At 42.0% G+C, this 72,089-nt stretch overlaps 2 protein-coding genes across 2 annotated transcripts; both read right to left on the reverse strand.

Moving 5' to 3' along the window:
* Positions 1-8,231: 8,231 nt before the first annotated feature.
* Positions 8,232-9,714, reverse strand: LOC127056020 (interleukin-23 receptor-like; the record flags this gene model as incomplete). Its single annotated transcript, XM_050963661.1, has 2 exons — positions 8,232-8,870; positions 9,598-9,714. Coding segments are annotated over 2 exons (756 nt in total), but the record flags the coding sequence as incomplete, so codon positions are not given.
* A 2,702-nt stretch (positions 9,715-12,416) lies between these two features.
* On the reverse strand, positions 12,417-57,865 carry LOC127055713 (interleukin-23 receptor-like). The gene is made up of 13 exons (XM_050962924.1): positions 57,812-57,865; positions 51,554-51,655; positions 49,253-49,549; positions 46,348-46,471; positions 42,808-42,968; positions 41,996-42,141; positions 40,305-40,464; positions 28,588-28,670; positions 23,435-23,651; positions 22,311-22,508; positions 19,994-20,095; positions 14,100-14,199; positions 12,417-12,655 (listed from the first exon to the last, which is right to left on the reverse strand). Coding segments are annotated over exons 2-13 (1,647 nt in total). The 5' UTR covers positions 51,612-51,655; positions 57,812-57,865; the 3' UTR covers positions 12,417-12,654.
* Between the last annotated feature and the right edge of the window lie 14,224 nt (positions 57,866-72,089).

The following is a 72,089-nucleotide window of genomic DNA, read 5'->3' on the forward strand; positions in this document are numbered from 1 at the left end:
TGTCATTGACTTCAGTGGGGCCAGGATTTCATCCCAGGTATTTGGAGTACAAAAGGAATGCAGGATCAGACACTTCTGGTTTGTCAAAGACCACAATGAAACATTTCCACGTTGTGCAGGTTCCTGTGCATTTCTTGCTCATGTAGTGTCTTGAACTGAAATGTCAGGATGTGGACAAGAAAAGGGTTTATTAACTTCCACATCTCACATTTTGGGTGGTGTGGCTGCTCTCTTACAATTTCCTTCCTGCACAAGTAACGATCACTACTTTTAGACTAATGTGCATGCTAGAAAAACACTTACGCTTAGAGACAATTTGCAGCTTCTAAAACACAACCACAACCTCCGGGTTAAAAAACTTACCTGGTAATAGAGTACTCTGTAAATTAAGTAGAATGGTGACAGATTTCATGGATCTAACTAGCACACCGCCCATTACTAGGAAGCAGCCACAAATAGTCCACAACTATCTCAGCTCAAAAGCCAAGGACAAGCAATCAGAAAGATCAGTCATCAGTTATTTGAGAAGAGCTTACAGAGCCTCACACCATTTGAAAAAAGCCTGTAGAGTACTAGCACAATTGGGTTCGCAGTCCATGACTGGGGCTCTTAGGTGCCACCACAATGAAAAATAAATAGTAGTAATAATTAATATTTAAATGCCGTGTTTCTAGATAGCTTGGTATGGATATTATAATTTATCTAAGCCTTAAGATTATTAATACACTCATACAAAACCAGTATTTGTTTCCTTTTAATATTTCACATTTCAGCTTGGTTGTAGGCATTCAGAGGTAACACTTCCTTTTAATATTATTATCTTCATCATTACACAGGGAGAGAGGGATAGGCCCTACAGTTTGTGTATCCAGTTAAGCCATTTATATACAGTATCCTCTATGATTCCAAGTACATCAGAGACACCTGTATAAGCTGCTTTGTCACATAATACAAAGAATGTGCCTAAGGTTACTATTTAAGTAGAACTAGCCTAACAGGCTTGTACTTCCTATGAATAAAATAAGCGTGCCCAAAATACAACCAAAAGGAACAAATGCATCTTATGTTGACCCCCACCTTCTCCCTCTTATGAAGGTTGAGGACAATGCTTGGTCTTATGCAAAATTTTATCTTTAGTCAACTAAAGCAACCAACAAATTGTATGAATGTACTCATAAAAATTGGTGTACAACCAAAGATTTTGGCTCTCACCATTTTATTTTTAATAAAAATAAAAAAGTCCATATGCAAATAAGGTTGGGCCTTGGGCTCCTGACAAGCTGCTAATGTCACTCTCAGTGTCTTTTGGGCATTATATGGAAGTAATCTAGGTACCTCAGAACCCAAGCTTGCTCCATTGACATCAACAGGTGTCTTGCCATGCCCTTCAACTGGAGCTGGATTGAGCATGTATTTGCAAACAATGTAAACTAGATACTAAAATATCAGAGCTGAAAATTATCTTAGAACTTGAGAGAGCCTAAAGATCTCCACCCCACCCCAAATTGTGTAATAGCAGCAAGCCAAAGCCTATAGCCCTTATTCAGACCTTAATTGTAAAGCTTGCACTGAAGGCAATGGGCCTGATTCTCATCACACTCACTTTATAACTCCACTGACTTCTTCATTAGGCTTAATTATGTTTTCATTTCCACTGGGGTAAATTGGGATTAACCCCACTGAGGTTGCACTGGTGTAAATGAGAAGAATCCAGTTCTGTAAGTCTTTTAGTGTCATTGCTTTATGGTAATAATTATAAAGCAACTGCAGTAACTGTACTGGAAAGGGCATGCAAAATTTGTGTTTACATAGAATCACTCGGGTTCAGATTCTGATACTATTACTCAAGTTGAATTGCACATTTGAAGACAATCCAACTATTCATGGGGCAAGGTACTATTCAACCCAAGTAAGGATATCAGAAACTGGATCTTGAGGAAAAAACTGAAATTCAGGCCATGTCTTCACTACAAAAGTAAGCGGACACAAGTTATGTTGGCATAAAGCAGACACAGTTAGTATATTGCTCATGCATGTGCATACTTAGGTCCTTGCAGTGTCACAGCTCATGTCAATTCACAGTGAGGTGCAGGGATAGATGTCCCATTGTGCGAGTCACTGTTGTCCTGTGCACTGAAATTTGGGCAATGCATGGTAGAGTGGAAACAAGCAGCACTGCCATAAACAGATAGTTAAGGGTTAATATCTCTTTTACCTGTAAAGGGTTAAGAAGCTCAGTAAACCTGGCTGACACCTGACCAGGGGACCAATAAGGGGACAAGATACTTTCAAATCTTGGTGGGGGGGAAGTCTTTTGTTTGTGCTCTTTGTTTTCAGGGTTGTTTGCTCTTGGGACTAAGAGGGACCAGACGTCAATCCAGGCTCTCCAAATCTTTCTGAATCAGTCTCTCATGTTTCAAAATTGTAAGTAACAGCCAGGCAAGGTGTGTTAGTCTTATTTTTGTTTTCTCAACTTGTAAATGTTCCTTTTTGCTGAGAGGATTTTACCTCCATTTGCTGTAACTTTGAACCTAAGGCTAGAGGGGGTTCCTCTGGGCTATATGAATCTGATTACCCTGTAAAGTATTTTCCATCCTGATTTTACAGAGATGATTTTTACCTTTCTTTCTTTAATTAAAAGCTTTCTTTTTTAAGAACCTGATTGATTTTTCCTTGTTTTAAGATCCAAGGGGATTGGATCCGGACTCACCAGGAATTGGTGGAGGAAAGGGGGGGGATGGTTAAATTCTCCTTGTGTTAAGATCCAAGGGGTTGGATCGGTGTTCACTAGGAACTTGGTGAAAAAGCCTCTCAAGGCTGCCCAGGGAGGGGACGGTTTTAGGGGGACAGGAAGTGTTCCAGACACTGAAATTTCTGAATGGTGGCAGTGTTACCAGATCTAAGCTAGTAATTAAGCTTAGAAGTGTCCATGCAGGTCCCCACATCTGCACCCTAAAGGTCAGAGTCGGAGAGGAACCTTGACAAGCACAATGATGACTGGGAGCTAGGGGTCAAGTTCCCAGCATGCAACTTTTGCTATCTCATACTAGCATTCAAATCATATCCCATAATTTTTATGCCTTTTTTAAATATCTCACAAACCCATGTGGTACTATTCAGTGTCAGCCATCTCTGACAGAAGCATGGAGTCCACACAGCTCTGTACTATTGTCATGACTGTTGCAAATACAGGACACGCGAGTCTCCAGTATTATCAGAGCTGCAAGACGCAGCGAAACAGGGGACCTTATGATTTCTTCAAGAACAGATTTCTGAGTAACATAGCAAAATATAATTCAAGGATGTTGGTGTCATTCACGGAAAAACTTCAGATGGTGGAGTGCTGCTTCTGGGCAAGAAACAAGCACTGACTGGTGGGATTGCATCATGATGAGCAGTAGCTGCAGAATTTTCAGATACACAAAGCTGTATTCCTGGATGTGTGTGCACTGGCCAGTCCTCCAGCACATGGACACCAGAATGATAGTTGTGTTAACAGTTGAGATGCAAGTGGTGATCACATTCTGGAAGCTTGCAACACTGGACTGCTATTGGTCAGTCTGAAATCATTTTGAATTTGGAAAATCCATGGTTGGGGCTGTTGTCATGTTTCTTGGGTTATTAATTGTGTCCTGCTACACAAAACCAGGGCTCTTGGCAATGTGCAAGTTACAGTGGATGGATTTGCAACAGTGGGGTTCCCAAACTGCAGTGAGGTGACAGACGGCGTGCACATCTTTAGTTTGGCATCAGACAAACCTTGCAACAAAGTACATTAGCAGCACGGGCTATTGTTCTATGGTTTATGTAAGCTGTGGCAGATCACCTGTGCACTGGTCTGGAAAGATACATGATTCTTGCACCTTTAAGAACACAGGACTGTTCAGAAAGCTGCTACCAGAGACATTCTTTCCTGACTGGCCAATTACCATTAGTGATGTTGAAATGCCACTAGTGATCCAGGGAGACCCAGCCAACCCGTTGCTATCCCGGCATATGAAGCTGTACATCGGTCACCTCAACAGACCAAGAAAAGATTCAATTACATGCTCAGCAGGTGCAAAATGATTGTTCAATGTACTTATGGATTGGTTCTTGTGAGAAAAATATCCCAGTGGTTATAGCTGCCTGCTGTGTCCTATGAAATATCTGTGAGGCCAAGGAGGAAAAGTTGGTGCCAGGTAGTGGGGGAGTGGCTGTCTGCTGAGTTTGACACGCCAAACAAAAAGGCCATTAGAAAAGCTCAATGTGGAGCAGTGACCTGAGGTGCCTAGGGCCAGGGCCAATGAGGGAGGGGTGGGGAAGGAGGGTCATTTTGCCTGGTCCTCAAGCTCAAAGGGGGCCTCAAATTTAGGCACTTTGTTAATTTTTTGGAATTTGATATGTTTTGCAACTTGTTTTTATGCACATCCCTATCAGACCAAAATGTGACACGCTGTTTCAGCTTAGAGCTGCAAATTTAAGCAAATAAGAGATGTGATTTGGTAAAAGATGTAGCTTTTTTTGTTAACTGATGATATAGATTTTGTCATTAAAGAGTTAAAAATGTTCATGAATAAAAATATATCAGTTCTGATGACACAAGCTTAGACTGTGATGAATGTGTCCTCTCCAATCAGCTGATTATATAAACAAACCACTACTAGTGGCTGACACTGGATCAAGTGTGTGTTGAAAGGTAGAGAATTGTTATATTTTAGTGTCTTTATAGTTTTACATCTAGTTGACTAAGGCATTATTTATGTGTGAAAATGTCTCATCTTCATATCCTGGCTAAAAGAGGTGACTGGTGGGTTGGTTGAGCCCTAGCTTGGTAGCTTGGCCATCATCATAGGCTTTTGTAGTCTATAGGTCCAGATTCAAGGTGAAAATTTGTGAGGACAGTCTTGTACAGTGAGCTTCATGAGGACACACATTTGAAATTTTTGCACATTATCTCTCTGTCTGTATCCGTGTCTGTGTTACTATATATATGCCATCCCTTTGTCTTCAGCTCAGCCTGTTATATTATACCTTGCGTGCTTGAGTTTTGATTCAATGATAAGGATAATAACCTGTCTGATTGTTTCCTTTTGTGGTCTTAATTAGTATTTCTTCATTTTAGGTCTTTTCAGCATTTGTGTACATGTTTACAGTAGAAGATTTCAAGTGTAGATAAACTACTTATTTACAGCAGAATATTTCAAGTGTGAATAGGCTACATATTGACCAGAGAGATCACTATGAAGAGGAGATTTGAAAGTGAAGCAGGAGCTGGTGAAAACAAGTGAGTGAAGCAGCAGCTAAGAGCTCAAAGCCACTGGAAAACACGCCTTACCCAACTAACAATGCTACAGATAATGAAAACTCCGCAACTGCAACAGGTGATCTTTCAATGCCAATACCTGAACATGAGGACAGTAGTCAAGAAGGAGATGTGCCAACAGTAACAGATGCAGCAGAAGATCCTTGTACGATCAAGAAACTCACAGCAACAGGAAGATGTAGATCTTACGCAGCAAGAGCAATTCATGAGTACTGCAAGGTTGACTGTGGAATTATTGACAAGCAATGCTGCCCAAGTGCAATCTTTTCTTCAGGTTAGTTGTTTTGAAATTCTAAGTAACATTCCATGAGATGCTGATACTCATGCTTTCCCTACTTGTCTGCTGACAAAAACTCTTCCAACTGGTGAGACCTGCACAAGAGATTGTTTTTCCGTACTCCAGCATAACCAATCTCTGTACTGTGCACCCTGCTTCATTTTGAACAAAAGTGCTGCAAATGCATCAGTTCTCTCTGATCAATCAGTATGGAGCATCCACAGAGGTTGGAGGAAGTTGAAAGGCCGAATACCATCACATGAGAGTTCAGTATCACACAAAGAAAACTATGTTGCATGGAAATCAGCCAGTAGAGCAGCATGAGCTGAAAGTTCAGTTTTACACAGGGTCCTGGCTGCTGACCCCACGCCCACCACTAGCTGTGGCCTCAACCTCGGCCCCCTTACCCATGTCTGAGTCCCCCCTTCCCAGAGACATAGCCTTGCTCCCCGGCCCCAGCTCTGGGGGAAGGGGAGTGGACAGGGGCAAGGAGGCTGGCTTTCATCACCCCCACTATTAAAAATTATTTTCCAGCACCACTGCAAAAAGGTTGAGAAACACTGCTAGAGGATTAGTAGGGTTGACGTAGATCATGCAACGTCTACACTCACTCTGCATCAACCTCAGTACATCAACCAGGACTCGAGGCTGTCCAGGGAGGTCCTGTTACTGCATCACCAGAATGGGGCACTTATGTCAGTGGGAGACAAATTTGAGTGTAGACACATGCATGAATTGGTTGATGCAAGGCGGCTGTCATCAACATAACTTTGTAGTGTAGGCCAGGCCTCAGGATAATGTTTTAAAACAACCCCATCTCACAAGTAACATGTTTGTAGCAGGATGGTTTAGGATGTGAGTAGCTGGATGGCTAAAAACCTTAATATAACAATGAGAAGCCAGCAGTGTATTTAAATATTGGATGATGTTTGTAGGTCCATACCTGGTGCTTAACAAAGACTTTTATTTTAATTACAGGTGTTAAAATATTATTCTATTATTTGTATTGCAATAGCTCCTAGGAGCTCTAGTCATGGAGCAGGACCCCATTGTGCGAGGTGCTCTAGAAACACAGAACCAAATGAAGGTCCCTTTGCAGGGCCGTCTTCAGCTTTTTTGCCGCCCCAAGCGGTGAAGGGGGGGAAGAAAAAAAAAAAGCTGGTCAGCGGCACTTCAGCGGCAGCTCATTCATGCTGCTCCAGTCTTCGGCGGTGAGTCCTTCACTCCCTCTCTTCCTCTTCAGTGGCGCTTCAGCAGCAGCTCCAGAGGAAGAGAGGGACTGAGGGACCCGCAGTTGCCGAAGACCTTGATGTGCCGCCCCTTTCCATTGGCCGCCCCAAGCACCTGCTTGCTGCGCTGGTGCCTGGAGCTGGCCCTATCCTGTGCCAAAGAGCTGTCAGTGAAAGAAACTATTAGGAAAGCAAACGTTTCCAAGTCAGTTTTTGAATGGGCTGCTGACAGTTTGATATAAAAATTTGACATTTTCTATTAATTACGAAATTATTTGAAGTTCTGTGGAATTACTCTTTTAAAGAATTTATTTAAACTCCCTTTACTGTCATATCTAGGTCTCTAAAACACATGCCAATTAGTTAGCTTTTTGAAAAGTTTTGACTCGCCATATGCAATAAAAATATTAAACACAATGATACAACCCTTTCTCATTTAAAGTTTCAGAATGCCTAGGGAAAACTGTGTGATACCTCTAAATGCACAGGCTGAATTTTCCATGATAGCAGTCCAGGCCATCCTCATAGGTACATATCGGAAAAGAGAGGCCTGGCTTTTCATTATCTTGATTTCAACAAAACTGTATTCCCTGCAACATACCTAATGCACGTTCTCATTGCCATGTTGCAGGTCACTCAGAACACTGATACTGGACTAAAAGAAAATAATTGATGAGGAAGTGAGAAGTTGGCGGGGGTGCGGAGGGGAGGTGATGGTGGTAAATCAGTAACATTGTTCCCATTAACTTAGTATGAAGGAGTTGTTTTGTGGCAAGTCTAGAAAGATGTTTTAAATCAACTGGGCAGGGCAAGGTGTGCTGAAGGGTAGTTCTTCTATTCTTATTACAGGATGGAAGTGACAATTAAATATCCATTTTCAGTTGTATGGAAAAGATTTTGTGTTTTCAGCCTCCAGGCTTTTATTATACAATATATATAAAAATAATCTTAAATGTAGTGCCTTTAAATCCCTAAGGATCCCAAGATATTTTACAAACTTCAGCTAATACATATAGGAATAATTTTATCCTTCACTAAAATACAATGAGCTCTGTAGTGAAACATATCTATTGCAACTATTTAACAAGAGAATGACTTAAGATTTAGGATAGGAGAAGAATTCTATATCCAGTTAGAGCTGCAAGGAGTATTGAAGCAGGCAGGATATAATCCCCTAAATTCATCTAGGGCACCTGATTTATATACTTACTCTTCTGAAAAGCCAAGAGAATTTAATGACTACAAATGATTAGTGACTTAAGGACCCAAAGCATTTTATCTCATCTGAAAGTCTTTTGATTCAATTTAAGAAAATGAACTTCAGATTTTGAATTAGGTTTTCAGTTCTGATCCTTGAAAATTCAGAGAGAGAGATGTATCACGGCCATAAAATAGTATTATTTCTTTATTACAATTATTTCTATTGAAATAGTTTTCCAACAGTTTGTGGAAAATAGGACTTTATACCTATGGATCCTTCAGTCACAGCTCCTAAGCAAGAGACCAACTCTTCTGGAACTAACGTCTGCTCTTGAACATTTTCAGTGGATGGCGGACTTTTCCATTGGTTTTCCAAAAGTGTATTAGGTTCCTCATCTGTTGTACTGAAAGTGTTGCTCTGTCCACTTCTGTTGTTTAAAATGAGGTTAATCTTCTCAAGTAAAAATGTTTTGCTCTCAGTTCCTTCAGCATTCCACAAGAAAGTAATAGGACTTGTATAATCTTTTAAGAAAACATTTGTATCTTGGCTTGAGAGGTATGTGTTTGGATCCAGTGCTTGGGACTGTGCTTCGTAAGTATTACTAGATATGTTTCCCAGTGGGCTTCTGTTGGAAACCTGGGGCTTGTAGCCATTGTTCTGCTCAGTGACTAGAGTGCTGACAAACAGTGAGTTTTGGGAGATGGCCATATGCTCAGTGGCCACTTTTCTGTTTCCCTTTTTGGTGTCTGTGGTCTTGCACTCCTCCTGCAGTGATGTCTCTAGTACTTCCGTAACAACTGGATCATCATTATCCAAGAACAACTGGTTGGAATTGCAACTCATTAACTCACTTTTTTCCTGAAAAAATAAAATAAAATTAACAAATAGACAATATTTTGTAAATGGTAGAAGTGTCACTGCTGTTTCCTAAGAAAGAGACTGGAATGAAAATTCAAAATCCTACTCATTTCACCTATCCTTCATGTTCTCCCTTTTGGTCTCTTTGTTAGCATGTTACACCATCATTTAACCACCTTCTGCAAAGGAAAATAGAGGGGAGGAGGAAAGGGAACAGGTGAGTGTGCCTGAATATTTTTCAACACACTTCAGGGCCAGTCCTGATTGTAGCACTATTATTTAATACTTAGGCTGCAGTAGAGTCTCCAGATCTCAACCAGGTCAGACCTGATGGTGCTAGGCACTGTACACGCACACACAGATGACGACGGTTCCTGCCCCCAAAAAGCTTGCAATCTGATTTCCAGAGCCGCTCCAGAATGTCACTGTGCTTGCTGTGGAATCATGGTGAGCCATGACCCATAACCACAGCATAACCTGTTCCAGATAGATTCATAGATTCCAAAGCCAGAAGGGATTATTGTCATAAACTAATCTGACCACCTTTTAACACAGACCATAGTACTTCCCTGAATTAATTCCTGTTTGAACCAGAGCATATCTGTCAGAGAGAGAAGATTTCTCTCACTTTGGGCTGCATTTATTTGTCATGACTTTTTGCATGTGGAGTTAAATTTGATCTATATAGAAAAATGAAAAGAACTGCGATGTTGTTTTGAGTAGTTACCTGGAATGACTTTACCACACTGCTGTTTTCCACATTAGGAAAATCTTCAGTCAGCCATTTTGGTGTCAATGATGCAAGTGCTCTGCTAACTCTTACATAAAATAAAATAAGGAAAAAGTTAGTGTATTATATTAGTCACTTAACAGGGTAAAATTGCCTCTGGACAGAGTGGCAATATGAGACTTATGCACAACTTATGTCTCACTTCAGTGGCATATAGGTCTTGCATTTGCCCTCTGCCAAAGGGTGACATTTACCCTAGGAGTACTAAAGGCTCATTTTACTTACAGGAATGTGATATAAATATGGCGTGCTGTGAATTCTCAGAATGTCTTTGAAAATTGAATCCCATTTTTACTGTAAAAATAGTGTTGAAACCTCCTGGCAAATTTCCCTTGATTTCAATTTAAGTGCCCAATTGAGCTCCCTTTTCTCAGATCGAGTTCCCATAGAAGTCAGAGAAAGGTAAATGCTGAACAGGGCTCTTTAGGAACATGAAAGTAGCTTGGTAGATGCACACAAGTGAGTCCTGAAAGCCTTCCATATGTAGAATTCCTAGGGAAACCACGGAGAGCGCCATTTGCAGATTACTTGCGGGATTGAGCCCAGAGTCTATAGCTTGAATCCTACACATTTCTAATATTATGAATCAGTTCAATGCTAACAGACTGACTGAGCCTGAGGGATGGGGTAGGTTGAGTCTGGCTTCACCCCTGGGAAGGGGACAGGCCCTGGAAATTGCATAATACTTACTCTGGTCTAATGCTAGATGGCTACTACTGAGGATGTAGTATCCTCAGATTCAGCCTTTGCAGCTGTGTAGCCTCCAAGGCTGATGGTGCTTTCATGAATCAGAAACAATAGAAGCCATTTTAGTTTGGCCCAATCCCTCGTGCAAAATGTATAGGTTTAAATTTACAATGTTTCCAGCTGTCAAACTGGAAAAAACAGCATATGTTAAGAGGAAGAGGATGCATATATTTCCTGATCTGTTGAGATTGGCTCAGGCACATGGTCAGAAAAACTGTGGTGTTGAACTTGACTTTCTTACAATCAAAGCTGCTCTGTAACCTACACAAAAGAAAATTACTTACAAGAAACTTCAAGTGAGCCAAACTTCCATTGATCTTAGTATGTGGTAGTGTTCCTGAGGGAGTAGGGAGTCTCTGGTTTCAATTAAATGCTTTTATTTATCAGGTGCATCAATGGCAGAATAGATGAAACCTCATTCTGATTCTGTGTCTGGTTCAGAGAACCAGATTTAGTTGGGGATTGGTCCTGCTTTGAGCAGGAGGTTGGACTAGATGACTTCCTGAGGTCTCTTCCAAACCTGATATTCTATGAACCCCTTAACATCATCTGTCCGCATATTTCTCTTAAGCCTATTTTGTGTTAGTGACATCCTTTGGATCATGCAGGTTATCTCCATATGCAGGTTAATCCACATTAGGAAAATCTTCAATCAGTCATTTTGGTGTCTATGCCACAGGAGTCTGCTTGCCCAAGAACCACAGCATTTCATTCAAGTTTCCTGTACAGGTGTGTTTGATGCAGCAGTGGATGAATTCCTAAATATCAATATCTTAGTGAAGCACAAGATTCAAATATTGAGGTAATTCACAAATAACATGCCAATTGTTCTGTGAAGTCCATGGTTCAGAAGGAAGGAGCAGGGGATACAATACATTTGATACTGTATCACTGGTAAAATGGATGTCAGGAAGTCATTGTAAAATATTTTAACTGTTCTGACTGATTTTTCTTTCTGCTGCCCCTCTCCTATGATCTCTTCCTGTTTCTAAATATCCTAATGTGGGATTTTGATAGGCAAGTTCTGTTTAAGCAGTAATTTAAATAGAACAGAATTTGGGAATCATCAATAAAGGGATAGATAAGACAGAAAATATCATATTGCCTCTCTATCAATCCATGGTATGCCCACACCTTGAATACTGCATGCAGGTGTGGCTGCCACATCTCACAAAAGATATACTGGAATTGGAAAAGGTTCAGAAAAGGGCAACAAAAATGATTAGGGGTATAGAACAGCTTCCATATGAGGAGAGTTTAAAAAGACTGGGACTTTTAGCTTGGAAAAGAGGCAATTAAGGGGGAATATGATAGAGGTCTATAAAATCCTTATTTACTTGCTCTATACCACTCATGAAGTGTTGCTATTTACTCCTTCTCATAATACAAGAACAAGGGGCCACCAAATGAAATTAATAGGTAGCAGGTTTTAAACAAACACAAGAAAGTATTTTTTCATGCAACGCACTGTCTACCTCTGGAACTCCTTGCCAGAGGGTGTTGTGAAGGCCAATACTATAACGAGGTTCAAAAGGGAGCTAGATAGATTCATGGAAGATAGGTCCATCAATGGCTGTTAGCCAGGATGGGCAGGAATGGTGTCCCTAACCTCTGTTTGCCAGAAGCTGGGATTGAGTGACAGGGCATGGATCACTTGATGATAACCTGTCTGTTCATTCCCTTTGGGGCACCTACCATTGGCCACTGTCAGATGACAGGATACTGGGCTCGATGGACCTTTGGTCTGACCCAGTATGGCTGCTATTATGTTATTTCCATTTATGCCTTAGCAATAAAGTTTTAAAAGATCAAATATATGCCAACATAGACTAAACTTAATTTGGGTTTAGGTTAAGCTTTTTTTTTTTTTTCTCATCTGTCTATACTATGAAATACCCCTTGTTCTCTAAATATGGGCTTTACAGAGGAACGGTCATATTATTTTGTGTTGTGATTATCTACCTTATTGTGTTTTAAAAAAAAAATGAAAAAATCTAGGACATCTTTTGGCAACATACGATTATAAATGGGAAAAGTTGCTCTGGATAACGGGGCTGTACAAAACTGGATCAATTTCTATAATTCTAGGGTTTTCTGAGAGAGATCCATATTCAGGAGACTAAGGGCAGGGGAAGGAAAAGAAAGCAGTACCTTTTTCTAAGTGATTTTTTAAATATCAGAGTTAAGAAAACAATTGATAGTATGATCGCACCAGTGCCTATTCCCCAAAAAATGTCTCCATCATTATCTGAAAAGAGAGGGAAAAAGAGAGAATTAATCAAATAGCTTATATCTTAGGGAAGATTTTTTTTTCTAGGCCCCAAACCTGAAAACATGTACATACGTGTGTGAGTAGACCCATTGAACTCAATGGGATTATTAACATGCATAAAGTTTATTAATGTGCATTAGGGTTTGTAGGATTGGGGCATTAGTTTGTAAACCAGCGGCCTGGTGAGAGGACAAACATTTTTCCAAAAATGAAGCTTAGAAAGGCTGAAGAAATCTTTCTTACTTTAAGAAATGTTGTGGGGCCTGTTGCTCAGCTGACATATATCAGCATTGCTCCACTAAAGTCAATGGAGCGATGCTGATTTACACCAGTTGAAAATCTGGGGTGAAATATGCAAAATAGAATATTTTGTGCTTGATTCAGCCCATTTGTTTAAAAATGATAAAGCAAGGGAGATGAATGGGCACTGTTGTCCTAATCGTACATTCCCTGGGCACCCCAAGAAATCACTGTCTTCAGTGAGTGTAGGACCAGGAGCTAGAGGAGCAGCACGCTTTACACAGCATACTTCTGTACATTTGCTGCTGTGATCTGGCTGTGAGAAGCTAGCTGTGGAAGGGAGTTTCCAGGCAAGCACTTCTGAGAAATATGGCCATTGTGTTTAACAATTAGCTACACATAAGAGCAAATGTGTACACTGCTTTTAAATTGATCTTTTGTTTGGTTTTGGTTGCCTGACTCTGAACAAGCAACACAGAAGTACCTTTATTGATGACAAGAAACCAGAAAAGTAACTGAGGTTAGTGTTACATGAGAAATGAACAAGCCTTTGGCTCAAATTGTGGAGTCAAAAGAGCTTAGCCAATATGCCTATCTGTATGATCAGGAAATGCTATCTTATTTTTTGTCTTAGTTTCTCATATCCTAGCTGTTATCACATACATTTAATTTTAAAGGTCTTAACAAAACAAAAAGACCTAAAGCATAATTGTTGCAATAGCACAGTATATAGAATCTACATCTCTACCCTGATACAATGCGACCCGATATAACATGAATTCAGATATATCGCGGTAAAGCAGTGCTCCAGGGAGGCGGGGCTGAGCACTCCGGCATATCAAAGCAAGTTTGATGTGACGCGGTTTCACCTATAACACAGTAAGATTTTTTGGCTCACAAGGACAGTGTTATATCGGGGTAGAGGTGTATTAGTAGTATGCCCTAGACTAACCAACGTGTTGTTTGCTTTATAGGGATGCAACTTTCCTAAACTGGTGAAAGGGTGTGTTTTTGGCTGGGCCATGTCTCCAGTAACAAACCAAGCGTTACTAACTTTTCACTTCTCTGTTATCACATCACTAAACTGCCCTCCCCTCTCCCACAGTCTCCGAGATACTATCTGTAGCACATAGTAAAGCAGAAACCACCCACTTCTGGTCAAGTAGAAACTCTTGCTTACCAAGTCTGAAATACTATCTTCTTACCATAGGAAATCTCCCCTGTAGCTGTGGTGATGATTACAGGACCAGTATCAATGCTTGTGTTTGGGAACCTTTTCCCTGAAATAATTTAATGAGGGAGAGAAAACAGTGTTGTGGTGACAACCTTACAGAATATGCGTCCTTTAAAAATTGGGTATGAAGTGCCTAAATCTGTTCCAAATGGCATTTAGGCACCCAAGACACTTAGGTGCTTTTTGAACATTTTGCCCATGTCTTTACTGAGGGGAAAATAATAGAGCTATTTCACTCAAGCCCCAAGGCAGCTGTTGGCATCTATTTGCCTTGGTGTCCAAGCAATTCAATATGGATTTTTGTAGACCTATCTGGAATTTAGACACAAGTGCAGAATGCCCATACTTACCCTTTTCAGCTCCCCCACTCCTAACTGGGTGGATGCTTGAGATTTCTCTTGCCAGTGCTGCCTGCCAGTAGAGCAGTTGCCAAGCATCCTTGTCTAATGAGCCTCTTTGTATAATTTTTAAATGGTAAAAGAGAAAAATCCCTATGTCACTCTGCTGTGAGGGGTTTCCAACAGAGAGATTTCATTAGCTTTTCTCCAAAGAGTGTGGATTTTGATGGCCAGGACCACAGACCAGTATGACAAACTGTAACACATTTAAAAATAACCCTATTTACAGCCCCGGAGACCCATATCTATATCTATCTATATATCTATTTTAGGCCTCCATAATCTGGACTCCCAGGAAATGGAGAACTCTCCACCCACTCAATCATTTCTCCCTGCAACCTAAATGTCTGAAAAGAAGAATGTGAAGACTTGCCTGAATTTCTTTTGAATTCCTTTTGATACCATTCATTTTGGCTGGCTGGATGCAGAGCGATAGCCAGTGATTGTGAGTAGCTTCCATGAAGGGAAGCACATTTATACTGAACAAAGTTAGTAGCTTGTTTCACTGTTGCAATTCCCTTGGTATCTCTATTTTCCTCAGCAATAGGAGGTATCTTTGATTTCACGGAAAACTTCTTTCTTTAATTTTCGAAGTTCCACTCTATGCTTCTCATTATGTTTTTAAAAGTTACATTCAAACTCTGTGCCCCTAGACCTGGCAGTTCAGGCAAGCAAGTCCAACACTGATACTTTATTTTGAAGGACTTTTTAAAGCTAACAATGAAGAGTTTACATATATAATTTACTGATTTTTTTTTAAAGGATAAAGGTTCAAAACTCTACATCTTATATTATCTTACAACAGAACAATATCATTACACTAAGTCTTACAATAAAATGTTGTAAGAAGTAGAGTTGAATGACATTGAGCTTTGAGCCATTGCTGTAGAGTAATGCAATATTTTTTTTATAAAGGAAAAATATATTGTAGGTTTACACATGAATATGTACTGGATTTCAAGAACTGCTAATGATAAACATCATTCCAAGATGTATTGAATTCCGAACATCTGTTTGATTCTCAGGATATGAAATACCATTTTAAATACTGATTGCATACAAATGAGTCATCACTGTGGACAATTCCAGTCCATGCACCGTATAATTTACTTGGTTCTCTGGTTCCCCTGTTGTTCTAGGCACTGCTACAATATAGTTAGTAATAATAATAATGACCATATCTAGCGCAAAATCAATTTTGCCATGTGATTGAGCTCCAGTTAAAGAATTATGGTTATTTTTAGATCTGTGCTCTATTTGGGTTAATGACATGACCTTCACCTGCTGTAATTTGTTGGCCTATGTGAAAAGTCCATTATATGAAGTTAAATTTTGTCAGGATGACTTGCTATTGTATGATGATTTTCACAATATATCATTTGTTAACACTGAAGAATTATGGGGAGGGAGGAAGTTGTGGGTGTGAAATGAGAAATGTATTGATCTATATATTAAAATATATTTAGCCAATATTAGTGAGTTGAGACAGAATTACTATATTCTACATGGAATGCTGCCATCATGTGGCTCAGGTGGAAATTGCAAATTATAACAATATACCTGCACCATGGATGTTACTTGGAGCTAGTTGAATCTGTTATTGCAAATAGTTTATCTGGTAACTTTGGCCCTTTGTTCTGTTCATGACCCAGTCCTGATTTCTAAGAATATATTTGGTTTTTGTAAGCATTCATCAGAGTTTATGCAAACTAATTTCCACAAAGTATTTCTTTCAACTATGTCTTTGACTACTTGTGATTCATGGTATGTGTGATTGGTCACCAAAGGCATATGGCATTGTTTTTGTTCCCTGATTGGATAACTAAATACTCTTAAACTTGGGAATAATGAATTAATTATAGGAATAGCAAATAATGCGGTCTGGAATGAATTTTCATAGCTTGATACATGTTAAGGCCAGAAGGGACCATTATGAGCATCTAGTCTGACCTCTGGCCGTAGAATTTCACCCAGTAATTCCCTAATCAGGCCCATTAACTTACTGTTTCAGATGAGCTCAGGTGAAACATTTGGGATTCACAAACGTTTTCATGAATAAACCAATGGTTGTCCAAATATTTTCAAACAACAAATAATGGGACCCGACACACACAAACTCTTACAGCAAGTGAGGAGAAATGAGTATTCTATTCTGTTGAGTATGGCAGTATGAGAACCAATATAGAACAGAACAGAATACTTATGATGGTTTATTCAAACTCCACACTGATAAGGAAGGCGTTAAGCTGTTGCTCTGAGCCCTAGAAGCCCTACCCTGCCGCATCAGCAAAGCATTCATGGCTTGGAGGAGGAGCTTAAAAGGGGAATAGGCCAGCTCAGAAGGAAGGTAGACAGTGGAGATGAATTGATCTGCTTGGAGCTCCTGGGAAGGCTCTGGTTGTAGAGACTTCGCTAAACCCATAGTGGAGAGCCTTACCACACTCAGGAGGTCTGAGGCTTTATCTTTGATTTCAGTTATTTGATGTTTATTGCTTTACCTGTTGGGAAACAGGGAACTGGTAAGGAAGCAATCCAGGAGTCAGCAATATGGCACTTTCAGGCACAGAACTTAGCTGCCTACCTTTTGGGTCCTGGATCTGAACCCAGAGGAGAGGGCAGGCTTGGGTTTCCCTACCATCCCCAAGAGGTAGATAGAAAAGTGTAGCCTGGCCAGAGTTTGAAAGGGGCAGACCACCTCATGGCTGAAGCCTCTATTACTAGTGGAAGTGCAAAAGAAGTGATCCTGCTATGCCTGAGCCTGATCACAAAGGGGCACCTCTGGTGTGCACCCACCTGCACAGTATTCCTCCTCTTTTCATAAAAATACTCACAAATCACCTTTTCTGCTATTCAACTGGCTCTAGTGCCAATAGTTAACATTTCCTTTTTAAAATGTCTTGTCTAACCAAGACATTGACAAAAAAGGAAGACTGCCAAACTCAGAGACTGTACCTGATTTCTTCTTCATCTCTGGACCCTCTCCACAACTGTTTATATGAGATGAAATGTATATGTCACAATATCACTGCTGTGTCAACTGTCGAGCTATTTCATACAATTGTCTTGGTATGAGTTGCAGATCTGACCTGACATTCAAGCTGACATTATGGTTTATAATCAAAGGTGGGAATGTGACTAATTCACAAAAGAAGAAGAAAAACTATTCACTTGTTTTTGCCCCAGTGTGACTCACGTCTATATTACCTATTTTCCCAGTGGACTTGAAATAGTTTTTACGTATTTATGAGCTTCCTAAATCAACTGTTAACAGAGACAAACTCATTTAGCAAAGTGCTTTAGAGTAATTACAAAAAGTCTCTTGGATAACTGGGGTTGTGCATAACATATATCATTTACCCCAGTCATTTATATATGTAATATGCTATTTTTCCCTAATATATATAATATATGTCACCCATGCCTTTGTCACCTTGGATTACTCTACAGGGGAACACAGACTTAAATATTCAATAGCTGCAGCAAGTGCAGAAATCATCAGCTCAGTTATTAAGTTGTATTTCTCATGACTAGCACATATTTGATTTCACATATGTGGCTTAAAATCACAATATAAATATTGATATGTTCTAGTTCAACCAGAAGATATGGGCTTGATGCAGGAATTATCAGATGATAGTCTATGGCCTGTGTAATGCAGAAGGTCATACAACATACTAGATGGTCCTTTCTAGCCTTAACTCCTCTGAATATATTAACTCAGCTGTACCAATAACACTCTATACCAGGGGTCGGCAACCTTTCAGAAGTGGTGTGCTGAGTCTTCATTTATTCACTCTAATTTAAGTTTTCACATGCCAGTAATACATTTTAACGTTTTTAGAAGGTCTCTTTCTATAAGTCTCTATAGTATATAACTAAACTATTATATGTAAAGTAAATAATGTTTTTAAAATGTTTAAGAAGCTTTATTTAAAATTAACTTAAAATGCAGAGCCCCCTGGACTGGTGGCCAGGACCCGGCAGTGTGAGTGCCACTGAAAATCAGCTCACGTGCCGCCTTCGGCACACGTGCCATAGGTTGCCTATCTCTGCTCTATACTTAGATCCTGTAGTGTCTTCAGCAGTGCAGCAAACATCACCCTAAGCTATGTCTTGTTGAGAGTTCAAGATTTAGAGTCTTGCTTATACTGATCCTTTTTTTCCCCCTCACAAGGAGTAGATGGAATATCTGTAGCCTGGTTAGTTTCTGTGGGAACCCTGTCTGCTGATCTAGTAACTCAATCACCACATTGGAGACAATCAATTTGTCTTTGAGGAAGGACAACACTGAAAACAGTGATCAAATAACTTTGAGTATATACTCAAGGCCATGCCTCCTTGGTGGAAAACATTGGCAGGACTGCCCGTGAGAAAAATCCTGGCCAGAAACCTAGCTAGTTTGTCTGAGGGGCAATGTATGTAGAACTTCAGGTAGCTCATCTGGAAATCTATTCAGAGCAGCATGAGAAATGATTTTGTGGCTTTATGGAAAAAGCCCATATGTTGTCCCTGTCTCCAGTTACGAGTACAGTAGCTTTTCTTTACTGAAGAAAACAGCCACTAGAATTCTAATGGCCTCCAAAAGTGTGTCTCTGTTGATCCAGAACAAAAGATCAGGTTTGGGCTTTGTGTCCATTACAGATTGCATGAGTCTTGGCCAGGAGAAAACAGGACCCTTTCCGTTTGATTTGGGTATGAAAGTATGTGGAGTAGCTGTAGGAGAGGAAAACACTTGTGTTCTCCCATATTGTTCTGAAGATCCCTGATTGGCTATTGGCTTGTCCCAGTGTGTCATTTCAGCTGGTGGTCTGGCAAAGGGTCAGTTGCACAGAACATCTCAATTAATTTTGTGCATCTGGCTCCCAAGCAGAACAGAGGCCAAAACAATGCTAGAGGCCACTCAATTATCCTACAAGGGAGGCAGGGACATTCAGAATACTGGAGGTTATGCAAAGCTTTCTCTTATTTTTCTATATGTAGACCACCTTGCAAAGTGAAAATTCTCCCCATGTCCAAATCTGCAGATTCTCATGAAAATTCACAAACACATCAGTATTTGTACCATTTTGAAAAGTGAAAATTGATTCCCTTCAGCATCAGCTTTAATTATATTGTGTCCCATCAGCTGCAAACTACATTATACCCACACAAAGACAAAGTGCAACTGTATTGGCAAGGTCCCTGCTAGTGGTGTTCTGGTATCCAAACCCCACCCCTCCCCCTGCCTTTTTTTAAACTCCTTCTAAAGTTCTGCTTTTCTCTATAGTTCAAGGAAGGTGGGAGAAAATTGATACGTTTAGTCATAGTTTATAAAATCAAGTAGTTCTACAAAATTGCCAAATCATGGAAAGACCTGAGGGAAGACTGTTTTCCATAAAACTGAACACTGAAATGTTACTTCCATCTCAGCACGCAGTGACTTTACCACAAGAGTACACTTACCTAAATCCACCAGATAAAGTTGGCCAAGACATGGCTTGCTTATTCCATCTTGATACACTGCATATACTGAAATGTTCATGTGAATTCCTGCTGTGAGGTCTCCTGAAACAAATTTTAGTTTTATTTAAAATTTCTGTGCAAGTTAAAGTTAAAACCGCAGAAAATTCTAATGGGATATTTAAAGAAAAAGTGAAAAGAGGCCTGGTCTGACTATATGGGAACAGGAAGGACTAGAAATGCTTGAATTCTACTCCCATCATTCAGACTATCCAGTTTTGTCAGATTTTTTGGGGGCGGGCAGGTGTTGGTGGAAAACTTCATTTTTTTGCAGTGAAAATTCAACTACTGAATGATACATTCTAGGCTCTCCTTTTGGAGTGGGGAAGCAGTGCATCATGGGTGTCCTTGGCACTGTGCATCATGGGAAGATGTAGTCTGGGTGGGAAGCCTAGTCCGTAGAGGATAATGGAGACATGAGGCAACTGAACAACACTTCCCATGAGGCACTGCCTGCAGCAGCATGGCCAAACCTAAATATTTTGGGGTTTGGCTGAAATATTTCCATTTTGAGGGCTTTTAAAATTAATTAATGTATTTCTATATTAATTTTTGACAAAAAATTCAAATTTTCTTGGAAACTTCTCTCTACTTGCCTACCTCTAATGGAAGAGCACTCATTAACATTGCAGTGAAGATTAATTAGTTAATGTCTGTAAAGTCCTTTGAAGATGAAAAGCCCTGTGGATATTTGACACCTCAGTGACTTGTGGTTTTAAAAAATGCTAGAAAGAGAAGTATATTATTAAAACTTTCAGAAGGAAATTTCAGCTGAATACAGATTGAATATAGCTAACTTATGTATGACAGGTCTGTTCTGATACATAACACTGGAGACATTTGTGTTGAGAGAATTTGGGTATCAAACTTTTCACGTTTCAGTAATAAAAACTACAGACCCAAACTTCCTGAAAGTGCATTGCTGCCAATTTAGCAAAATTAATGCATATGTGCATATGTGCCATAGCAAATTTTATAATCTCTGGGGTGTCATATGGTTTATCTGATGGAAGAATTAATTATGTATCAATTACAGTGAGGCTTCGTTTTCTGCACTGTACATTCCACTGTAAAGACCATATTCATTAACAGTTTATGGAAGGGATTTTAGTTTCATATTCATTTACATGTCTTACTTGTAATGTAACATGCCATCCAATGAGAAGGTGACTACAAAGGATGTGTTAATTTTTTATTATACAGTTGTATTTATTGTGATGAAAGCAGCTACCAATTTTCACTTGAATTTGGTTTCTCACATTTTCCTCATAATATATCAGTACAGAATCTTTTTTCCAACTAATATGGTTAACTGGAGATTCATCCTAGGCTAAATTGTTACACTGCTCAGGAAAACAGATCCCATTATATGCAATTCAGCAAGCCTATGCCGACTGATTTTACGGGAGTAAAATGCCAATGATCACATGGAAATGTGGGGACCAGGAACACTTTGTTAATGAGATCTGCAGTCAACATAACGGAGAGACAAGCTGCGTTGAAGGTAATATCTTTTATTGGACCAACAGAAGTTGATGATGGTAAAAGAAACAAGCTTTTGAGCTACAGCGGGCTCTTCTGAAGTTTCTCTCTTTCACCAATGGAAGTTAGTCCAATAAGAGACATTACTTTGCCCACCCTGTCTCTCGTTCATATCCTGGGATCAAGATGGCTACAACAACGCTGCATTTAGCATAATGGGACACATGCCAGAATCCTTATTAGATGGATGCTTGACCTCAGTGGGAATTTTGCCTGAGTAAAGCCTGCAGGTTTTGTCCTCTACAATTGTTCAACAACAATAACTGCAGAAGACAGTTGCTGTCTCACATATTACTACCTCCTCTCCTGTCCTTTCACTCTTTATAGACATATTTCCATATGTACCACTCTTCCCAGCCCACATATGACTACACTACTTCCCACAATCTAGCCAAGTTTCATGTCTTCTCCCTCTTTGTGACTTGGTCCCTCCTTTCACAGAGCATCCTACATTTCGAACAGCCTCCCCATTAATTTCCACATTTCCTGCCCCAACCTTTTTCAGACCATGTAACTTCTCCCTCCTGCCTATCTGCTACAAACATCCACCTGCTCTGCTTTGTCATATTTGTACTGTTAAAAGTACCAGAGACCTGGGGCTCAATTTAAATTCACAGTTCCTTTGTTTTCTTTTGTTGTATTTTGAGCTACAAGGCCTGTGTACATCTATAGCACTATACAGAAAGTAAATAGCAAAAAGATTGTTACCATATCTTACCCTCTATATATGTAAATGTATCCTGGCTGGGGACTTTCTTCCATAAAAAATCATGCTGCTGATTATGCTGAGCTGCAGAAATCCATTCAACTATGAACCACAGAACTGATCTTCCAGTGTATTTAGGCAGCTTCCATTTGACAGAGACTCTTCTGTGGTCATCATGGCTAATCTGCATGTTGGTGGGGGATAGGAAATCTGCAAACAGAGGTAAGAGGAGTGATATGACTAAGGTGGGCCGGATCCTTCCAGTCATAGGAAGGCCCATTAAATGGCCCATTCTGCACAGGAAAACTGCCTATGCTCTGGAATAATTTAAGAAATGATCTTGAAATGAAAGGAAGAGATTTTACACAGACATGGAGCATTTTATATGTTAAAGGCCCATTGTTGAGTTTATCGGACCTTTTCTCTCTCTGAAAATCTGTACCTATTGCTTTTTACAAGAAACACCTCTGATTCTTCTAATAGAGAGACTCGAGAACAATCTGATTTTTCCACTTTATTTACCTAATGCACTTTCTATTTAGTCATTTTCACTGTATAACCCCTTTCACTTGCAGTGTCTGTGGGACTTTCCCACGTTGCTGAGTGCAAGAAACATTTTAGAAAACAGGAAAATGTGGTTGTGGAAAACCACAGTCATTGGCCTGGGGAATCTGAGACAGATGTAGACCCTGAAACTACTTCTAATTCCTTGTTGTTGTTTGTTGTTTTAAATGACGAGATGTAAAGGTGAAACTGTGCCTTTATTGGAAATGAAAGGGGTTATTCTCACTAAGGTCCTGTGTACACAGGGAAATTGCCCACATTCTGCAACTGCTTTCAAGACCTACTTAAGCAGCACAGTTGTGTCCGCTGGTGCCAGCCAATGCAGACAGCCCAATACTTATTTTTAAACCTATTGTTGCACATGGTCAGAGAGGAACATTTGAAATATATGGCTGCTTATTGTCTCCAGGGCTTCTGGAGAGCACTAAATTCATTTATAAAAAGAAGTGGGTAGGAGCAGAATTTCCAGAGGGTTTTCTCCACTTTAAAGCAATAAACAGAAGACTTTTTTTTCCAGTTCTGACAAAACCAGATTTCAGTTAAAGCGAATGATGATGTGTGCATAATCTTACCGTTAACATTACTGTGCTCTTGGGTCACTGTTATACTGGCTGGCATGGAATGTCCCTTGGAATTATATGCAGTCACGTGGACGGTACGCGTTGCTGGGGAAACCAGAACTTTGCATTGGGTGTCTGATGTGTTACATAAGTTAACCATTTCTCCCCGGCTTTCATGGAACACCCTGTAACCCAGAATTTTTCCTCTTGCATCTTTTGGAGCGAGAGGCTGAAAACAATGGAAAAACAAATGCCCTTATAGAACAATGTGTTGTTTGCTGCCAGGGCCGGCCTTAGGATTTATGGTGCCCTAAGCGAGATTATTAAACTGGTGCCCCTGTGCCTGATCTGCTCTTAGCAAGACAAACATAAGCTTATAGTATTGGAAAACTTGCCACATTCACATTATTAAAACCAGTTTAACTTAATTAAGCACACTGTAATGCTGATGGACTAGCACTAAAGAAGCAGCACTATAGAAAAAATTCTGATATGACAGAATGATGCAAATAATATATTTTTTTTAATTTATCAAAATTTTATTGGAAATTTATATGAAGAGGTATTGAAACAAAGATTTGTTTTTAATTAAAAGCAATCTTTCTGGCTTTTTTGGCTGCAAAATCAGTAATAATGTCATCGTATGACAAAGACAAAGTCGTGTCTTGTTCGATCGCAAGAATAGCAAGACCAGTCAAGCGTTCCTGACTCATTGTAGAGCGGAGATAGTTTTTAATGACCTTTAGTTTTGAGAAACTCCGTTCTCCTGATGCTACTGTTACAGGAATTGTCAGCAGAATACGAGTGGCAATGTACACATTAGGATATATGTCAACAAGTTTGCGGGTAGGAATAAACTGTACAATGTCCATCACCGATTTTGCATGTGGCAACATTGATGACAGTGTACTCAATTCTTCGTACAGTTCAAGTCCATTTAAATCAAAACTATCACCGTGCTTCAGGAGGCTCTCTAGATTCTTGCACTTTGTCATTAGTTGCTCTTGTTTTCCTATTTCGTTGAATTTAGTTATGTCATACAAAAATCCAAACTGTTCATGGTGTGCTTGCAAGGTATTAAACCTTTCATCAACAGCAGATACTGCTTTATCCATCACAACATTAAAAAATTCAACCTTAAATTTATTTTCTGGATCGTCTATGGGCATGATCTGCTGTACAGATTCTTCACAAAGAAGTGTCCCTGGCCTTTTTAACTCACATTAACTATGTATTTACTTTATGAAAGTTGGAGAAAACATTGTGAAAACGTAAAACATTGGCTGCCCAACTTCTGGGCTGGCAAAAGTTATACTGACTCAAGGGAAAAAAAAAGCAGGAGAATCTTAGTACAACATATGGTCACTCTATACCAGGGGTCGGCAACCTTTCAGAAGTGGTGTGCCAGGTTCACTGTAATTTAAGGTTTCTTGTGCCAGTAATACATTTTAATGTTTGTAGAAGGTTTCTCTCTATGTCTATATTATATAAATAAACTATTGTTATTATCTGAGGTCTTGGCCACCGGTCCTGCTCAGGCCACTGCCAGCTGAGTAAATGAAACCCCAAACTGGCAGCGGTCTAAGTGGGGCTGGTGGCTGGAACCCTAGACAAGGATCCCAGGCCCTGCACAGCCCGCTGCTGGTCTGGGGTTCTGACCACCAACTCCTGCCAGCCAGGATCCCGGCCGCCACCCTCAGTCCGCTAGCAGCCTGGGATTCTGCTCACCCAGGCTGGCAGGAGGCAGAGTGGGGCTGGCGGCTGAGCTCCTGACTGGCAAGGGGCCGGCAGCCGGAACCCCAGAGTAGCAGTAGGCTGAGTGCTGCTGGCACCCTAGACTGGCAGCAGACTGAGCCACTCAACCCCCCACCGGCCCTGCTCAGCCCGCTGCCAGCTGAGTGAATGGAACCCCAGGCTGACAGCAGGTTGAGTAGTTCAGCTGGCCTGCTCAGCCCACTGCCAGCCTGGGGTTCCTTGGGGGTCCCCAGGCCAGCAGCAGGTGCTGAGTGGGGCCGATGGCTGGTATCCCAGCTGGCAATAGGGCAGCAGCCAGAACCCCAGAGCAGTGATGGGCTGAGCCGCTCAGCCTGCTGCTGCATACCATCAAAAATCAGCTCACCTGCCACCTTTGACACGTGTGCTGTAGGTTGCCGACCCCTGCTTTATACACTAGTAAGGAGATGAGCATATTACAGTTGTTGGAGGGCTCTTATCAGGAGTAACAGGCTATAGGAAAGTCAGTCAACATTTTTTATTTCTCTGATGAAAACTGGCCCACTCCCTGCCTCAAACCAAACCTGTCACTAATAATTGTCAACAACTTAATTTTCTGTTTTTGGCTAAGATATTGATTTTTTAAAAAAAAATATTGAAATTGGATTCAGGATTGTTAGCAAGAATTTTTGGCAAACAAAGTTGTTAAATGACAATCTAAATGGCAACACAGTACTGCTTTCATGCTTGGCTCACCCCCCAGCCTGCTGGTCCAACAGCTGCAGTAGAGGAGGAGATAGGTGGAAAACTGCAGGATCCCAAAATCATCCTCTTGGGGTGCAGAGTGGCAACAGCAGCAGCAAACCCTTAGGTCCAATCACATGCCAATGGGCACCACCACCAGCCTTATGGACCATGGTGAAGTTAGCACAGCATCTGATCTCAGGGACGGGGCACCCATGGAGCCACAGCAGCTCATCCTGCCCTGTGCAGCTCCCCCCAGATGAGATGGATCTCTGGCAACTGCCAGCCTGGGGGAGAGGTGCTCCCCAGCTAGGGTGGCCAGATCCAGATGTCCTGATTTTATAGGGCTAGTCCCAATATTTGGGGCTTTGTCTTATACAGGCACCAATTACCCCCACCTAGAGTGACCAGACAGAAAGTGTGTAAAATCAGGACAGGGATGGGTCGGGGTGTGGGGAGGGTAAAAGGAGCCTATATAAGAAAAAGACCCCAAAATTGGGACTGTCCCTATAAAATAGGGATATCTGATCGCTGTACCCCAATCCCCTATCCTGATTTTTCACATATCTGGCTAACCCCAGCCAAGCCCTGTGTGACATTCCAATTCTGGCTGCCTGCCCAAGAAGTGAGTTACTTTCACTTTCATTCCTCAGCAAGCAGCCAGCCAGCCTCCCCTCCCCCCCAGCACCTCACCCAGCCCAGCCCTGACGGAGGGGAGGGAGGAGAGAGAGAGGGGTGCTCCTGGGGAGGAGGGAGAAAGGAGGGGGTGCTCCGTGGGGCAGGGGAGAGAAGAATGGATGTTATGGGGACAACAAAGGATACTGGTTCCAGTGCCACAGAGCCTGCCTCACCTCACCTCAGCCGGGGGGAAAGAGTCACACTCACAGGTGAGCTCCTTTCCCAACCCTACCCCCACCCCTTCCCAGAGACCCCAGCTGCCAATCCCGTCCCTCAGACTGTGCTGCATTCGGCTCTCTCTAGGACCCAGCAGCCCTGCTTCTACACTGTCTGGGCTGCCTGCAGAGTGGTGCCCCCAGGCAGTGTGAGGCCCTACGCAGCTGCCTATTCTGCCTATGCCTAAGGACGGCCCTGTTTGCTGCCACTGGGGAACACATTCCTAAGTTCTCCATCCCCACGCATAGCGCTTTGCATGAAATTGTAACTATGTGCCAAGAGTATTGTTAATTGACAGAGGATTTCAAGGGACTGGAGTGAGACTCATCAACTTAGCATGCAGAATACTCTGGAACAATTTCTCCTAAAGGAATAGACACAAACAAATTTTGCCTTAAGTTTATACAGGCATGTCATCGTCTTTGTCCTCTGTCTTCCCTCAAACAAACTGGCTGGTTACTGCTTGTACAAGAAAAACATCACTTTGAGCTCCCATATAACCAGGATGTGGAACACTCCCAGATGAGCCCTAATTTTGTTCGGCACTAAAGCCACAAAACTAAAATCTCTTCCCTCCCCTCCTTCCTGAGCCCATAACTGTGCAGGGGAGCAACTCTCACCTCCCTTACGGGGTATCAGGATCCAGGGATGTCTCTCCTCTCCCTTCCGCCCCCACACGATATGGGCTTAGGAGAAAGATGCAAAGACCAGCGAGGCAGAAGCAGCCAAAGCAGGGACTTTAGTCCTTTTTGGAGAACTTTCTACCATTTTGACAGGACTTTCTCTGCCCTTTGGTGACTGGCTGCTTACTCCAACCATCACCCTCTCCCTCCCTCATAGGGTATGTCTACACTGCACCCCAACCTCCTGCCCCAGCCCAAAGTCTGCACCCAAACTCCCTCCCAGAGCCTGCATCCCTCACCCTGTCCCACAGCCCAAACCCCTGCCCCAGCCCAGAGTCTGCACTCCTCACCCTCTCCTATACCCAAACTCCTTCCCAGAGCCTGCACCTCTCACCCCCCTCACCCCAACTCCCTGCCCCAGCCCAGAGCCCTCACCTAGCACCCAAGCTCTCTCCCAGAGCCTGCACCCCTTCCCCCCACACTCTCCAAACCCCTGCCCCAGCCCAGAGCCTGCACGTCAAACCCCCTCCTGCACCCAAACTCCCTCCCAGAGCCATAGGCAGGTGTGTGTGGGGGAGGCGGGGCAGGAGACTTGGACCTGTTCTGGGCACCACCAAAAATTATACAAACCCGCCGTCCCTGACAGCTGGCCCAGGCTGGCTGACTTGGGCTTGGACTGTTTCATTGCAGTGTCGGAGTCTGGGCTCAGGGTGGGGCCTGGGCTCTAGGACTCTGTGGGTCTACACTGTAATGAAACAGCCCCACAGCCCAAGCTAGCTGGCAGTGTAGACATACCAAGAGTCTCTTCATCCCAGCTTCACTCCTCTTACCTTCTCCTCCCTCTCCCTGTCTGTCAGTGTCCCCTCTCCCTTCTGCTTCGCTGATATCCTAACCCTCCTCCCCCTGAAAAGCAGTGGCACTAACATGCTGTTTGCTGCCATCACACTGTTCCTGCTGCTGATGTATTCTGCTCCTACCCCGCCCTGTATCTCTTTTGTCTATTTAGGTTGTAAGCTCTTCAGGGCAGGGGCGGGTTTTTTTTTTGTTTTGCGTCCATACAGCACCTAGGGCAACAGGGTCCTGGCCCATGACTGGGGCTCCTAAATGCTACAGTAATACAGATAATAATAATAATTAATAATAAGTGGTATTTTAGAATCCCATGTGGCTTGAGAAACAAAATAGCATTACCTTTATCAAGACCGTCACTTCTCGGCTACCGTTCATGTATACTGGACCCATAACCCTCCACACATCCAGGATTTTAGAAGGTGCTGCAATCAAAAGAAGTACAGTAACTGAATTGGTGATTTCTGGTATTAATATTTAAATGAACAAGGTAATGGCCATGATTTGGTATATGACTTAGTTCAGTATTAAAATCAAATGGCATCAGCAAGTATTTTCAAAGCACCCCCTTGGGGGCATTCTGAGACACAGGATCTGGCAGATACGTTTCTATAAACTTTCTAATAATAATTAAGAACTGAGCTGCCTTTAGTTTAGCTCCTTAAGACAGCAGGGAAGGAGTTGATGATGCCTGCCTGGTCTCAGAGACCTGCTGGTACAAAGTTCTGCCACTAGACAAAGGGAAACAACCCAACTCGGTAGAGTTATTTATTATTACTATTCTTTAGTATTATGAATACTTGATTAGTTTCTTAATCCCTTCATAAGATGAGCCTTTTGTGGTTTGGTTTTATTGTTTGGCACTTATAGATGCTTTGCGATGGGCCACCTACCAATGGATGATTCATGGAGTTTAAGGCCAGAGGGACCATTAGATCTGTATCACAAGCCGTGTTTCACCTATTTACCATTGCATTGAGACAACTTGCCTGATAACTTGTGTTTGGCTAACTCCTGTCTTTGAGAAAGGCATCCAGTCATGATCTCCGAAGACACCAAGAGATGGGGAATTGCATTGGTAGTTTGTTCAAGTGAGTAATCACCGTCATTGTTAAAAATCTGTGCCTAATTTCTAATTTGTCTGACTTCAATTTCCCACCACTGGTTCTTGTTTTGCCTTTCTCCACTAAATTAAAGTATTGTCTCCTCGTTAAAGAATGTTGTCATCACAAAGTACTTGTAGGCTGTAATCAAGTCACTTCTCACTCTTTTTGATAAGCTAAACAGTCTGAGATTGTCCAGACCTTGCATCATTTCTGTGGCTGTCTTCTGTATCCTCTCCAGTTTTTCAATATCCTAGTTAAAATGTGGACACCAGAACTGTACACAATATTCCAGTACCAGACTCACCAATGCCATATACAGAGGTAAAATTGTCTCCTTATTCTTACTCATACTTACAGGTCCAGGGATCACATTAGCCCTTTTTGCCATGTTATCGCACTGGGAGCTCATGTTCAGTTGTTTTGTCCCCTAAATCCTTCTCAGAGTCACTGCTTTCTAGGATACAGCCCCCCATTCGGTTGGTGTGGCCTGCATTCCTTATTTCTAGATGTGTATTTTAACTTTGCATTTGACTACCTTAAAATGCATTTTATTTGAATGGGCCTGTGATGGGGTGTTTACCCCGCACAGGACTGGAAGGCTTTCAGGTGGCCAGACAGGCCAATTAACTCCACGGACTGCACCTGGAGGAGGAGCCAGGGAGCAGGGGATTGACTGTGAACAGATGCTGGGCAGGAATAGGTGGGACTTCCATAAAGCCATACAGCAGAAGGGGGACTGGACGGAAGTAGTCTCCAGTTGCTCCCTGGGAGAATGGAGGTGTGTCTGGGGCTAGAGACACGTTGCATAGTTACTCCCTGGGAAGAGGGCTGTGGCATGGCAAGCCCAGAGAAGGGGGCAAGCCAGAGAGGTAGGCAAGGCTCAGGGGAAAGAGCAGTGAGGTATGGGGTAGGTCAAACCTTGGCTGCTGATGAGAAGGCCCCTGAGCCAGAACCTGGAGTAGAGGGTGGACCCGGGTCCCCGTACCAGCCACTAACAGAGTGGCACCAGTGGGGCAGTGAGCAGGAAGACTGCCTGAGCCTATTTGCCAAGAGGGACTTTAATAGTCTGGAAGGTGGGAACATGTTTGATGACCCAGCTGGAGGGCCAAGTCACAAAGAGGAGGCTAGTATCAGAGGGGTAGCCGTGTTAGTCTGTATCCACCACAACAATGAGAAGTCCAGTGGTACCTTAAAGCAGGGCTTTGGAGCGGAGCCCAGAGCGGGAGCATAAGCAGCTCCAGAGCAATGGAGCTGCAAGCTTTTGCCTGGAGCTGGAGCACAGCTCCAAAGCCCTGCCTTGAAGACTAACAGATTTATTTGGGCATAAAACTACAATACCCACCTGGGGAAGTGAGGAAACAGATTGACAGAGCCACTACAGGACAGGCCCAACAAGGAAAATGACAGAATAACCACTGGCCATCACGTAAAGCCCCAAGCTAAAACCTCTCCAGCACATCATCAATGATCTACAACCTATCCTGGAAAACGATCCCTCACTCTCACAGACCTGGGGAGACAGGCCAGTCCTCACTTAGACAGCTCCCAAATCTGAGGCAAATACTCACCAGCAACTACACACCACACCACAGAAACACTAACCCAGGAGCCAATCCCTGTAACAAACTCCGTTGCCTACTCTGTCCCCATATTTACTCCAGCGACACCATCATAGGACCCAACCACATCAACCTCACCATCAGGGGCTCATTCACCTGCACATCTACTAATGTGATATATGCCATCATGTGCCAGCAATGCCCCTCTGCCATGTACATTGGCCAAACCGGAGTCTCCACATAAAAGAATAAATGGAAACAAATCAGACATCAGGCATGATAATATACAAAAGCCAGTAGGAGAACACTTCAATCTCCCTGGACATTCAAGAACAGATTTAAAAGTAGCCATCCTGCAACAAAAAACTTCAAAAATAGACTTCAAAGAGAAACTACAGAGCTACAATTCATCTGCAAACTTAACACCATTAATCTGGGCTTGAATAGGGACTGGGAGTGGCTGACTCACTACAAAAGCAATTTTCCCTCTCTTGGTATTGACACCTCCTCATCAGTTATTGGGAGTGAACCACATCCACCCTAACTGAATTGGCCACCTTATCACTGGTTCTCCACTTGTAAGGTAACTCCCTCCTCTTCATGTGCCAGTACATCTATGCCTGTATCTGTAATTTTCACTCCATGCATCTGAAGAAGTGGGTTTTTTACCCACGAAAGCTTATGCCCAAATGAAGCTGTTAGTCGTCAAAGAGGAGGCTGCAGTTCCTGGAGTGAGAAGGATCACAGGGTGAGACAGGGTGGGTGAAGACACCATCAGAGGAGGGTGCAAATTGGCTAATCCCCAGGATGGCCACGAGGAGGTGCCACGAGCTATGAGTGGACTTCGTCACAGGACCCAGCTTACCAAGAAATCGAGATTGTTCTGTGTTACTGTCCTGTCCTCCTCATTGACTGCTCCACCAATCTTTGTGTCATCTACTGATTTCCTCACAGGGATTTTATATTTACTTCCTGATCATTGTGAAAATGTTGAATAGCATCACACCTAGTATCTGCAGAACCCCACTAGAAACACTCCCATTCAATGATAGTTCCCGTTAACTACTACTTTTTGAGATCTGTCAGCCAGCTCTTAATTCATTTGTGCTCTATTTACATCATATAGCGCTAACTTTTTAGTCATACTATCGTGCAGTACTATGTCAAATGTCCCACAAGAGTCTAAATACACCTCTACCTCAATATAATGCTGTCCTTGGGAGCCAAAAAATCTTACCGCATTATAGGTGAAACCGCGTTATATCGAACTTGATTTGATCCGCTGGAGCGCACAGCCCTGCCTCCCCAGAGTGCTGCTTTACCGTGTTATATCCTAATTCGTGTTATATTGGGTAGAGGTGTATATTACATCTATGCAGTTATCTTTATCAACTAAACTTGTAATCTCATTAAAGAATGAAGTCAGGTTTGTTTGACAAGTCCTATTTTACATAAAACTATGTCGACTTGCATTATTTAGATTTCTATCCTTTAGTTTTATTAATTGAATTCTGTATCATTTTCTCCTTTATTTGTTCTGGCTTACTGGCCTATAGGTACCCAGCTTATCCTGCTTGCCCTTTTTGAGTATTGGCACATTAGCATTCTTTCAGTCTTCTGCAATTTCTCTAGTATGCCAAGATTTATTTAAAATGAATATCAGTGGGATAGAGATCTCTTCAGCCTGCTCTTTTAGGACTCTTGGCACAAGAAATCATGGCCTGCTGATTTTAAAATGTTGATCCCTAGTAGATGTTGTCTAACATCCTCCTTGGTTATTAATGGATTGAATGGTACTTCATCATCCTCATGCAATATAAGAACATCCTCCTCCTTCTTTCCAAATACAGAATAGAAATGTTTTACCCGCTTCTGCCTTTTCTACATCATTATTAATATTTTTACCATCTCCATCTAGTAATGGACCTGCTACGATTCCTTTTTATTCCTAATATACTTAAAAAACTCCTTTATTCTTAGCCCTGCCAACCATGAATTTTTCCCTGATGTCTTAGGTTTCCTTTATCTATTTTCTGCACTTCTTAACCTCTAATTTATATCAATTGCTATCTGTTTCACTCTTTCCCCATTTATTATATGTTGCATTTTTATTTCTAGCTGCTACCTTCACTTTGCCACTGAATCAGGTTTGACTGTGAAATTATGGCTTCTTGACCCTCTGTTACAAGGTGGTCTGTCCTCTTTAAGAGGTATTGGGAAAGCAAAATGCTGTTCCAGGAGTTCTGGATCAGATGTTGGGAAAGAGGAAGTAGTCCCAGAGTAATAGTTAGACTTGGGGGAAACCCAGGTTCCTGTCTCTTTAAGACCTAAGGGCTAAGAGCCTTGTGCTGTATGTTGGCACAAGCATTCCCCCTCTCTCAGCCAGCCAGCACAAAGTCTGAGAAAACAGGGGTATATATAAGCTGCCTCTTCACTCATAACAAGAGGAGGAATAGAGAGTAGGGAGGATGCGGGGGCACCCAGGGGAGACTCTAGAAAGGGAAGACTGCTTGTCTCCTGCCTGGTGGGTGACCTGATGTCATAAACAGATAGCTAAGGTTAATGTCTCTTTCACCTGGAAAGGAGTAACCTGAAACACCTGACCAGAGGACCAATCAGGAAACAAGACTTTTTCAAATCTGGGTGGAGGGAAGTTTTGGGTGTGAGTTCTTTGTTCTTTGTCTTCTGCCTGTACTCTCTCGGCTATCAGAGGATTTTTCTGCCTCCTGCTTTTCTAATCTTCTGTTTCCCAGTTGTAAGTACAAAAGATAAGATAGTGATTTATATGTTTTTTTTATTTTGTATTTACATGTGTGTAGTTGCTGGAGTGTTTTGAATTGTGTTCTTTTGAATAAGGCTGTTTATTCATATTTCTTTTAAGCAATTGACCCTGTATTTGTCACCTTAATACAGAGAGACCATTTTTATGTATTTTTCTTTCTTTTTACATAAAGCTTTCTTTTTAAGACCTGTTGGAGTTTTTCTTTAGTGGGGAACTCCAGGGAATTGAGTCTGTGCTCACCAGGGAATTGGTGGGAGGAAGAAGTCAGGGAGAAAATCTCTGTGTGTTAGATTTACTAGCCTGACTTTGCATTCCCTCTGGGTGAAGGGGGGGTGGAAGAGAGATTAGATATCCCGGTGCTTGTGTTTTCCAGGACTGGAGACTGGGAGGGTGGAGACTCTCTGTTTAGATTCACGGAGCTTGCTTCTGTGTATCTCTCCAGGAACCCAGGGAGGGAATACCTGGAAGGGAGAAGGGAAGGGAAATGGTTTATTCCCCTTTGTTGTGAGACTCAAGGAATTTGGGTCTTGGGGTCCCCAGGGAAGGTTTTTGGGAGGACCAGAGTGCCCCAAAACACTCTAATTTTTTGGGTGGTGGCAGCTTTCCCAGGTCCAAGCTGGTAACTAAGCTTGGAGGTTTTCATGCTAACACCCATATTTTGGACGCTACGGTCCAAATCTGGGAATATGTTATGACATGGTGGGAGCGGTGGGATAGATGGAATCCAGAAGCCAGTAGGAATATTATATTTTTCTTTTCTCTGCTAGGGGCTTTTAAGCAGAGAGAAACAGTTTGGTTTTAAAAGGAACCAGAGAGAATTTTTTTTCTCTGCTCTCTCTTGCAGTTTTTGGCTTGCATATTAAGCAAGGAACCATTAAGGAACTATTACGGGTCTTTTGTCACACAATAGCACTCCCATTAGGAGGCAAATACCAGCACAATACACATGCAAATAAAGTGGTTTTTCTGGTTTACTTTACATTGAAAAGATTAGCTAGAGGAAGAAAGGGAAAAAGGCACTGTTGCTAGGCAGACCCCAGGAGGCAACAGAGAACCTGCAGTTCAGAAGATAAACACCGGAGGGCACCCCAACACAAGAAAACAGGAACCATGCCTTCCAATACAAAAATGGAGCCCGAAGCACAAATCAAAGAAGCTGAACACAGGCGACAACTGGAAAAAAGACAAAAAAGAGGTGGAGCTGAAAGAAAAGGAAGAAAGCATCAAACTGGCAGCCTACAAAAGAGAACAAGCAGCCAAAGAGGCAGCCCACAAAAGAAAACTAGAAGAAGAAGAGGTGGCCCACCTAAGGAAACAAGAAAAAGAAGAGGCGGCCCACCGCCGAGACATGGAAAAACAACAAAAAGAAAGTGAAGAGAAGGAAAAACAGAAGAGCAGAAAAATCCTCTCATAGCCGAGAGAGTACAGGCAGAAGACAAAGAACAAAGAACTCACACCCAAAACTTCCCTCCACCCAGATTTGAAAAAGTCTTGTTTCCTGATTGGTCCTCTGGTCAGGTGTTTCAGGTTACTCCTTTCCAGGTGAAAGAGATATTAACCCTTAGCTCTCTGTTTATGACACCTGGCCTGCAACCTGTAGAGGAAGACTGTACCCCAGTGAGATGCCTTGGAGAAAGAACTGTTGTTATGAAGGTTTTGTTTTGAGTTTTGCTTCTTGAAAGCCTTTGATGTCAGCCTGGGTGGAACTGGTGGAGGGCAACGTATAGGAACCAGGAGAAGCACAGCACAAGCCATAGAAAGAGGGCTGTGGAATCCCTTTGTCAAGAGGAAACGGTGTGGGCCTGCAGGGCCACTGGAAACTATGTAAAGACTCAATAAATTAGAACTCAGAAGGTTTGAAATATTTTGGATTGTGGAAAGTTGCCAGGAGACCCAGAAGGAAGCTGGGTGAGGAGTCGGCCATGCTCTGAAGGGCGTGCTCTAGAGATGGTGATCCAGCCACACCCTCAAATTCTTGTTAAAGAATTCCTAATCTCTATTCACATTTTCCCCCAATCAATTCTGCTAATCATTTCCCACAGCTTTGGGAAACTATTGCTTTTGAAGCAGCAAGGATATATATTAGTGGTTGGGATTGTCCTCTGTTTGCCCATATTGAATGTAATCAGGTAATGATTTCTGGTCCCTAGGCAATCACCAGCTTCCCTTCCAGTGAGCCAGTAATTAATTCATCTGTATCCACCAGAATGAGGTCCAAAATACTTACCTCATAGATTCTAAGGCCAGAAGGGACCATTGTGATAATCAAGTCTGACCTCCTGCATAAAACAGCCCATAGCACTTCCTGAATTATGGTGGGTGCAATACCTTTTGTGTTAGAAAACTATCACCTATAAGTTTAAAAAACTCTAATGACTGATGACTGGCTGCACAAGACCTCCATCATACGTCTCCCAAATTGAAGTCCTTCATAAAAAGTGTTTCTTTCCACACATTACAGAAGGGTGCGTAAGTAGTAATTCCTGTTCCTCTCTGGTTTGATTTGGTGTACTGTAATAGATCCTCCTCCTGGGGTTTGTTAGTCAACACTAGAGATGGTTGGGAACTTTCTGTCTGAATGATTTTCCAACAGAAAATATCTTTCTGTAGTACCGACAGACCCCGGTCGTCGTCAGGCAGGATCGGATGTGGGACTTCTGGAGCTAAATGCATGAGTCTCTACTGCATGAGCTAAAAGCCAGATGACACTTAGCTAAGGCTGTTGAGCAGACTCATTAATCTCTAAGTGGCTTCGGTGCTGCTAGATGAGACAGTACCCACACCCAGGAGGTGTGTGGGTTACATTTGCAAAATCAAATTTTTCTGTGAGAAAACTTCAATTTTGCTAAAAATTTTCTATTTTTCCACCAGGAAAATCAAACTGATGGTACCCCAGCAGCCTCCCTAGAAGGTATAGAGGGCAAATTATAAAAGCCTTCCAGGTGAGCAACGGGTAAGGCAAAAAAAATCATTTTGGTTCTCCCAAACTGGAAGGATTTGGAACTTCTGTCTCATGAAAAACTTCAAAGTTTTTACTTTTTGTCCCAAACTGGGATGGAATTTATTCTGAAACTTTGAAGTCTTCTGCAGAACAGAAGTTCTATTTCTGGCCAGCTCTGGTTAGCACATTGATCCACGTGCAGTCAAGATGCTGTGGTTCCAAGGTACTGATAACTCTAAAATAGGCAATGGTGTCTTTTATGGAGAATGCCACCATGGACAAGCTATAACCATGGTTGGTTTGGGGTTTGTTTTTTCCTAACATTCCAATCATGTGAATTATTCCACCAGACTTCAGTAATGCCAGTTGTATCCACTTTCTTCTCATCATTGAGAACTCCTAATTCCTCTTGCTTGTTAGCCAGGTCCCTAGCATTGGTCCATAAGCAACTGAAAAATGTTTTCAGTGAAATAAGTTTGTGTTTGAGGTGGTGGGGGGAGAGAAAGGGTATTTTTCAGTATTTACATACATTCCCCACCTTGGGGGAGGGCTTTGTATTAAATTCTTTCAACTACCCTTCACAGAGGGACCATTCTCAATGGGAAATGGCTTTCTCACAGCCACCAGACACCTCACAAATGATCCTGTTTCCCCTTTGAGAGAGAAGGCGGTGAGGCTGTAATGTTCCAATAGCCTCTGCTTTCTCCTGAGTTCCCCTTCCACTTTGGCCACATCAGGTATCTTGTGAAGTTCTTGTTTAAAAACGAACCAACCCTGTGACTGCGTTATTAAAACAGAATCTCAAATGCCCTAATCAACAGGGGTAGAGGCTGAGCAGCCATCTCATCTAAGGGTGACCAGACTGCAAGTGTGAAAAATCGGGACAGGCATGGGGGGTAATAGGAGCCTATATAAGAAAAAGACCCAAAAATTGAGATTGTCCCTATAAAATCAGGACATCTGGTCACCCTAATTACATCAGGGTCTGGGACTCAAATCAGGACTGTTCAAGGAATAGCTGAGGAGTCTGCTCCTATAACAGCTCGTGATAAATCACCTCTAGATGGAAGCAGAAATCAACCAGCAAGCTTTCTGGCTACTGACAATGTCATACCCAGAATAAGCCAGCAGAGGGCACCAGCAGAACACTACCGTGAGACCACTTCTTGCCTAGATGTGCTGTTAACTCTATTTGCCCATCAATTTGCAGTGCATCTGCTTATGTAGGTATTTAACCTACATAAGGTTACATAAAAACCTAATCTTTTTCTGTATCTATAGAAGACTAGAGCCCTGAGTATGTAGTCTCCACGATTCAGTCAGGCTGGGGGAAAAATTAATTTGACTGGCCTTATAATTGCCAAAGTGGCGGTACAATGGTGCATCTGCCCAAAAGGCATACAGTACCTGGCACAATAATGCTGAGAGATTTTCCTCTGGAAAACACTTTGCAAACAGTCATTACGGCTGCTGACATGTGGGAAGTGACTGGAGTGTAAGTGTTCACAGGATTGGGGAGTTAACTTGTAATTCTGTTCAGAATCAAGTGGCACTCTGCGTGACAGCAGAGCACATAGAATGAATGAATAATCCAACTATACATAAGAATTGGATCAAATTAATTATGCTGTTGATATACCAGGAAATAGCCCTCTGCTCTACTTTCAAAGATGAGGCACACTGCAAATAGATAAGTAACATAGTGCCTTTATGACAAGTGTGAGTTCTACCATGGTTCATATAGCCGCCCTGGATGAAAGTACTCATGGTATCTTTGAAAACCTATATCCACGAATGAGATGCTAATCCAGGGCCTGATCCAAAGCCTAATGAAGTAAATGGAAAGGTTCCCTTTGACTGCAGTGGCTTTGACTCAAGCTTTGGATGGCGCTGCTGTATCGTTCCTGCATGTGCCACTGCTGGGAGGCAGTGATCTAAGGAAAGGTGTCACAGTGCATTGGCCAGGGTTGATGCCAGCTGCATTAGAGAAGAGGCAGAATAGGTACAGCAATTATTTTATTAGCTCAGTTTAAAACATGAGGCAGTAACTAGCATTGAAACTCTGTGCTCATATCAATGCCTTTCACATGAAGATCATTATATATGTTCAGGCTCATAATGACCCTATGAGGTAGATGAGTAGATGAGCAGGTAGGTACACTGAGGCGCAGAAAGGTTTAGTCATTGTCAAAGCCAGGAACACAATTGTGATGTCCTGACTCCAAATCTCCTACTTTAACCATTAGATATGCTGTCTCCTCTGACTGATGTTGTTCGTAGTGTTGTGGTAGCCACGTTGGCTCCAGGATATTAGAGACAAAGTGGATGAGGTAATATCTTGTATTTGACCAACTTCCATTGGAGAAAGAGGCATGTTTTTGAGTTACAAATGACCTGAAGAAGAGCTCTGTGTAGCCCAAAAGTTTGTCTCTTTCACCAACAGAAGTTGGCCCAATACAAGATATTGCCTCACTCACCTTGTGTCTCCTTTGACTCAGTCATTTAAAAAACGGCACTAACTTTTCTAATGACATCAACTCTGATTGGTTAAACATCACCAAAATGTGAAAGCCCAAACATTACAAAGAGTCAGTCTCCTCTTTGCATATACACTTGTATTTGTATTTTTGCGTGTGTGTTTGAATCCCAGGTGCAAACCTGGGTACCTGCCTCTCTACCTAATTGCAGTTACCTAACTGCAGCTAACTCAGTTACCTCACTGCAGCTGTCAAAAGTGAGGTTGCACCTCAGCCCGTCTTAAAAAATGTACCCTTTATGCTGTCAAGTGGGAAATGATGTGTCACATGCCATCACAAATATCTTTACAGTGGGCCTTTATTCCCCTATAGCCTGCCAACTAGGAGGAATGGGAAGTGTTTGTAGCAATAGAGATTGTCACACAGGGAATGGCTGAAGTGACTATTTTTTACATTTAGTCTGATTAGAAAATCAAAGGCTCCATTCCTGTTTTACTTGGTAAGAGACAAATCTTGGTCACTTTGTTGGATTAACATGGAAGAAGATATAAGGAGCATTCTTGATCACCACTATAGCGCAGAGGCAGGATTTCTTATCAGTGATTAAGAGCACTAAGCGGTGGGCCCAGCTAACATTCCCATTTCTTGCACCCTGGCCCAAAGGGGCTCTGATTAGCCAGCAGGGGTTAGGCATGGCTGGACTTCCAGCTGGCATGCACTGACCAGGGAATCTGAACATAAGAATGGCCATGCGGGATCAGACCAAAGGTCCACCTAAGCCAGTATCCTGTCTTCTAATAGTGGCCATTACCAGGTGCCCCAGAGGAAATGAACAGAACAGGTAATCACCAAGTGATCCATCCCGTCACCCATTCCCAGCTTCTGGCAAACAGAGGCTACGGACACCATCCCGGCTAATAGACATTGATGGGCCTATCCTCCATGAATGTATCTAGTTCTTTTATTTATATATATACCCAATAAGGTACTGCTCCAATAAGGTACACCTGACCGTGTACTGATCCCACATGTTCCAATAGCAGGGTAACTAGAAGCCTGCACCACTCCACTCCCTTTGACAATTGCCCCAAACAAGGAGGTGATCTCATTCAAAACTTTTGAAAAAATAAGAAAAAGTGATGCATGACAGCAGGAGATGGAGCAATTCCCTTGTAAGCCTGGGTGTGAACTCACCTGCTTCTGGGGTTGTGTAAGTAAAGGGGGCACTCCATCCACTCCAATAGCTTTTGGCAAGAATTAATCGGCATCTCACTTGAAACTCATACTCTGTGTTTGACTCCAGGCTGTACGCTGTGTGTGGCCCTCTTGTCACATTTATGTCCCATTCTTTCATCTAAAATTGACACACAAGATAACTTTCCAAGCTGTACTAACTAGCCTCGTGAAATTAGACATCCTTTCAACAACATGTACTGGAACTATTAATGATGCTATAACAAGCCCTGCCCAGTGCCCTAGCCCTCAGGGAGTAGGCACCAGCCTCCCCCGAGCTCCTAGGAGTGCAGGATCAGTGTGGGCACTGCACTGTGCCTTAGCGTAGGGCTGTGTTCATGGCCAGCTCCTCATGCCAATGTGAAGGGGGATGTTGGGAAGGCCATGGCCCTACCTCCTCCTTATCTGTACTGGCCGGGTTTGCACCTCTGGGAGTGTCAGAAGGAAGCAGTGCTCCCCAAAATGGAGGGATTGGGACTGTGTCCTGTCCCCCTGGCAGGGTGTAAGGGATGGAGGAAATTCTCCACATATACCCTGGCCCTTTTGCACAGTCAGTCGGGGCGGGGCACAATTGAGTCCTTAGCAGCTGATGTTAAATCGACCTACAAAAGCAGCCTCCTCTCTTAGGGATTTTCTACATGGGACATTATACCAGTATGATGGTGTGAATTTAATCCGCAATAGTTATAGTGGTATAACTCCCCTGGTGGACACTCTTATTCTAGTGTGAGTGGCTTTTCTAGCACAGTTTGTCACTTTGGAAGTGATTTAAATTAAACTGTAGCACTGGGAAATATCTTGAATGATGTATTAATTTTCTTTTGCGTAGTATAGGGTTTATCTAAAGAATTCTGCAAGTACAGTGGTAAATTATTTTGAGTTACAAAACACTGCAAGTCTGCATGTGGCAGTGAGTGGGTGTTACTGAATAGCTCAATTGGAGCTTCTCCCTTCCAAATCACCTGTTTGAATCCAGCCTAAGTCACAAATGCCCTAAAGTTGTTAGTAATCTATGTGAAGTGACTAGGTGGTCTCAATCCAGGTATGAGTGGACAAGTCCACCGCACAAAACCAACATCACTAATTGACTCCTGGTAGGAGTTTCAGTGGAAAGCTTAGAGTAACCCTCAGAGGAGATGTCTCCAGGTTAGGTTTGATGCACACAGATAGAATATGAAGCTTGCACTGTCCTGCTACTGCTGCACCTGTCTGAATAAACAGAAGACTTCGGTCTCCAGGATTAGCTTTGCACCTTTCACAAAAATTTAGTTCATTTTAAAATGTTTTAAAAACCAGGGCTGTCCGGGGGGGGAGGGGGCAATTTGCTTTGCCCCAGGCCCCCTGAATCCTCTGGGTGGCCCTGTTAAAAACAACCCCCCAAATACCCTTGTTGTTATGGTGCTATTATGTCCGTAGGGAGTATATGCAATCGCTTGCAAATCCTTGCTTCATAGACATTCCCCTCTCCTTGAATACAGCAAATGACTGCATGAAAAACCACATACCAGCAAACTGGTATAAACATCCTAGCCCAGCGATCTTTCACGCAGGGCCCAATCCTGTTCCCACTGAAGTGAGTGGGAGTTTTGCCATTGACGTCAATGGGAACAGCAGCAGGCCCATGTTATGTAGTTGAGAAAGGGTTGCCTCACATGCCAAGTTTGGTCTGCCAGTGCTCTGTATCTCTCTTCACAATAAACGTTCTCCATGGATGTTTGCTTTTTCCAGTGGAGCATGGTTCTCGGTGCTGAACTGTCTGTAGTTTCAACACTGGTGATAACAGGTGTGGCTGGTATCACTAGAAGAGAGACATAAGAAAGGTGAATCTATTCTGAGCCCATGAAGAAAATGGTGCTAGTCTATCACTGTTAGGCCCTGCTATAATGATTTTTTAATATATTTTACTGCAGAAGACATATGTTCTCACCTGAGAAAAATATATCTTGATTTTTCAGTTTAACCTGTTAAAAAGCCCCATCAGAGAACAATAGCTGGATAATTTCACTGTCAGTTAAAGATAACTTCCCATTAATCAGTTTTATACTTTCATTAACGTACGCTGGGAATTTAATGTTGGAACGAATAGACAGGCAATATGAGACTTGCTGTAATTGAAACGTATTACCAAATCACAGGCTCTGTGAGCCTCAGTATCAAATCCAGCACATCACAAAAAACTAAGGAGAGAGCATAGTGACCAGTGAAAGAATATTGATGGAAAATACTATAGCCCAATTTGAGAAGAACAAATAAGAGAGGGCCATAAGACAGTGTATCGAAATGTACATCAGCAGTTGTTTCCCTAATGTTAAACAGTTCTCAATGTGTAATTTATCACCAGTGTTCTCAAAAACTTCAGTACTGCACATCCATCTAGATGTAGATTTTATCACTTTGGTTAGGGTTATTTTTAGTTCATATTACAACCTGCCTTCAAAGCCATTAGTGAATTACCATATATTACCTAAATTCTCAAGGTTAACGTGCAGATGATCCGAATGTGCTGTGCCTAGGTCATTTTTGGCTTGGACCCAAATAGAATACAGTTTGCCTCCTTGTAATTTGCTCAATGAAATGTTGATTGCTGCAGTCGAAGGAAATGCTTTCTCCTCACCTGTCTGTAAACTAAAAAAGCAAAAAGCACCGGAGTAAATTCTGGGCCCTATTCAAGTCAATGGGAATTTTGTCATTGACTTCAATAAAGCAGGGACAGAAACAGCACAAGTGCTAGTTTAAACCAATATAATTTAAAAACAAAAATCCCTGAGAATGGGGATGGTAGGGCCACCACATTGTTACAACAGTTTTGTCAGTCTTATCTCCTCAGGGCTGGCTCCAGGGGTTTTGCTGCCCCAAGCAGCCCCTCCCCCTAAAAAAAAAGCTGCGATTGTGATCGCGATCTGTGGCAATTCAGCGTGAGGTCCTTTGCTCGGAGCGGAAGTGAGGGACCCTCCGCCGAATTGCCACCGAATACCTGAAAGTGCTGCCCCGCTCGGGAGTTGCCCCCCCAAGCACCTGCTTGATAATCTGGTGCCTGGAGCCAGCCCTGTATCTCCTGCAGCAAATGCAGCCCAACAACTCATTTAAGATTAGTGGTATGATAATAAGTTGATCCTCCTGCACTGTGGCAGTCTCCTACATCCCCGAACAATCCACAATTGGTCATCCAGACCTCATAGGATGACTGCTGGGCTAGCGATGCCACCTCTTTCCTGAGCAATATATACCATTGCCAAATTTATACTGATGTAGTAACAGCTTTTCCTACTACTTCATTGCCTCATAATCCCATTATTTCTCATTTTGCCATCCATGTCCAGAATTCTAAACAAAAAGAAAGATGGTGATTTCTCATTCACTGGATTTTTTTGTGAATCATTGTGCAGACTGTGTTGTTTTTTCTGAATAAAAATAGAATCTGGTGTATTCCATTTTTGTGGATTTACTTAGAAAAGTCCAAATTGACAGGTGAGAACTAAGCTATGAGGAAGAATTCTGCAGTAAACACTACAGTGTTTCAGCATTTATGTAAATTGTTGCTTTACTATCTCAAGACATTGTGGTAGATTATAGCATCTCAGGACCTCTTCAAGAGCTGGTTAAACAACTTGATACTACTTCTGGACATTGGGTCCTTGCTGACAAATAGAAACATACATGCCATACATTTGAGGGTATCTCTGTATTTCCTTTCCTTTCCACCCCTCCCTTCAGTTTCTGACTTGCCTTTTTCTCACTTTCCAATACACTATTTTTTGTATTAATCTTCGGGAAGTCAGCTTTCTCTCTGCTGTTAAGTTTCATAAGTATGTGTGCACTGTTGAAAGAGGATGGCACTTCAGAGAGCTGGGTTCAATTCCTGGCTCTGCCACAAACTTCCTGGGTGACCTGAAGCAAGTTACCTAACCTCTCTGTACTTAACCTCTCTGTGCTTCATCTGTAAAATAGGGATATTATTTTCCCCTTTATCTGTCTTGTCTGTTTAGATTATAAGGTCTCTGGGACAGGAAACCATCTCTTGCTATGTTCATGTCTGCACTATAATTGGAGGTGTGATTACAGCTTGGGTACACATACTCATTCTAGCTTGAATCTAGCTAGCACAGCTAAAAAGAGCAGTGAAGACACAGTGGCATAGACTCCAGAGCCGGCTGTACAAACCTGCCTGGAACTCTCGGTACGTACTAATGTTGCTAGCCTGCAATGCTGACTGTGCCACTGTGTCTTCACTGCTCTTATTATCTGTGCTAACTAGAGTAAAGATACAGTGCAGATATGTGCATCAGAGCTGCAATTACCCCTCCAATTGCAGTGTAGCTATACTGTGCTTGTACAGTTCCTAGCACAACGGGGCCCTGATCTTGTTGGGAAGGCTGTGCTACAGATAATGAGTGCTGTCTAGCACCTCCCAACAGAACATGTGGCCATTTTTCCCCACTGTATTACTCCAGTTTACAGAAGGATAAATCCGTGGAGTTCTACGAGCATGAGCTACATTGGCATACAAGTAATGTAACAGAGTGATGGCTCAGGTGCATCGAGTAGAAAGCTGGCTTTTGTCTTACATTCTGGGTTTAGGTTTGATTGGAAACACATCCTCAACTACTAGCTAAATAGCCAGGGCTGGCCTTACCATGAGGCGACCTGAGGCGGCTGCCTCAGGTGCCAGACTGTGGGGGGTGGGGGGAGCGCCACTAGGACACAGAATGTAGAAAATTGTGTCGGCTGCTGGTGCATATGTATTCTCTCTGCTCTAGGTGCACAGAGATGGTGGAGTGCTGTGCTAGAGGAAGGAGGGCACAAGAGACATAACAGGCAGGCAGGAGAAAAGGGGAGAGGGAATAACAGAAAGCAGCAGGAGCTGCAGGGAGAGAGAGGAGGCAGAGCTTCTTATGTACCTCTCTAGCTCCCCCAGGATCCTGGACTAATTAACACCAGCTTCTCAGGGAGCTTCCTGTTTCCTGCTGCTTCCTTGAACCCACTTGTGGAGAACAGGCAGTCGACAGAAGTAGTAGGAGCCAGTTAGGCCCTTAAGATGCTGAGATCTTCCCTCACTCAGGCCCTGCGACCAGCCTGCTTATTTGTCCCCTTCCACTGATTATAGCTGGCACAGAACAGCAGTCATGAGTGAAAGAAGAAAATGCCCTTCTGGGGCAGCATTCAGAAAAAGGAAGAAAGCAAAGGAAGGTTTTCTATCTAAGCAGGAAGGAGCTCTCCTGAGATAAATAGACATAGCACTGATTAGACAAGTAATTACAACTGAATGGAAAGCTAGGTCTTGAAAGATTTAAATCCTAAACACCACCTCATTTGCGTTAAGTGAGAGCTAGCCATATACACTTGGTAGTTCACCAGAAGAGATCTGTAAGGCGGTGTTCTAGAAAGGGTAAGTAGGACACTCTGTCTTTCCAGTCATCAAAACTAGAGCATTTGTATAATTGTGCTTGGCTTGTGGCTGCTGTTACTCTGACCACACATGTTTAGACCGCATAGTCATACTGGTCTTTGGGTTACAAGAGCTCACCAGTCTTAACCATTACCTCCAGTTAACCTAGTTTCTTCTGCTGTTTTCTTTCCATACCATTAGCACCTTTACCACAAAGCACGCGAGCAAGTGAGAGAATCAGTGAGAGCATAGAATATCAGGATTAGAAGGGACCTCAGGAGGTCCCCTAGTCCAACCCCCTGCTCAAAGCAGGACCAGTCCCCAGACAGATTTTTGCCCCAGATTCCTAAATAGCCACCTCAAGGATTGAGCTCACAACCCTGAGTTTAGCAGGCCCATGCTCAAACCACTGAGCTATCCCTCCCCTCATTAGTGTGTAAGGCAGTGGTTCCCAAACTGGGGTTCGTAAACCACTGAGCTATCCCCACCCCAGATCCTCTTGGTCTTAGTCCTTTCAAATGCTCAGAGCCACATTCTAAGCCATGCATAGAGCCCTCTACTTCAATTATTCTTAGTTTTCAACTAAACACAGCAAGAAGCTGTCCTGGCAGGACTTACCTCTTCAGGTAGAGAATGTAATTAGTACTTATGTAAGTGTATTTCCCTGCATCCCAAGCACAAGTCAGGTGGTCTGAATGTTCATAAATGACACAAGTTAAATTGGTTGGACTATCCGGTGGATCTACAAAGACAGGGTATATGCAAATATACGTCAGTTCAGTAGTTAATAGGCAGCTCATCCAATGAGTGGACATTCAGTTATTTGAAACTGTAATGTCCTATAGAACTTAAACCCAGGGGTCTATATCTTTGAACAGAAGTTACAAAGACATGCATTTTATTCATAATTGTTTGATACAAGAATCAGATGATTGTGTTATTTTGTGGCTTTCCACAGTGGGGTTTTAGCTGACATTTTAAAGTACTCCATTAGTATTAATTAAATTAATCTTCCATTGGGCTGGGATGCTGGAACTTATTGTCCCAGGGATGGAGCTTGCAGGCTGCAGGCAGGGCATTCCTGGCACTTCTGCAATTACTCTGCCAGAAACACACTTAAAACATGAACCTGACCACATTAGAAAATTTTACTTAGACGCCTCCCGTTGCCCAAGCTAATGATGAAATGTCCAACTGAACTATGAAATCCAGGGCCTTAGCTGACAGAACAGAGATCCTTCGCTCACTCTTAAAGCTACAGGGAAATGTAGTGTGTTTGCTCCTCTAATTTAGAATGTTAATGAGCCAATTTAAGCCATGTCGGTGTGTGGCAAGATTCCACGTGGATGGGCATTTTGGCATTTATTTGTTACAAAGATTTATCACCTCTGTGGGGCAGATCAGTGTTATTTTACAGATGGATACAGTGAGAAAAGTAGGCTGTCAAATGCTCACGGGCAGTGGCCAAGGATCTGAAAGCAAAAACTGCTCAAACTCTATTAATCCCAGGCCAGAAGTGGGACTTCCAGCACACTCAAGCACACTGGTGGTAAATCTGGCTGTAATGCTATCTTACGGGAGCTCTCCTGCCAGCAGAAGTGTTCATGTGGCTGCAGCAGTGAGGGGCTCTGGAGTCGGGGGAGGGATTTAATGTTACACAGAACAGTGTTAAAACTTTTGCAGCCATGTCCACATAAAATGCACAGATTTTGAAAGGAAACCATCTGATTCCCAACTCCTTCTGCACTCTGGCTGCCCCATCTTTCTCCTTTCAACTCCACATGTCAGGGTATCCATGCTAGTGATTGTGTAGAAGGAAGCAAACTAGGGCACAACAGTTTGCCTCTCTGTGCTTCAGTTTTCCTATGCGTAAAATGGGGATAATGGTAGTGACCACCTAGTAAAGTAAAGCGCTTTGAAATCTACCCCTGAAGACTGCTGTGTAAGCATTAGGTGGTGTTATAGCCTGTAATGATGCACACAGTCACTTCTGTTACTTGACTCAGGGAGTTCAATATCTCCTTGCCATTTGGGCAAACACATGACAGTGATAGGAGAAGGATAGTTTCAGTGTCACATCCAGATACAGTAACTCCTTGCTTAACATTGTAGTTATTTTCCTGAAAAATGTGACTTTAAGCCAAACAATGTTAAGCTAATCCAATTTCCCCATAAGAATTAATGTAAATGGGGGGTTAGGTTTCAAGGAAATTTTTTTCACCAGACAAAAAACTATATATTATATAGATACACACACAGTATACATTTTAAACAAACAATTTAATACTGTTCACAGCTATGATGATTGTGAAGCTTGGTTGAGGTGGTAGAGTCAGAGCGTGGGATATTTCCCAGGGAATGCCTTGCTGCTAAATGATGAAGTAGCACTTGGCTGAGCCCTCAAAGGTTAACACATTATTGTTAATGTAGCCTCTCACAAAGGCAGCATGAACATGAGGGAGGGGAGACAGCACAGCAGACAGAGACAGACACACACCTTGTGTGTGGGAGAGAGATGCACACTGCCCCTTTAAGTAAGCTGACCCACTCTTAAGTGCATTGTCTTTTTAAGTGGATCAGGAAGTTGAGGCAGCAGCTGCTGCCCCAAGCTCTCTCTGTCTCTCTCTGTGGGCGTCCCCTCCCTGCCCTATATGGAGAAGGGGTAAGCAGGATGCAGGAGTGGGGGGAGGGGGACACCCCGACATTAGCCCCCCCTCTCCCTTGTGCACAGCAAGCAGGAGTCTCTGGGAGCAGCTCCAAGGCACAGGGCAGGAGTAGCACATGATAGTTGGGGGAGGGACAGCTGAACTCTAGGCAATTGGTAGCCTGCTAGGCGGCTGAAGCACAAGGAACTTAGAGAAGCAGGGAGCTGATGAAGGGGCTGCCGGTCCACCACGCTAGTTACAAGCCCCCACCAGCCAGCTGCAATGGGCTCCTCTTCCTGCAAGCAGTGGTCAAAGCAGGCAGCTGCCAAACGATGTTAGAAGGGAGCATTGCACAATTTTAAACGAGCATGTTCCCTAACTGCTCAGCAACATAACAACGAAATGTGAACAGGGATGACTTGCTTAAATCTAGGTAACGTTGCTAAATTCGACCTAAAGTCGTAGGCTAGACCAGGCCTTTACTGTACCTGTATGCAGCCACATGACAGAACATGCACTGAAGTTGCTACTAATGATGTAGATCAGCTGACTCCAGTTACTACATAACTTGCTAGTTAACTACAATATAGGTTTAATTACTGAGAAGACCCCAAATCTTTTATTGTTAAATAAATAAAATAAAAAATGGAAGTTTCACTTTTCAGCTGGAAAAAATATCAACACTGCTTTTGTGTGGGTTTTTTTTTTTTAGGTGTGGCATCTAAAAATATTGAAAGATTTAATCCTGTAAATCCGAAAATAGTATTTTTGGGGCTGCAGGCTAACACTGTCTAGTAAGGAACAACAGTTTATACCATCTTAAATGGGATGAAGTAGAATTAGTGGAAAAACCATCATACATACAGCAAATTACTTACGTCCTGCAGAAAATTGTGTTCCACATACTACCATATATGCAGCTCTGCTGGGACACTTGGCATAACATAGGACAGTGGAATATGGTTTTCTGAAATCATGAAGCTGAAGTTGCACTGTAGTTTTGTTTATTGTTGTTAATAATTTGTCTTCTATATGAGTATCATTTAGCATCATGTATAACTTTGCCATTTGACAGTTTAACGTAGAATGGCAATTTATAGAAATGTTCAAACCCATCTGAATGACTGGAGCTGGTTCTATCCACACGTATCCAGAGCAGTGAATGTTTATGACTCCTGTGAAAGCATAAATTGATTAAAATAGGGCTCTGATTGCTTATTTAAGTAGAAGATGCTAATGTTTCAGTTATGCAGCATATTTGGCTGCACTTCTTTTTGACTAGTCAAATGGATGCTGCTTAAAACCAGATCTTAATGAACAAGGTCAGACCTAAATCCAACAATTGTCCCTGGTTTCTGCACTGCTCTAGAGTAGCATCCTGGAACTTCTATACCCACTTCAGGTATAGTTTAAACAATGGAGACATCTATTGATTTTAGTTATGAACGTCCCTTGTAAAGCACCTTGAGATCTACTGATGAAAAACATTATATAGGAGCTAGGTGTTGCTTTTGTTAAAATGAATAAGGCAATCAGTATAATATCCCTTGTATTATTTATTTAGATACCAAATGTAATCTGTTTTACCCTGCACTTGCAGTTTCAGTTTGCCACGGATTTTTGCATTGAGGCTGTGTGAGAAATACATATTTAAGAACATAAGATCATAAGACTGGCCATAGTGGGTCAGACCAAAGGTCCATCTAGTCCAGTATCCTATCTTCCAACAGTGGTCAATGCCAGATGCCTCAGAGGGAATGAACAGAACAGGTAATCGTCAAGTGAACCATCCCCTGTTGCCCATTCCTAGTTTCTGGCAAACAGAGGTTAGGGCTAATAACCATTGATGGACCTATTCTCCATGAATTTATCTAGTTCTTTTTCTGAACCCTGTTATAGTCTTGGACTTCACAACATCCTCTGGCAGAGTTCCATATGTTGACTGTGCATTGTGTGAAGAAATACTTCCTTTTGTTAGTTTCAATCAAAAGGATCAGCAAAAAGATCAGTGAAATAGTTTAGGATGAAAATTTACAATCTTATGACAATTTGTCATTAGCACCTGTTTGGGATTAATGGGCATTATTTCAGGCTGGGTATTACTCGGCATTCATGTTTAGTGGAATGTGCACTAGATTGCCATCACACTATCAGAGCAGAAATGGAGTAGGGGGGAAGGTCTGAAATCCTGTCGCCATTGAAGTCCATGGGTGTTTTGCCACTGAAGTCAGTGCAGCCAGGATTTTACATGTGGGTGCACGTACACACACAAAGCTATTGATAGCTAATGAGAGCTTAGAGTTTAGATCACAATGTCATGCTACGGGGAAGTTTTCGGAGGCCGTGGAATCCTGGAGTACAGAAGCCCTGCCTTCCATCCCCTCTAAAACAAAGATACTGAATGGAGTAAGGGCAGTGCTGGTACTGTGTATGTGCTGTATCATACATTCTGTACTACACTGACTGGTTCATTGTGGGCATGAAGCCAAGGTTCCATCTGTGTGGGAGGGGGGGGAACACAGTGACTCACTACACAGTGTTCTCCCTTCTCACAGCTCTCGCTGGTACAGGTCACGGTGCAGACATTAAGGGGGTGCCTCATCCCCAATCCCCCTCACATTCTCCTGTGAGGGCACATAGAACCTGGCTCTATGAAATGTCAGCGGTATGCAGTAACAACTCAGACAGGAATCACCTAACGTCACAAATTTCAGATTGTGCTTTAATAATGACTAGAGGGAGATAACCTTTTACAAACTGATCTGAGCTAAAGCAAAGGTAAGTTGATTAAGGCAGCTCCACCATAGAAGCACAAAGGCCTCTGATGATCAGATTACAGCTCTGCACCAGAGATGACAAATTTAGCTTCTGAGCGATATCAGATGTGATCTGTTCTTCCTGGAAAGGTGTAGCTGCATTGAAACCTCTGATTTCTAAGATGTGCAATAAAATGAGGCATATCTATATGTCTATAGGCATCAAACAGCTAATAGAAGGCCCCAAAATAGTTTATATGTCCATCTTATTTCAATTACATTCACTTTATGCTTAGCTGTTCATCAGCTCTGTGTGCCATTATGTTAGCTGAAATGTATTGATTTCTCTAAGACACAAAGCTGTACTAACAATTGTTCCTGAATTCAGCACTAAGAAGTAGTGAGATGGAAGACAGACTATACCTCTGCAAATCCAGCCGAAGAGTATATGGAGCGCCGCTGCCACTTTAAATCTAACCATGACCTGATTGATTCGTGGCTGATGTCAGTGGACAAGCATGGCCTCTGAAAAAATGAAATTAACATTAGATCTTTCTCACAATAAACAATGCAATGTTGAGACCAGGATCTAAGACAAAACAAATAACATGAGAGACCAGTATCAGAACCTCAAATACACAGATGTCATTGGTCCTGCTAGTTCCTGGATCTGCACACTGCTATAGCTCTGGTCCTATCTCACTTCCAGACGTACAGAAGGGCCTAAGGCTAGTTTCCAGATCCACAGCAGGAAAAATTGAAAATGTTGGCCACAGTAGGTTGAATCTTTAGATGCTGCTAAATACAGTGGACCAAACTCATGGCTGGTGCAATTCCACTGACGTTAATAGAGGTGTGAATTTGGCGAGGCGTCGCTTAGAGCTGGGCGGAGGAGGCAATATTCAGAGAGCTGAGTTCCAGGGCTAGGGTTTGCTAGAGAGGAAAGTATCCAGAAGCTATAATGTGGAATCTTAGATCTTTAACGGTGATTACCTAGAGTAGAGGTGGCCTGATTTTCAGAAGTGCGGACCACCCACAGCTCCTGTTTTTATCTGGCTCCTTTCTGTCTGTTAGAGAATAGGAAAATGACTTGCCCTGAGCTGGAGCACTTGGTTAATTTGCCTACTGGTTATGACTTTCTTTCTCATTTTTCTATTTCTTTTCTTTCTTCTGCTTTGTTTTGAAGATAGACTTGACTTCTTAAGAAAGATGTCACATCTACCGCAAATTCACTTGAGTACTTTCTACTTAGTACTTTCCTGTGACACTTTCTGGCACGTTCTGATGGTGAAGGGGATTTTTACCCTCAGTAATCTTCAGACATCCACATTCCCTTTGGTAGGGAGACAGTGATTTTTACCCCTCCTACTCCTGACCTATTGTGCAGGTGCCATCAGATGCTAGAAGAATTAGATTAAGTCTCCGAAGTGCCTAGTAATTTTGTGTGTCTCTTAGAACCCAACTTGAAACACGTATAAAGTGGCCAAAGGGTGGGTACTCAGCACGTTCTCCAAATCTGGCCCTTTCAAGGTAGTCTCAAAGCTGAGCACCCAAATTCACTAGTCACTTTAGAGAATCTTGGCCTTAAGCCTCACTGCAACCTGATTGCTCTAGATCAGTTTTCTCCAGACTGTGGGCATGCCTCCCTAGGGGAGCGCAGAGGAATGTTCGGGGAGTTGCAGTGGGAACTGGGCCAGCCCGTATGGGGGGTGGGAAGGGAGCGCCCCCTCATCTCTGACCTGCTCCCAGTCCCCCCTTCAGCACTCCAGCCCCACCCCCAATCAAGGTCCCGTGGATGTCGGGTCCCAGCCCCATCCATGGCCTGGCCCCGGCCTTGGACCTCGGTTGCAGCTCCCACTTCTGGCCCTGGCCCTGCTCCTGGCTCCGCTCCCAGCCGTGGGACCAGCCCTGGCCTTAGCTCCCAATCCTGGACCTGGCTCCCAGCGTGTGTGCGCGCACGCAGAGACAGATTAGGGGAGCATGGCATAAAAAGTTTGGGGACCACTGCTCTAAATACATCTCTGCCAGCATTTGCAGGGGACTTGGAATTTTGAGTCTTGTAAAGATCTAGAGGTTTGATGTCCAGTCACATGGAGGAAGAAATAGACTAGGTCTGGAAATATATCAATGTTCTGGAAAGGCAATTCATTATGTACCCACATTCTTCTTTTGAATTCATGACATGCATGGATTTTGGATAAACTTATTTTCTTGGTAAAGTCATCCAGAGACAACACTTCCTTGTAGGCTGCTGGTATGCACCACCTTAAGAGCTTGAATCTGAACTTGCTTAGAAACAAAAGGAATAGGTGCAAAAATGTGCTGCATCCCTCTGTGCCCTAAGGGCAGCAGAGCTTACACCAGGTACTGCTATCTGGCATGGCAGAAATGGGAGCGGATATGGCTCTGAGCTGGGTGTGTTATTCCAGTTATTCAGTAAACTCAGCACCATCCAGGTGATGTGAAATTTCAGAATGGCAGGAGCCCAGGCTCCATCCTCATTAAGCCCTTCTCTCTCTATCCACAGCAACTCCTCGCCCAGTGCTATTTCCTATCTCCTCTCTTTGCAGCCTAATCAGAAGGCTGATCAATGGCCTGCAAGCCCTCCCCTCACATTCATTCCAAGTCTTCAATGACAAAGTTACTGCCCCTTTACTGTGCATCTAAAAGGCATGCTGAGTAGAGGCCTCCTTATCCCCCCTTTTCAGGGGGTTGTCTGATAAGACAGCTGTCCCAAAATCCTGGGAAGGTCTTTTAAGGATGGAGGGTGTTTGGAAGCCTCTCTTCCCTTTATCAGGCAGCAGTGTGGCAGAAAACTTCTGCATTCATGGCTCCCGGCTGTAGAGTGACTCTGGGAGTCGTCAGCAGCAGGAATAGATTGCTTCCTACCCCATTTGGATGATGGAAATGGATGGCTTCCAGCTCCCTGGAAGACTTTTTGTAGGATGGCAAGAAACAGAGCTACCAGAATACCCTCCTCCCTCCCACCCCCTCACTCCAATACCCTCCTCCCTCCCACCCCCTCACTCCAAGCACAGAAGACGGGGCTAACTGCTGTTACTTTGAAGGCTCCCAGCAGGGAGGGAAGGGGACAGTCTCCCAAAGTCAAGACAAGAAGGAAGGGGAATGGAGCTCTTCCATGGAGGATTTCAGACATATGGAGAGTCCAGCAACCTGTTAGGCAGTGATAGCTGTGTCCTGGGAATAGATTGGAGGGTGAGGGTGGACATACCCCCAAAGCTTTTTGCAAGCCTGGGTTGAATTTTGGGGGTGGTTGTAATCATTTTCACACAGCCCTAGTTTTCATGTGTGCTTATATAACCCCCACACTTCCTGGGTGTGGTGTTCTGTCCCACCCAGTGGTACTGCGACCACTTAGAGAACTGAAATGAATCTGCCGTACAGCCTTAACTAACAATCAGTTGGCTTTTAGCTCATGCAGTAGAGGTTCATGCACTAAGCTCCGGAAGTCCCCGGTTCGATCCTGCCGACGACCGGGGTCTGTTGGTGTTACATTTTCATGAAGCATATTCAGTCTTAAACCCACAAATGAATCTGGGTTCACATTCATGCATTTATCTGACTGCTGTGTGCACTGTTGTGTCTGTCTAAATCAACACAGGCTTGCAAGTCATTTCTTGTCTGGACACTACTAGTATCTCTTCTATAGTTCTGATGTGGATCCATTCAATGCTCTGAGAGGAACCAGTCCATCACTGTGTACCACTATGCACTACCATTTAAAAACTAACTATTTAAAAAAATTAAATGTTAGCTAAATTACAATAATTCTCAAATTAACTAATGGGTAAAGGGAGAGGATTAAAGGGTCAAAAAGACCAATGGATGGAGCATGGGTCTGAGACCACACCACTTAATGGCAGTAGGAAAAGGACTTAAAGAGATTTAGTCTTGCATCAAACATCTGGAAGCATGCGATGGAATAAAAATGGCCACAAATATCACAGCATTCCAGCTAGCAGCAAGCTCATGGAATCAAGGTGCATCTTCCCACAAGAGCAGATCTGCAGAGGAAATATACTTGGAAAGTTCCAGTTACAGATGAATAATCTTCTTTATTGGAAGCAGTGCTGGAGACTTCAATGGGACTGTTCACATGCATAAATTTATGCAAGGAGTAGTCAATTATTTTTTGTCAAGGTCCAAATTATTTTTTGGTCAAGGTATAGCCAAGGTCCAGACTCCAAAGAAACATTTTTCACGCCACAATAATGATGATAAGTAAATAAAAAGATTTCACGGTCCGTCCAATAGCATCTGGCAGTTCAGATTTGGCCTGCGGTCCACCTATTGGCTTCCTCATCCAATGGGTGCTGTAACTGTTTTCCTAGGTCTCTTCCATCTCTAATGATATTAGGTTGGTTTTACTTTCCCCTAACGTGTGCAGGATTAATCACTCTGGTATTTTTCTCGAGGGTGTCATCCAGTCTAGTTTTAGAAGCCCCAAGCAATGGGTTTTCTACTTTTTCCCTTGGGAGACTAGTTTAGCACTCTCAGGAAGTCTTCTGTAATACCCAGTCTCAATTTTCCCTTGCTGAACTTGATCCCTTTACACCTAATTTTAATCCCTCCATACCAGCCAGTCCCCAGCCATTTTCTCTTTTATGACCCCGCAGCCCTCCAGAGAATGCCAGAAATCCACATGATATTTCTCAGTGCTGGACTTTTACGTTGAGATGAGACCCAAGTTAGATGTAACATGAGTAAAATTAGAGAATTCTCGATTGATGATGCCTCTGAAGGGGCTAGACTATGACAGACTATATCTGGAGTTGGCGAAACTTGGCACAGCCATGCTTATTTTTGGTGGGTATATAAGAATGACTGCTGTGCAGGGCTGAAACCTCTTCCTGGGATACCACATCCATTTTGGTGGCTATCTGCATATACACATTAGCTACCCAAGCACAACTTTGAGGCGCATGAAAGTATGCTGATGCAGCCGGCTCTCAGAGGGGAGTCAGCGGTGTTTCTATTTTGTGAGGCTAGGCATTTGCAGATCTCAGTTCAAAACTGAGCTCTAGGAGATACAGGATTGGCACAAACTGAAGATCAATGATAGCTCTACCCTTCTGTTTAAACTGGTACTTAAGGCTATAGAAAAATTATCAAAAGTAGATATTGCCAACTAATTTTTTAAAATAATCCCAATGATCTGAAAAAAGAATATTTCCATTGGAAATGGTAATTCTTCAACTGCTGTACTTAGTGATCTAGAATACATTTCAAAAGGCTTTAGACTAATATTACATATCTAGTATCAGAGGGTAGCCGTGTTAGTCTGGATCTGTAAAAGCAGCAAAGAATCCTGTGGCACCTTATAGACTAACAGAGGTTTTGGAGCATGAGCTTTCGTGGGTGAATACCCACTTCCTCAGATGCATTACATATCTAGAATGTCTAATGCATAACAAATATCCTAGTATTTCTCCTTGTATTGCCTTTGCCATTGTGTCCTAAGACTTTCCTCTGTATTGGAGATGGCAAAGATACTTGGTAATTCCCTTCATTAACTTTCATACTCTCTCTCCTTATCTGATCTGGTACAAGAATTTTAACACCCTACCAACATCCTGCTACACTCCTGCAAGTTAAAAGAAACAAATAAAAAACACGCATGCTTTGAAAAAGTTCTTCTTTAAGAAGAACTTTTTAGCCTCCAGCTGTAACATTTAGATCAGGATTTCAAACACCACCTGATTTGGGAGTTATTCAAATTTACGGTTTTATTCCAGTTCATAGGGGCCACTTGCAAACTTTGGAATCAGATGCAGGCTTGGAATTTGAACATCCCGATAATTTAGAAGTATCTGGCACTGGAGTTTCAATCCTATGTCTACTAAGAACTCTTGACTACTAAAAACCTCTTAGGCCCAGATTTGTAAAGGTATTAGGTGTTGTGGCGCTCAGCACTGCAACACCTAACTGACTTAGGCACCTAAGTCTCATTTTCAAAAGTGATTTAGGTACTTAAGGCCCTAAATCCCGTTGGCTATCAATTGGATGTTGGCTCCTAAGTGTCTGAATCCCTTTTGAAAATGAGACTTAGGCTCCTAAGTCAGTTAGTTGCTGCACTGCTGAGTGCTCCAATGCCTAAATACTTTGGTACACTAACAGTGCATTGTAACTTACAGCAGAGGTTCTCAACTTTTTCCTTTCTGAGGCCCCCCCAACATACTATAAAAATACCACAGCCCACCTGTGCCACAAAAACTGTTTTCTGCATAGAAAATCCAGGACTGGCATTAGGGGGTAGCAGGCAGGGCAATTGCCTGGAGCTCCATTCCACAGGAGCCCCCGTGAAATTAAGTGGCTCAGGCTTCTGCTTCAGCCCCTGGTGGTGAGGCTCAAGGCCCTGGGCATCAGCCCTGCATGGCAGGGCTTAGGCTTTCTGCCCTAACACTGGTCCTGCTTGGCGGATCCCCTGAAACCTGCTGTTCGTAACCCCCTGGGGGACCCCAGACTCTGGTTGAGAACCACTAATTTACAACAAATAATCTGGACAAAGTAGTTGTACTGTCTCTGCAACACATGCTGTGCAGTGTGTTTACAGAAAGCATGAACAAGAAAGCAGTAAAATACCCAAGCATGCTGCTAACAGCTTCAGATATATTAAAAAAAAATCTTATCAAAGTTTTGAGGAGTTTAGTTATTTTTTACCTTGCCATCTATCAGACCATTGTTCCACTTCTGTAGTCAGCTCCTTGATTTCTCTACTCACTGCTACTTCGCAGCATTTTTAAGAGGCTGGGACTAATTCAGAGTTCACTGCTATAACAGAAACTATCAGCAAAACCCTGACCTACATTACTGATCACTCAAGAAAAACTTATTGTTTCCAGTTTGATAAGTATCTTTGACTCTGAGTCATTTTGTGGGAAAACCCAGCACCCCTTAAAGAAACAACCTCATTTTTTTCTCTCATGGTTTTTTGGAAAAGTTTATTTTTAAACTATAATTATTGAACGTTTTTAAAAAACAAACCACCTTTCTTGATTTCTTAATGTTTGTCAGTTATGCATAAAAGAAATCTGATATATTTCATACTTCACTGTTTGATAGAAGTGAGTTAGGCTTAATTCATCTGTTAAGAAAAATATCTTTCTGATAATACACACATCAACCTATTACAAAAATCTTTCCCCCCCAAAATGCTCCAGCTTTCAGTTGCATCAAATTTAGTTACATTCTATCTCTGCCTCTCTTTCCAGGCAATTTATATGTGAAATGAACAGAAATGTTCCTAATATTTACCTTACAGCATTCCACCAGTCACATCCCTCCATCCCAAACTGCTGCCTTTCCCACTTATCTCCTAAATTGCATTTATTACAGAATTTCCTCCTCTGGTTGAATGTTTTAAGAAGCAGATTCCAGGGGAGTCTAATGTTATATCCCAATGCTGTGGTTAAGAGTAGATTCTTACCACAACTTTAAAATATGGGCATCTAATGTAGGCACCAAACCTGCTTGAGGTGTTCATATGGATAGTTGGATACACAAATGCCATTTTTACCATTAAAACATGAGATTCTGACCATCCCATTTGACAAGTGAGTTCATAGTATTGCCTGTAACTTCTGACCCTGTCATTTAGGTCAGTATAGAACAGTGAACTCAGTATTATGACAAGCACCTTCATTCCTCCACTACAGGGAGAAGTACACTTCACCCCAGAATGCCCAGTTTTAATTGGGTTCTAATCTGGTGAAGTGCAGGGGGGTGAGAGAAGTGGTGCCAGGTGGAAGAGTGCAGCAAAGCCCACCCACAACTCCTACTTCAGTCTATGGGCTACAGTCCATTCACACCATAGAGGCAGCCACCAATGGATTTGTTATAAGGTACAGAGTTCTACAAGGAATGCTGCAGGCAAAGAAGAATTGTATGACGAGAAGATCCCTTTTGAATGAAGAGGGCAGTAAGGGATTTCCCTGAAAGGTGAGACTTTCTCCAGAAAGTTACCCACATGGAGGAAAAAGTGTTTCTGCCGAGGCCTGTTTTACATGTGGTGTTCTCTAGAAGAAATGAAGAAGTCCCTTAGAAGAGATCTCTTGCCCCCTGTAGCCCTCATATGTGCTTTCCAGTAGATGCCCTATCTCTTAAAGTAGGGGAAGGAGAAATCAGGAGAAAACATGAAGTCTCTAAAGCAATGGTAGACATTGTAATCGAAAACATTGCTTGTTATATGTGGCTTTAAGGCAAAAAGAGTACTTGAAGGGTGATATGAGTGTTTAGAGGGTCCTATTAACGTAGATTATTTCTCTGCAGATTTTCTTCAAAACTTTAGCTAGTCTGGATAAATACAGTCCTGCTCCAGAAGAACCTTTATGGATTCTAGGAGGCATTGACCTATACAAGACAGTTCTCTAAAGACCCTGTTGTAGAGGTGCTCCTTTTAGGAGAAAGGCTGCTGACTAGGACCCCACTAATTCACAAGTGTGGTCTGAGAAGGCCATCTGTCCCCAGGGGGCTAGAGCTGAGGCAGGGTGATTGGCAACAAAAGCTACAGGGAGGAATCTAGGTCTGTGAGGCAGGATTTTCACTGGAGATTTGAGTTCCACATCAGCTGGGTCTCCAGACAGCAGATGATTGCTGCTGACATCTGAGAACAAGGGAAAACTGAGCTGAACCCTCTAGGATTGCGGGGAGAGAGAACCTAGACTTGACACGAGCCTGAGGATTGGAGTGAGATGTTTGAGGATTATATTAGCATAATATATTCTCACTCAGTGACAGATTTTTCTCCATTATAAAACACTTCTAAAGAGTCGGCTTCTTTTCTCATGACAAGTTTAAGAGTTAACCTCAGTAGCAGTGTTAACCTCATTAAGCACTGTAACCACAGGAAACATTTACCACATTCTGCTAGGGTGGTATCATTTTATATTTGCAACAGTTTAAACAGAAATAAAGCTTACAGAAAAGAGTTTTCCCCTCAGGCAGGGTACTGGATTTATGGAGCGCCACCCACACCAGCACCTCTTATTGCCTTTACACCAACCAATGCTTTTCATGAAAGTGAGGGTCAGGAAGTAAAAGTGGCCAGGGTCTGAGCCTCATCTAATGTAACTTACCATTGACTTCAGTGGAGCCAGGCCACTTTATACCAGCTGGGGATCTGGTCACTAGTCTTTCAAAAAGAAATATTTTAGTTTAATGTTCATGAATTACGTTTAGGGGATCCCAGACTGACCAATTCCTTATTTTCCTTTGTTGCTGGCCAAACTCACTACCTGCCCACATGGTCTTCTACTCATCATGCAGGGGCAGAGCCATTTTCTCTACCAATGACTCTCCCTTTAAAGACAATTAAAGCAGCAGAACTACATTTTAACACATGTGGCATAATCCATTCATTCTTATCCCTGTGGCCTATGTCAGGAGTCAGGGCCTGCAGCAGAGTCAGTCACCGGGCAACCCTACAAGCACAGCTGGCCTGCAGCAGGTTACCTGATTGACTGCACCATCTGACTGGTCAGGAAGGGCAGCTGGCTGGCTTTAAGCCCAGCAGTAGTTGGCTGGTTGCACAATGTGTATCATGCCTGTCCCTGCTCCTGCTCGCTCCAGTTCCCTATTGGCGCCTGTCTCTCCAGTGCTGATCCTCGATTCTGCATCTGACCTATGACTCTGGTTACCCTCTGGCTCTGGCATTTTCTTTCTGACCCTCCAGCACTGGTCCAGGGCTTGTTCCTGAACTCTGCCCACCCTGGACCCAGCTGTAATTGATAGTAGGAACTCTCACTTTAACCACTAGACCAGCCAGCCTTTGGCCTGGTGTCTAACAGCCTAGTGCCTTACTATGCAAGTAGTCCCACTGAAATCAAACTACTGGCAGAGTAAGGTACTACCAGCATGCGTAAGGGAGGCAAATCAGGTCCTACAATAAACACTAATAATTAAAACAGTATTCGTCATGAATCAGTTGTAAAAAAGTGATTTAATCACACCAAGAAGAATCCTGCACTTGCATACAACTCCCATCTGATTTCAAAGATGCAGTAGTTGCATGCTGATAGCCAAGTATAGAATTTGTCCCAGAGTTATGAATCTATTTAAACTTTATACAGAAGAGCAGACTTCTGACATAAATGTAATAGCAAGCATGTGGTTTGCATCTCTGCTTAAGCAGAGAACACATTGGTTTTGAGAGTGCTTAATTATGCATTTGAGAAAAGGTCATTTTTATATAGGTTACTCCTTGGGGGCTTAGAGAGTGTGACCTGTCTACCAACTTTTTCCTCTTTTCTTTTAATGTGATACAGGAACAGCCCAAGCTGCAAAGTTCACAGTTGTATAAGCTCCCTAAGTCGGGATGCTTGGATCCAGTATTTTGGTTCTGATCCTTCTTCAGTAGTTGTAGTCAGTATATTTTTCATGTTGATAGCTCCTACTTCAAACAAGCTGCTGCCACTTTGGCCTTAGGAAGCACGTTTCACTTTTCTTTCCTTTCTTCCTTATTCCATTTCCTGGCTCAGTGGCAGCAACTGTTCTGCGTGTCTCACTTGCTGGACCCATATATAGTATTTTACTGCATCCAGGCTTTGATCCTGCCCCACTGAGGTTAGCTGTTGTCTTCACTGGGAGCTATTCCAGATCCCTAGATAAGCCAAATAATTGTATTTTTAAAATGACTACAAATATTTAGTTTAGAGAAACAAGGAATGGTAGGGCCGAATTGTTTTTCTTATTGCCTACTCAGGGGTGTGGTTCCCACTATTTAGACACAGGGGTTCTTCGACATATTTAGGGGATACCATGATCAAGACTATGCAAAATAATCACAATCATTATCCAAACCTATTTTTTTATTAAAGAAAGAAAACCTTAAACAAATCACACAACTAGGGTGACCAGACAGCAAGTGTGAAAAATCAGGACAGGGGTGGGGGGTAATAGGACCCTATATAAGAAAAAGCCCCCAAAATCGGGATTGTCCCTATAAAATCGAGACATCTGGTCACCCTACACACAACTGATAAACTGGCAGCTTCCATTACAATCTTTGCTGTATGTCTCTCAGTGGAGAGCTTAAACAGATACTACACCCTTGAGGGAACCACCTCCTGGGGGAGGAGGAGGTTCTTTTCTGTGGGAAAGTTAAGATCAAAGTATATTGCTTCCTAAAATTATCGTGACTCCATTCCTTATTCTATCCTTCGGTAACTAAGAATATTTATAGATGGCAAAAAGAATTTTGTTTCAGAGCAGGTGGACCTGCTGGTTATTAGTAAGTAGCCAGCCAATTTATAGTTGGCAAAGTAAGCAATCTTAACTATGTGCTATGAAACTAAAGAAAAAGTTTAAAGCAGTTACTTAGAAGAAACCATCTGGGGAGCTATCTTAAAACAGGACAATTACGAATATTCAGAATCTTAAATCCCATTTTTTCTCCATTTATTAATGTTTAGCCCCTGTCTCCTCTCCAGGAGGTACATGGTCCAACTGCTTGGTGACTGACAGGAGAAACTTCCTTTCACCTATCTTTGTTGAAGGTTTGGGGAGGTTTTCCTTGGGTTGGTTTCTTCTTGAGTTCTCTCTGTTGTCTTGTCTGTCCATGGCAGCTTGCACGTACAGCTGGATGGGAGGAGTTGATGAGCGCTTGCTGTTTTAAGAAGACTAGCAGAGCAGGTATATGTGAGAGGGTTTGATGCTGGCTGATCAGTTGCCAGCTCGTGCCAAGGCCACTGAGCCTCACAAAAGACTGACAAATGCATAGCTGGAAACCTGTCTGGCTGGCCTGTGTGTTAGTATTGCTGAATAGATATTAGGGTTGTAAGAATGTGTTTAGACTGACTGGAATACTTGTAAGAAGCTGCATGTGTTAATCCTACTTAAAATATCTGTATCCCAGGTTGTTAGAAGGTAAAGTTATAACGTTTGCTCTGTAATTATAAAAATATTTGCTAACACTGTAAACCCTCACAGTCAGGGGAGAAGTTACCAAATACTAATCACCACAAAAGGCATTATCTCCTCCCCAACAAAAGAGAGCCTATAGACACCAGACAAACCATGGAGGATCAAGTGCAAATTTGTTCCATCACTTAGAAAATGACGACCTGTGAATGTCTGGCAGGAGATGAATCAGGATGTCAGGCATTTTACATTTTATTCTGCTACTCATGGATCTTATTCCAGGATTGATATAATTTTTGTTTCTTGTCCCTTGGCTAATTTAGTCAAAGAAAGCTCATCTGAGAGTTGTACATTAGTCTGATCATGCCCTGAATATACTGGATTAAAAGTAGAGCTGTCAAGCGATTTAAAAAATTAATCGCCATATTAAAAATATTAATTGTGATTAATCACACTGCTAAACAATAATAGAATACCATGTATTTAAAGATTTTTGGATGTTTTTCTACATTTTGAAATATACTGATTTCAATTACAACATAGAATATTCAGTGTACAGTGCTCACTTTATATTTATTTTTTATTACAAGTATTTGCACTGTAAAAAAACTAAAGAATTGGTATTTTTCAATTCACTTAATCCAAGTACTATAGTGCAATCTCTTTATCATGAAAGTGCAACTTACAAATGTAGAATTATGTACAAAAAAACCCTGCATTCAAAAATAGCACAATGTAAAATTTTAGAGCCTGTATGTCCATTCAGTCCTACTTCAGCCAATCGCTCAGACAAACAAGTTTGGTTACAATTTGCAGGAGATAATGCTGCCCACTTCTTGTTTACAGAAAGTGAGAACAGACGTTCACATGGCACTGGTGTAGCTGTTTCCGCAAGATATTTACATGCGAGATGCACTAAAGATTCATATGTCCCTTCATGCTTTAACCACCATTTCAGAGGACATGTGTCCATGCTGATGACTAGTTCTGTTCGATAACAATCCAAAGCAGAGCGGACCGATGCATGTTCATTTTCATCATCTAAGTCAGATGCCACCAGCAGAAGTTGATTTTCTTTTTTGGTGGTTCGGGTTCTGTAGTTTCCGCATCTGAGTGTTGCTCTTTTAAGTCTTCTAAAAGCATGCTCCACATCTCGTCTCTCTCAGATTTTGGATGGCACTTCAGATTCTTAAGCTTTGGGTCAAGTGCTGTACCTATTTTTAGAAATCTCATTGGTGCCTTCTTTGCATTTTGTCAAATCTGCTGTGAAAGTGTTCTTAAAACAAACATGTGCTGGGTCATCATCCCAGACTGCTATGACATGAAATTTATGGCAGAATGGAGGTAAAACAGAACAGAAGACATACAGTTCTCCCCCAAGGAGACATAATTAATGCGTTATTTTTTTAACGAGCATCATTAGCATGGATGCTTGTCCTCTGGAATAGTGGCTGAAGAATGAAGGAGTATACGAATGTTTATCATATCAGGCACATAAAGACCTTGCAATGCTGTCTACAAAAGTGCCATGCGAACACCTCTTCTCAATTTCAGGTGACATGGTAAACAAGAAGTGGGCAGGATTATCTCCTGCAAATTTTAACCAAACTTGTTTGTCTGAGCGATTGGCTGAAGTAGAATTGAGTGGACTTGTAGGCTCTAAAGTTTTACATTGTTCTATTTTTTGAATGCAGGTTTTTTTTGGTACAGAATTCTACATTAGTAAGTTAAACGTTCCTGATCAAGAGATTGCACTACAGTACTTATACTAGGTGAATTGAAAAATACCATTTCTCTTGTTTTTTACAGGCACATATTTGTAATAAAAATAAATATTAAGTGAGCACTGTGCACTTTGTGTTCTGTGTTGTCATTGAAATCAATATATTTGAAAATGTAGAAAACATCCACAAATATTTAATAAATTTTAATTGGTATTCTGTTGTTTAACAGTGCTATTAATAGCAGTTAATTTTTTTGAGTTAATCGCATGAGTTAACTGCCATTAATTGACAGCTCTAATGAAAAGATTGGAACTCAGTGGAAAAACAAAGGGTCTGATGGTTGAATAGAGCTTTGTTGTATAACCCCTTTGGAATTAAAGTGTTGGAAGAAAATTTTCAGAAATAGATGAAAATGGTAAGGAAGGGATCAGGTGTTCTCTAGGATGCCAGAAAGGCAGTAATGAGGAGGATCCTTGTAAATAAAGACTCATACCTCAATAAGATGAGAGCACTGGAAGAAGAAAGTTTGATTAAGGAACTTACTGTTTTAGAAGATAGACTTAAATCAACAGGATCTAAAAGTGTATAAGAAAATAATTGTGATGAGGGAAGATTAACCTGTTACAAATGAAAGGGTGAGAAAATACTTAAATATGTTAAGGGCAATACAGCTGATAGGCTTTTAGCCAGAGTTAAAGAAACAAGAAAAGTCAGCCATCCCTCTGATTAAAAATAAAAAGGGGGATTTAGTAACCAGCATCAAACAGATCTCTGAAATATGTGCTAACTTTTTCCATACTTTGTACACTTCTGAACGTCCAAATCTTGAATTTATAAATAGATATTTGAGAAGTGTGAAACTAAGTCAGCTTTCAGAGGATGATGTGGCAGCTCTTGATAGGGTAATTGCTTCAGAGGAAGTTGAATTTATCATGAAGAGTTTAAAATCCAAAAAAAACCCCAAGTTCTAATGTATTTTTGGGAGAGAATATTATAGAGCTCTAAAATAAGAGGTGTTCCCTATTTTAACTGAATTCCTTAACAGTATACTGCTGGGGAACAAGATTTCAGGTAACTAGATATAAATAGTTCACATATCAAGTTGGGTCGTGCAGGGATCTGTCCTGGGTCTGGTTCTATTCAATGTCCTCATGAATGATTAGATAATGGCATAGAGAGTACTTATAAAGTTTGCAGATTATACCAATCTGGGAGGAGTGACAAGTGCTTTGGAGTACAGGATTAGAACTCAAAATGATGATGACAAACTGGAGCAATGGTCTGAAATAAATAGGATGAAATTCAATAAAGATGAGCAAAGAACCACACTTAGGAAGCAATAATCAGTTGCACAAATACAAAATAGGAAATGACAGTGTAGGAAGGAGTACTGAAGAAAAGAATCTGGTGGTTATAGTGGATCACAGACTAAGTGAGTCATGAATGTTATACTGTTTCAAAAAAAGGGAACATCATTATGGGCAGTATTAGCAGGAGTTATAAGCAAGACACGAGAAGTAATTCTACTATATTCAGCACTGATAAGACCTCAGCTGGAGTACCGTGTCCAATTCTGGGCACCACAATCTTGATTGAAAAAGATCTTGATAAGAAAACAACCCAGATGAAAAGATGGGAGAGGGGTTTAGACAAAGACATTGAACTAGTTGAGTTGGGTCTTTATGTGGGAAAGGGGATATACATCTTCAATTTATGTAGCTCATAAAGAATTTTTTTATAAATAACTGGAGTCAAATGACATCTGTACAATAAAGATCTATCATAATTTTGCTACTATGGAGATGCTCTGTTGGAGGAGTTTCAGGGGAAAGGGAACATACTTGTTCATGTAGTGGCTGTGTCCAGGAATTAGATGGTTGGGGCAGAAATTATTAGAGATTCATTTTATGACAAAATGCCAACTTCGTAGAGATCTCCTGATTTCCTTTCTTAATCCACCAGTAAAAGGATATACATTTTAAACAGCATGACAAATAATTTTTTTATTGTTATCTGCGAGACTTTGTATGGCATGTTATTGGAAAGTGGGATTTCTCCTGTGGACTGTGGTATAGTAAAATGTAGACTGTCCAAAACTTCTTTATCACAAGTAGGTACACAAAAACAGCACCAAAAAGAGGATAGGTATTTAGAAATGTGTTTATTTTTTTTAGTGTACTCAGAGGAGCAGGGCTCCCCAGCTAGCAAGCCAGATTCTTTAGCCAGGTTCTTTGAATATTAACTTGATCCTTAATAAGTAATGTACAATGTTAATATTTTATTTTAACTTTGCCTTAGAAGTTTCAAAATAAAAGCTTGTAGTTATCTGAACAGTCTTTTAACATTAAATCACTTTTCGAAAGTCTTTAGTGTAAAAGCTGTTGATTCTACATGACAGTTTTTGAAAAGATTTTTCTTGTCATCCTGAGTTGGTGAGGGTTTGTTTGTGTATGACCCGTAATTAATTAATTGCCTATTAATATAAATATTCTTTATTTAAATGGCTACTTACACTAGTTTAGCCAGGTCATCAGATTTCATGTTGGTACCTAAACTGTTACCACTTACAGAGCAATGACATTAGGAGCTTTGCATTTAGCTAGCATATTTGCAAGTCAGCACTTCTCAAAAGTTTTTGCCCTTTCAACATTTAAGAAATCAACAAAAGTTGAAAATATCTCTGAAGAACACTAGCAGCTTTTCTTGCAAGATGGTGAAGATCAGTAAAGCCCGCTTTATTATTTATTGCTTTGATAACACACCCTACATTCTTTTCACAATCACACCTCTTCCTAAAACATGAATGTTTAACATTGTTTATCTGCTTGATGCATGCATGTCCTTGGGAGATAGAAGCAGAAACCTTCTGGAATTTCTTTGATTAGCTTTCACATTTTGTAATATAACTAGCTAAATATATGTATTGTTATATTTCCAAGTATCCTAGCTACAACGTAATTGTAGCTATAGCTTATCTTAAACGAAGGGCCAAAGACATTTGTAAGGACCTAATCAAATAAGGGATAGTAATTGTATTAATACCATTTTTGCATCAATATTGTTGTCTCTCCCCTACAGGATGATCTGGTAACTTTGGGAAAAATTTCTCTTAAAGTCAATGTGAGCAGGATTGGGTCCCCTTGTTTCGCCTAAGGAATACTGAATTCATATTTCCCCTTATGTATATTAATTACACAGATTAGAAATGGGCCCAGATCTGAACAACTCCCAGACTTTGGGATAATTTAGTTATAGAGTTAGATGTCAGTTTTGTAGCTCACACCCATCTCTAGTATTTACCTTAAAAATCTCATGACATTAAATTAGTGAAAAATTGTGAGAATGACGTTTAAAACGACATAAAGCTTACCTGACTTTAGATTTTGTTACAAACTTGAACAAGTTCATTGACAACTTAGCTAAAGTTTGTGAATCATTTGAACAAACTTGATGTCATGTGACAATGGGAAGGGATCACAGAAAAAGTCACTTTCTTCTGGCAAACAAGGAACTTTACTAGAATAAGGTTCTAAACCTAAAGCTTCTCTGCTTCAACCATTTCTACCCAGAACCTCCTCCAACCCCTTCAGCCTGACTTCCTGCTATGTATTTAAAGAGATGAGACACATCCTCACAACTAGGTTGATGCTTTGTGTTGAAATGGTGCAAAGTTCATGTTTGTTTGTTACTTGAAACCTTGTGAAACATAAGGGTTTGTGCTTAGAGATTGAGCTTTCATTTAAACTTGAAATCTGGGGCAGGGACAGGACAGGAGTGACCCAAACTGGACTGCAAATTGATTTAAATATTTGCACAAACCCCTGCAGAGCAAATTGCTGAAGCTGACAAGGATATTAAAGCTCAACATTCTAATGAAACTAACCCACTGCCTCCAAAATAGCCCTTACCTTCAAGACTATTCTCCCATGGATGTGAGGGATGGCATGACCTACAAAATCTCAGAGAAACAAAATGTGTTCCCAAAGTGTGGCCTCCAGCGAGGCAATTGACCTCTCTCAGCCTCGGTTTCCTAATCTGTAAAATGGGGAAATAGCATTTACCTGCTCTATGAGGATGTTGTGAGGTCTATCTAAGTAAATGTAAAGGTGGGGAAAGAACTCCTAGCCCTTGGTCTCTGGATCCCTGGAGCTCATCAGCAACTTGTTCAAAATTCTCAAGTACAAAAAACGTTCATGCTAAGATGGTTTTACTGGTTTCCCCCCCGCCAAATTTCCAGAGAGCTTAAAATGTTTTACACAAACATTAATTTAAAAAAGAAAAAGGTGTTTTTTGGTTTTTTTTACAATTTCACAGAAGTTTCATGAATGTGGACACTTTCGTGATGAATATTTCACCCAGCTCTAGTAATATGTATTGTTTTGTGATGAAGAAAAATGTGGTTTCATTTTTCCTTATGAGAGAGAAAATTTTCCAGTTCATAAGTGTAAGTTTAACTGTAAGCTAAATAAGGCTGGAGTCCTGTATAAAAAATAACATGTCATCGGGTACTTAAAGACTGTATCACAAAGCATATGCACAAGGGGAGCTCAAAGAGCAGGGAGGGAGAGGAGTTATTTAAGTTAAGGGCCAATGTGGTCACAAGAACAAACGGATATAGACTGAACATAAACAAGTTTAGGCTTGGAAATTAAGACAAAGGTTTCTAATCCAGAGGAGAGAAGTTCTGGAACAGACTCCCAAGGGAGGGAATGGGGAGTGGGGGGGGGGGGGGAGATCTACCTTGATTCAAGTCTGAGCTTGATAAATTTTTAAAGGGGATGTAATGATGAGATTTCCTGTGATGGCATATGTCCCATCTGTGACTGTTATTAACAATTGCTCTGCTTGCTACCCCCTAATGCCAGCCCTGTGTGATTTTGAGTTACCGTGGCAACGTATCTATGCGGCTGTCTAATCACGTCATGTTTTTTGGTGCACGCATCTGTGCGTATGTGTGTTTTCCACGCAGTTTCACTGGCAAAGACTTTGTGGCAAAGTGTCATGATGGTTAGTGTTGCTGATTTTAACCTGTCACTAAAGAGCTAAAAAGACAATGCAAGTACTGAATGGAGTGGGGAAAAAATTACAACTGGATTACAAAAGCATTTTGTAAATTGTGTAAAAAAATAATTCAGCATCAGGCACGGTGGTGAGTTGGATGTGAAGCACCATGCCAGTGAGAAACAACTTGTGCAAAGCTGCCAAACTGCAAAACAGAATATCCTGGTCTCAAACTTCTTCAGCAAGCCCAGACACTAGGAGGAAGGTCCAGTGGTGAGGATAAAGAAGGTGTTTGGAGGAGGCCATGGGGAAGTAGCCCAGGGAGTTGTAGCTGTCATGCAGCTGTTACAGGAGGCACTATAGACAGCTGTGATCCACAGGGCCCTGGGCTGGAACCCGGAGTAGAGGGCGGGCCTGGGTTCCCCCCAAACCTCCCAACCCCTGATCAGACACAGGAGGAGTTGACCCAGATTGTGGGTTCTACCAGAGGGGAAGATCACTGAGGTGAGCAAATCCGCCAATAAGCGCAGGACCCACCAAGGTAGAGGAGGAACTTTGTCACACTGGAAAAAAGTGATGGGGCCAGGTGCCCTGGCTCCCTACAACCTCCTCTGGTCCCAGTGCACCTGATGGTAGGCAGAAATCTGTATACCAGAACCTGAAAAGGAAGAATGAAAATATTTTACCTGCCAACTGCTCTGCCCACATCATGCATAATGCAGTGGCGCTAAAAGTGGACAATGAGTCATTGGTAATTCAGACATTTGATCACTTCAGCAGTTCTATTAAGAGAGTGGCTGTGCTGAAGGACGTGTTTGAGTTTATGGACACTGAGTAAGCTGCTTTGCTATGTCATGTCCCAACACATTGGTTAAGTCTTTCCCATCTGTGAACAGACTGGTTAGCATTTGGCAAGCAGTCAAGAGCTGCTTTGTTTCTCTGGACAGAGACAACTGTCCACGGAGTTTGTGGCCTGTGTTTGCTGAAAGTGAGTCAGTGAAGAAGGTCAGGAACCCAGCAGTGCTGAGGTTCACCTTTATTTTCTATAAAATGTACTTAAAGTGTTCAGCAATGCTCTGCCTGGAAAAGGCTAGTGTGACTCTGTCTGCAGTGTATGCCATAATAAATGGACGGGGAACAGGACGGAGCTCAGGACAGAGGGAGCTTTCTGGTAGCAGCTGCTGTCTCAATTTGCTAATCTACTTAAAAAGGCAATGTACTTAGGGTGGGGTCAGCGTACTTAAAGGAGCAATGTGAGTCTCTCTCCCACACACTGGGTGTGTGTCTTTGTCTCCCTCTGCCATGCTGTCTCCCCTTCTTCCATTCTTATAGCCTTGTAGCATATGAGGCTACATTAACAACAATGTATTAACCCTTGAGGGCTCAGCAGAGTCCTAGTTTATCATTAAGCAGTAAGGCATTCCCCGGGAAATATCCCACCCTCTTCCACCCTCTGACTTCTCCACCTCAACCAAGCTTCACAATCATCATTGCTGTGTACAGTGTTAAATTGTTTGTTTAAAACTTCAAATACAGTCTTTTGTCTGGCAAAAAAAATTTCCCTGGAACCTAACCTCCTCATTTACATTAATTCTTATGGGGAAATTGGATTTGCTAAATATCGTTTTTCTTAAAGTAGTATTTTTCAGGAACATAACTACAACATTAAGTGAGGAGTTATTGCAGTATAAATGGTGGATTCTCTGTCAACTGAAGTATTTAAATCTAGATTTGAGGACTTCAGAAACTTAACCAGAAGTTATGGGTCTATTACAGGAGTGGATGAGTGAGGTTCTGTGGCCTGTGATGTGCAGGTGGTCAGACTAGCTGATCATGATAGCCCCTTCTTGTCTTAAAGTCTATGAATTAAGGTTGCACAGGCATTTTCTAACGTTTGAGTGCTTGCTTTTGGCTTTCTGCTAGCATAGTGGTGGTGGCAGTTTTGGATTTTGTGTGTACTGTAATAGAGAAAAACATTGTAACAAAGTGAGTTGTGTATGGTTATCACTGCCCTCTGCTGGATGGAATCAGAACTGGTCAAATATCACAGCCTGGCCTTCTCTCGTGCACAAAAATAATAGCAATTCTCCATTAGCTCAAGGAGTCAGGGTTCTTAGCAAAAGGATTTGCATTATAGCGTTGGTGTGTCTAATGTTCTGAGCAACCATAGCATTGTGACCTCTGTATAGTTCTAGGTGGCCATGGAGTTGCTGGAATTCTTAACATCCCTGTGAGGAAGGCAAGTGTGAGGGTTAAGTAGTCAGCAGTATAGCACTTCACAATTTCAAAATTCTTTTAAAAACATTATATTTAGTTGTTTAGTTAATGCACTGTGGTGGTAAAATGATGCAAAGGAT

Source organism: Gopherus flavomarginatus, chromosome 7, assembly GCF_025201925.1.
Source record: "Gopherus flavomarginatus isolate rGopFla2 chromosome 7, rGopFla2.mat.asm, whole genome shotgun sequence".
Taxonomy (NCBI): Eukaryota; Metazoa; Chordata; order Testudines; family Testudinidae; genus Gopherus; species Gopherus flavomarginatus.

What these genes read in the sequence shown, in the direction of transcription:
- LOC127055713 (XM_050962924.1), bottom strand. Translation starts at nt 51,611, where the DNA reads ATGGTTAGATTTAAAGTGGCAGCGGCGCTCCATATACTCTTCGGCTGG. An exon ending in TACATTCTCTACCTGAAGAG is followed by an intron (nt 42,969 to 46,347) that starts GTAAGTCCTGCC and finishes TTGCTTTTTTAG; the next exon opens with TTTACAGACAGGTGAGGAGA. An exon ending in TGGCAGACCAAACTTGGCAT is followed by an intron (nt 40,465 to 41,995) that starts GTGAGGCAACCC and finishes TGTCAATTTTAG; the next exon opens with ATGAAAGAATGGGACATAAA.